The 72,089-nt window shown below is 43.4% G+C and overlaps 1 long non-coding RNA gene across 3 annotated transcripts; it reads left to right on the top strand.

Annotated features, from left to right (window-relative positions):
- Window positions 1–35,572: 35,572 nt before the first annotated feature.
- LOC144825236 (uncharacterized) lies at window positions 35,573–70,145 on the top strand. Of its 3 annotated transcripts, XR_013609342.1 has the most exons (8): window positions 35,573–35,600; window positions 35,733–35,834; window positions 35,925–35,970; window positions 36,073–36,139; window positions 45,766–45,880; window positions 68,810–68,871; window positions 68,981–69,063; window positions 69,220–70,145. It is a non-coding gene; the product is annotated as an uncharacterized LOC144825236 (long non-coding RNA). The 3 variants fall into 3 exon arrangements; XR_013609344.1 differs by lacking the exon at window positions 68,981–69,063; XR_013609343.1 differs by lacking the exons at window positions 35,925–35,970; window positions 36,073–36,139 and having other exon boundaries at window positions 35,588–35,600.
- Window positions 70,146–72,089: the final 1,944 nt, after the last annotated feature.

Raw genomic sequence — 72,089 nt, 5'->3', positions numbered from 1 at the left:
AGCGCTTGGCCACCGGAAGCCAATGGAGACTTTTCATCAGAGGGCTGACATGATGGTGTCTGGGTTGACAAAAGATTAGCCTAGCCGCTTGGGTTTGTGCCAGCTGCAAGTGATGAAGTTGATATACAGGGATGCCAACATAAATTGAGTTGGCATAATTAATTCGGGGGATTACCAAGGCTAAGGTGACTAGAGTCAAGGTTTCAGTGGTCAAGAATCTACTGATCTTACGGATTCTACGTAGATGGAAAAAACAAGTAGAGACCACTGAGCCGATCTTGGCTTTCATGGACAGATTGTTACTAATTATAACCCCTAAGCTCTTTACAGAGCCTGCTGGGCGTGGAGGACTGCCCAGCAGCGGAGGCCAGAAATTAGAGTTCCACTGGTTGCCAGTTCCTCATGTGAGAAACAATTCAGTTTTATTGGGGTTTAATTTCAATTGATTGGCGTACATCCTTTTGCTAATAAAGCTAATACTAGATTGAAAATTGGATACTGAAGAGGTGGAAGAGTCAGTGTCAAACATCAGCTGAAGGTCTTCAGAGTAGTTAAAGGTTTCAACCCTTCTTTTACGCAGAGACCAAATCAATGGTAGCAAATACAAATTGAAAAGAAGGGGTCAGAGGGAGGAGCCCTGGGGGACCCCACAAGTCAATTTAATTTTCTTGGAAAAAAAATTGGCAAGGAGGACTGCTTGAAATCTGTTACAGAGGAAGGAAGAGATCCACTTCAATGCCAGACCCTGGATTCCGGCATTGCTGACACGGTCGATCAGGAGACCATGATCGACCGTGTCAAAAGCAGCTGACAAGTCCAGTAGTACCAGGGCCTGGATGAGGCCTTTGTCAGCCCCTCTCCTAAGCTCGTCCATGACTGCTAGAATAACTGGCTACGTAGAGTGAGCTGGTCTGAATCCTGCCTGGTGGGGGTCAATGAAGTGGGAGTGTTTAATAAATGAGCTAAGACGGTTAGCTACATGGGCCTCTAAAATTTTGCCTAAATTGGGAAGTAAGGAAATGGGGCGAAATTTAATAAGGACCAGAGGGTCAGAGTTGGGCTTCTTCAGGATCGGGACAATTTCTGCGCTTTTGAAAATGTCAGGGACACTGCCCTGTTTCAAGGAGTTTTTCAAAAAAGAGAGGGGTGGGTCTGGACAGGTGAGGAAAGCCTCCTGTAAAATATGAGGCAGACAGCAGTCAGTGGGGGAGCCAGACCCAACTTTTTTGAGTAAGACAAGGAATTCTTCCCTTGAGATTAGGGGAATTTGATCAAGTAGGAGTGAGTTTTTACATGTTATAGGAGCCGTTGAAGAAGGGATGGGGTAGGGATACTAGCTTTAATGGTGGCGATTTTCTCAATAAAGTAGGAATTGAGAGAATCACAAAGGGATTGCGAGGGGGCAGATTTCCCCATCACTCTATCCGGTTGTGCGAGCTCAACGACTATAGAAAATTTTTCCTTGGACTTATTAGCTGAATTCATAATCTTTAAGGAGAAATAAGCTGGCTTGGTCTGGAGGCTAGAGTTTTTATATTCTTTTAGCTGGGTTACAAAGGTGCCCTTTTTTCCTAAGGAATAGTCCCATCTCCAGCTATGTTCAGCTTGCCTTAAGGCAAGTTTCTTTAGTTTCAGGTCATTGGAGAGCCAGCGTTGTGCATCATGGGGGCGCTTAAGCTTAATTTCCTTAACGGGGTGGTGCTGTCGCTGGCAGATTCAAGCCACTGTTTGACACTTATTGCCTGATTACAGTGTGACTTCTATTTGGTAGACATTGTGGCCTTTAATAATGTCCAGAAATCGCCAATGTTGGCCCGATTCCAGTTTCTAGTCATGTGCGCCCAACCAAACATAATTGGGTGTATATGTGTGTGTCTATTTGGCGATGTTAAGTAGGGAGGTCTGCGCTCAGTGCAGTTATATATAGTTCCGCCTGCACTGAAACTAGATTCTCAAGTATGGCCAGTAGACATACATATTATGTAGAACATACTCATGGTGTGTCGCTGTGGAGGCATATTATAGTGGTGTGTCTTATGATGGGTTTGGGATTGTGGTGTTTAACTTTGATTCCTTGGTAGTTAAATACTCATGCTATTGCATGGGATTAGCCGATGGGGGTAATCGCGTGGCATTAGTCAATTGGGTATTGTGTTCTGCCACTAGTGCCCTGCGGAAGTCTAAAAGCCATGCCTGTGTGCTAAGGCCCGCAGAAGAATTCCAGGTCATGGCTAGTATGCGTTTAGCCAAACCCAGTGCCAGATCTAGACATTTGTTTAGGTTCTTGTGTCATGCATAGTTTTTTTCAATTTTTTTTGTCCTCATTTGTACATTCAATAGGCTAAAAGGAAGAGAACCAAGGGGATGCCATTCCTTCCTCCAGCCCGTGAAAATGGTCAGGTAGTAAAATCCCATTCTTCCTATACCCTCAGGGCCAACGCGGAGAAAAGGTCTAGAAAAAACAGTTCTCAACCCGGTAGCCCTGGAGTTTTTGCCAGATTGCTTAATCATCGGACTTCTGAACCAGTTTTAACAAAATTAACACCAGTGTAAAAATACCAAAACAAAAAATTCTGATCCCAGATGTCCCAGAAGTCCAGTTTCTTAATCCCCACCCTACTTCCATCCAACTTTCGGGCCCTTCGTATTGAGTTCAACCACTCCCTCCTTAGGGGAGGGTGTTGCGATATCCACTCTATACAAATTTCACGCCCTGCTAACAATATCAGCACAAACAGTAGATTCCTCTGTTTGCTGCCCAGATTTACTCTTGTCTCATACTCTAACGCAACCTCAAACATAATTAAACTTATGCTTACCTCCAGGCTCATGCCCAAAGCTGTTAAAAGGACTTCACTAACATTGTGCCAATACACCTGGAAGCTCGGCAATGACAGAACGTATGGAGGTCGTCTCATTTGCTACACTCTCAAAATTCACCCATGCAGTGTCTTCCAAGCTCTTTGTCACGTAATACCCAAAAACCTGATTCCTTTACCAGGGGATTTTTACTCTGCAAGTTCCACTCCATCACATCAGTTTTTTGTCAGTTTATCTGGTACTTGGAAACCTCCCCGAATTGGTCTAAAAGATCTGAAATTTCTTGGAGTGAAAATGACAAATCCCTTGTAAATATCATCAGATCATCTGCGTACAAGCTACCCACTTCTCCCAGCCCCTAAACTCAAATGGCAAAATTTGTTGACTGGCCCTGATTTTGATGGCCGTAGGTTCAATATAAAGATTGAAAAGAGGGGAGACAGGGCAGCCCTGCCTTGTACCTCTTGAGATGGATATTTTTTGTGTGAGGTTCCCGTTTACTAGTATCCTAGCAGATGGGCTTCTATAGATCATCTTCAAAGCCCTACCCAAAGCCTCTCCCAACCAGTTTGACTCTGCGACTCTATGCAGGAAGGGCCAGCTCACCCTATCGAAAGCCTTCGCTGTGTCGAACATCATTATTGACAGAGGGAGCCCTCTTTGAGTTGCTATGTCTATTGCCCATAATAACTCTTGTGTCAGCTCGTGAATCTTCCTCCCTTTAATAAACCCTTTCTGGTCTTGATGTGTCAGATTGCCCTCTACCCCTCCCAGTCAGAATCTGCGTAAATATCTTATAGTCGTTATTCAGCAATGAGATTGGTCTGTAAGATTCACAACACTTAGGGACCTCCCCTGCTTTTAACAAGAGGCAGATAGTAGCCTCCTTCCAAGACTACAGGATAGCAGACCCTCCGAGAAAAACAAGTTAAATAGCTTTGTTAGACAAGGGGCAATCTCATCTTTAAGGGACAGATAAATCTAATTTGGGAGGGCATCCGGACCTGCCGCCTTCCCCCTCTTCAGTCTCGCTATTGCCCCTACTACCTCTTCAATCGTTATTTCAGCGTTCAACAACCCCCTTTGCTCATCTGAGAAGAAATGAGTCCAAAAGGTTAATACAAACTTGGGAGGGCTTCCACTCTCTTTTTTGGGAAGATCGAATATCTTGAAGGTGGCGATACTACCAAAATACACTTTTCTGTTTGCCTCAATCCCCTTGGAGTTTAAGAAAGTTTGGTTTGACAAACTGCAGGGTACACTGTCTAGTTTTATTTGGGCTCCTAAAGCAACCAGAATTGTGTGGGTGAAACTCCGTAGGAGGAAACAACAGGGAGGAATCGCTAGCCCAGATGTGTCCCAATATTGTAGAGCATTTCAGTTTAAAGCATTTAGAATTCTACTTCAAGAATATCCAACGTATCCACCGTATTTACAGGCGATGACTCAGTTAGAAGGAGACCACTTGTTATATAAATTCGGCCATCTGAAGTTTTTCAAAAAAGTAAAACTGAAGATACTTCTAGCAGCATGTAAACTTTGGTATAAAATCACTAGTGTCATAGGAATTCCTTATTACAGTAATTGTGCCCCAATATGGGCATCTCCAGGGACTACTGAGTGTTTGAAGGACAGCCTTTCAGGCATATTAGTAGTTTCTGGTTCAGCAATCAGAAAGTTTGTAGATAGAATAGTTCATTTCTGCCCTACCAAAATGGCCCCTAAAGCTACTGTAGAGAAGTGGAGTCCTTTGTCTCTGTTCATGTACCCGATTCCTAAAAGAACTAGTCCTCTTTCAATTCCCACTCATTCTTCTTTAGATAAGATCTCCGTATCCTCCTGTTCCCCCACACACTTGAGGCAGTTCACTAGTTGCCCTAGTCCCATCTCAGTTTTAGTCTAGCTCCATTTTGAATTTTAGGCAGCCTCCCCTGTAAAAAATGGCAGCATCACTTCCAGTGCCCAAATGGTACATAAATAGGGCGATCCTGTATGCAATTTGCTCTGTGTTGTGGGGGAGCGCAGCGAAAAATAGTCCTCCTATTCACCATTTCCCAGAGGCAGACCAATTCCCCCTCATCCAGTAGTTAAAGCCAAAGCAAAAACAAGCAAAAATAAGAGCGCCTCACCGTCGATTTTTTGATGTTGTGCGTCTATCCCTAAGACCTTTTGCTCTGCGCTGTGATCAGTTGTAGCAGCCTGCTCCCAGCATGATTCTGTGCCTCTTCTGCGTTGAAATAGATGAGGGGCGAGCCACACAACGAGCTTGTTCTTTCGCGCTGTTTCCAGCAGAGCCCACCTCCACCTGGTCCAGGGCTGAGCGCTGCCACTACTGGTGCCCCTCGGTGCAGGAGATGCTCTCTGTCCGTCCCTGCCTCCCCGACCTACACCACTCCCTGTTGCCGAGACCCAGGCGCCGCTCAATCTCCCTGCTGCGGAAGCCGCCGCTGTTCCGTCCCAGGATAGGCTCCACTACCTGAGCCCTCCTGTGTAGAGACCTTGCTCCGCTTTGCCCTTCGTCAGCGCCAGTGCTCAGGTCGACGCCGGGAGGGATCAGCTTGCATGGAGGCAGACCCCTTCGGGTTCCGCTCAAGGCCCAGTGCTCCGCTCCGTGGGGGCTGACGATTCTCTCTCGTGTTCCGGTCAGACTCCAGTGGTCACACCAGAGGCAGCCGATCTTCTCTCATGTTCCGCCCAGACTTCAGTGTTCTGCTCCTCACCCACATCGACGACTTCCAGCGTGGCATGCAGGGAGGCAGAAACGTGAGTAATTCAAACCAGTTTCTTTTCTTGATTTTTCATTTTCCAGTTTCTTCTTACTTCTTTCCAGTTTCTTCTTACTTCTTCTCTCGTACTGAAGCTTTACCGGGATAAATTTACAAGAAAGGATCCCAAGCCTGTGGAGCTCACATCCCGAGCTCCTCTTCAGTCTGAGAGCAGAATGCCACTGAGTCCAGGAACTTCTGTATCCCCTCCGGGCAGGTAGTTTGTTTAGCTGTGTATAAATTTGTATAGAACGATGAAAACTCATTTAGGATGGGTGAAGAGCCCCTAACAGTGTCAACCCTGGGATTACTAATTTCGGGGACAAAGGCTGTGGAGCGCGGGGCCCGAAGCATACCAGCCAGTGTCCTCCCTGGTCTGTCTCCCTCTCCATATCTCTGGGCTTCCGCGTATTTCCCAAGGAATTTTACCTCCCTTTACGCCTCCTCTTCGTATTCTAGCAGCTTAACCTTTAGCTCAGCTAAGAGGACGGACTCCCCACCAGCATGTATACGCATCTCCAAATCCTTAATTTGTGTCTCAATACTACACAGGGTGGTTCTTATGGCCTTAAGGACACCCGCCTGTCTAGAGATACATTGACCCCTAATCACCAGCTTGAACGCTTCCCACAGTGAGGCCTCAGTGTCAACGGTCCCTGTGTTAAGTGTGAAGTAATCAGTTATGTCAGCTGTATTTCTTCCTTAAATCCCATCCTTCAATTGTATACATCAACAAACAAACCCAAAACAAACCCTTCCCTGACCCCTCACCCACATCAACCCCCCAATCAGATTGAGGCAAACCCCCCCCAAAAAAGACTCGAAACTGAATATTTCAGGGAAATTTCTCATGGGGACGTATGAGTGCCGGCACACTTCCCTACGGTAGCAGGGTGTCCAAGATACTGCAAGAGACTAATCCTGCAAAGCAGCTAACTAAACATAACATGCGGTCGTAAGGCAACACTAACTGACACCATCTCTCATTTTGTGGTAACAAGCACATATCCCTTCCTAACCGCCTCATCAAACTAACGTAAGCAAGTGTAAAGGGTGTTGGTATATGTGAGACCCAGCATATATACTGCTGTGAACTGTGACAAATTATTTTAACAATAAGAAAGTCTATTGCAGTCGTGTGTTGCATAGAAAATCGACAGGCTGTCTCCTGAGCCTAAATACAAAGAATAACATTCTCCAGGTTTACGAGCAATGATGTAGGAAATAGATATAAAGAAAACAATAACACACTATTTAGTCATTGTCACTTAGCTGGCGATCTGATGCTTCTACTGAGCCCGGACCATTCTTGTTCTGCTTACCACCCAAGTGTTTGGCAACTTTCAAGGTAGATTTGGCGTCCGTGAAAAAATGAGAGGAGCCATCATAGGAAACCTCGAGTTTGGCAGGGTAGAGCAAAGAATACGGTATCAGCGCCTGCAGCAGGATTTGATTTCCCTGATGTGTTATTGTTCCCAGCGTGCGAGCCTGACGCAGCACCACATCTCAGTCCTGATAATTCAAAATTATCGTCAATATGGGCCGTGGAGGGGCCCCAACCGGTGGTCGTGCTCCCAAAGTACGGTGGGACCTCTCCACCGCAAAAACCGGTGATAGATGCGTGGCAAACAGGTCCCTAAGCAGATCCGCTACATAGACTTCCATCTTTGTGATCGCCATCGTCTCCGGCACTCCCGTGATGTGTAGGTTGTTTCGACGCAATCTGGCCTCCAAATCCTCATTCTTAGCTCAGATCACATGTGTCAGTCTATCCATCTGAGACATTTGGTCCTTGGTTTCCACCTGAAACGCATGTAGATCAGTATGTTTATTTTCTAAGACATCCAGACAGTGTTCGTGCACTCTGACCTGTGTTTTCACTGATTCCATCTGCGTTGTTAAGGTATCTAATTTGGCGTTGATGGTGCGCAGGCTAGAGCACATCTCCAACATTAGTGCATGCAGGTCTTCGCCCTCGTCTTCACATTGCCCATGAGCGGGCCCCCCAGTGACTGTCTCCATGTCCGACTCCTGTTGTCTAGTGAAATGATGCTGCTCAAAACTAAGTTTGGGCTGTTTGGCATCTTGTTTGCCCATGGTAAAGGAGTGTGACCAGCCCATTCACTGTACTGTAGGTGCCCAGCACACAGTCCTCAATTGCAGGCGCCGCGGTCGAACCACACAAAACGCGACTCTCCAGTGTCTAAAGGTGGCCAGTACAGAGTGTGACTGTCCAATTGGCGCTTCTATTGCTGTCACCGTTTCTTATAGCAGGGCACCCCTGGGGTCCCACCGCCAAGCACAATCAACAACAGATATCACGCCAAGGCACAGACCTTGCGCCACTGTAGCGAGACTCACCACGCCCTTTCCACGAACATCCATGCTGCAAAGTCTGCAGCCATTGCTGAAATTTCTCTCACCAGCCCGCACAATGCCTTGAAGGTTCAGATAATGGCGGGGGCCAATGCACTGATGACAACGTAGAGCAATATCACCAAATTCTACAGGGCGACCTTCTATTTCAGTGTCGGGCTGTACAACAGCGCATAGTGACTTCCCCAAAGGCTCAGTTCGATCACACTGTGCTGTATTGCATGCAGTATTGCTTCTATGATGCGGGCGATAGTATCGTTCCCCCCTTAAGATGGCGCCTGTGGTTTTATGCCGCCGTCCCGGTATGCCAGGTCCCCACAGTCAGTCACCAGGCCGTCGCTACGATCGCTGGCCTCCACGCAGCTTCTCTCCTACCCGCACCTCAGCCCAGTCGGCAGTCTCTTCTGTTGAGGCCTGAGCCAAGTCGACGTCCCTCGGTGAAGTGGGCGGCCGCAGCCCAGCTCCGCGCAAATCTCGCCTCACCTTGCTTCCTTGTTCTCGGCTCCCGGAGGTCACCTCTGATCAGTCACCCCTTTTGGAATAGACGTTCCCTGTGTGTCGGCGTTGGTGCTGGGCCTTAGCACGCCTTCTCTCAGGTTACGACCGCAGCAGCGCCGGCTGAATCCGTCAGGCCTGCCTAGGCCCGCAATGAGTCCTCGTCTTAAAGTAGTCAGGGCGGCCGGGTCACGGCTCCAGTGGCAATCGCCTGCAATACCCTCACCATACTTCGATGTTCATATCTCTGCGAGCTGGCATCGGATAGGGTCTAAACTTTCTCCACTTGTTGCCATAGGTAGTACGCCTGCAGATATGTCGAGAAAACAGGAGCTTGTCTCTGCAAAATGAGCGAAATTATGAAGGATAGGGTCTCGGCCGGCGGAGCTCGCTCACAAAGCAGCCACTCTGCAGCTCGGCAAGCCACGTCCCCTGTTGGCGCAGGAAACTTAGATGTATGAGGCTTGCTGTGCACAGGGTCTGTTCCGGTCTTCTGCTTATGGCGCAGACTGTCCCGAGTGAGGCTCACAGACTCCCAATTAGTTTCACTTTTCCCGAGAATTCCTTTACAGGACTTGGCGGTGGCAGGTGTGCATCTGAACGAGGGGGTCGGTGCTGCTTCCCAGTTCATCCGTGGTGTTTTTACTGCCAGTGGCGGCTGGTGACATTTGAAAGTGGTAGGGCAGAAACTCATATTCGTACTGCACCGTAGCGAGCGAGCGTAGCGAGCGAGCCCGAACACCCTAAGGAGGGTTCGGGGTAATTTCCCCCCGAGAAAATTTTGAAAAAATAGTGGAAAAATGGTGCATTTTCAAGCAAATTTGAGGAAGCAAGAAGGTTAATAAAGCAATTGTGAAAGTGCAGGTATTTCATTATTAAAGAGCTGTCATATAACATAGGTAGCTGCTTATTCAGTATAACCACAGAGCTTTATAACAGACTTCAAGATACAATGCTGAGAACCTCATACCAGGAGTAATTGAATCAACACAATAAATGGAGGGCAGCCACTGGTAACAGCTAGAGATCTGATATTGGTGGGTTGGTTGTATATGGCATGGCACTCCACTCACGACTCACCTACTAATAGAGCATAAAATAATTGTTACATAAGTTAGGATGGCCTTTTTTTGCCGTTTTACACAGAGCGAACTGGATCAGCAGGTATCAGACTCAGAGAACTTTACATGAGCACCAGTTGTATTACAGACGGACAGGTTCATATTTTTTTGTTAGGTAGGGGGGGAGATTAAGTGATTTGCCCAGAATCACAGAAATTGTTTCAGCCAGTTGACAGACTCGAAGATAGTTCGCCAGCTGCCAAGTCGGCCGCTCTAGCCCTTAAACCACATGATCGCAAGTTGATGCAACTAATGTTGTAACCTGGTAGGACGGTCAAGTAGAGCTGTGAGCCTGTGAGCCTGTGAGCCTAGCTCTCTGGAACACTCGTTGAATGTGGAAATGAAATTGGAAGCAACCCAGGAGAAGCAGTTGGAGCTTTTCACGGGCAAGGCCAGGGCAGATATTATGCATGTATTGGTCCACTTTCTCCCAGAGGGTGTGCACTGTGTTTTGTTTTAAAACAAGATTAAAATACATACTTTAAACGTAATCACCTCGATGGTCATTTTCTTATGAGAAATCCACCCAGAGCAACTGACTCAGTGTGAGTTTGCTTCCTAATGAAGATTCTCTCGACTGGTGGAAGTGCTTTTTTGTCTTCCACTGCGATGTTTTGACATATTTTTAAAGTATGCACTCAAAATACTGCAAACGTAGGTGCAACATTAATTTGATTGAATCCCCCACTAAAATCGCTCGCTGAGCACACTTCTGTTGCTGTGAAATGGTGCCACCTAAAAAGATAAGCTGCTCTGACAACAGAATAAACCACTAACAGCAGCTTGCAAATGGAGTAACACAGGGGTGGCTGGTGACATTTGAAAGTGGTGGGGCGCAAAGTGATTTGCATACTGCACCGTAGCGAGCGAGCGCAGCGAGCGTGCCCGAACCCCATGCGGGAGGTTTAGGGGGATTACCCCCCCAAGAAAAGTTTGAAAAAAAAGAAGAAAAATCGGGCATTTTCAAGCAAATTTGAGAAAGCAGGAAGGTTAATAAAGCAATTGTGAAAGTGCAGTTATTACATTAATAGATGGCATAACATAGGTAGCTGCTTATTCAGTATAACCACAGAGCTTCATACATTCCGTCCTATTACGCTCAGGTGCTGAATTCAGACTATAAGACTTTCATGAAAATCTCAGCTCTAAGAGTAGAAGAAGTTGCACAGCAGTTGGGAAACAGCCTTCACAAAGCATTGGGAACCACGCCTTACCTTTACCATTAGAACGCATGTGACTATCACGCATGTCTTTCCACACAGATGATAGTGTTAAGGTGAAACAAAATGTACTTAATATGCCATTTGATCAGTAAAATCTGTGTAGTCTCCAAATAGAACAAACACTACAAAACTTTTAAAAACAGAGATAACAATGCATTTCTGAGTACCTCAATCAGTATTTTTTTTATTCAACAAACAAGTAGCAGCATTCTGTTTTTGTAAATTAAATCAGCACGTCTCTGCGGTTTGCAAAAGTAGAATGTTCCGGCAGTTTGCTCTCTAAATCGTCAACCCCATCTCTCACTTTCCTTATCTTTTGTACAAATGTAGTGGTAACGTCTTTCACAGAGACAGTATCTATGTCTTTTCGTTGTAACTGATCGTATAACACATCAACATCACGCATTATTTCATGAAATAAAAACAGTAAGAACTGAAACTCTTTTTTCTTGTAGTGTTCTAATAAAGCGATGGGCTTCATTCTGACTTGTGTGATCAAAGTCTTCACTGGCTTCTATGGCGACAAAACATTTCTCAAGGTCCTCCCTATTTTCAAAGATTAAGTTGACTGTACGAATGTGAAAGTTCCAACGAGTTGAGGATCCCCTTGGTATGCTTTTGTCCACAATCCCATGAAGGGCTTCTGTTCTTTTGGGGGAACGTGTGAAGAATGCTGCTATGCCTCCGATATCCTGAAAGAAAACTCGTGTCTCTCTGATCTTCGATACTGCCTGTTGCATAATAAGATTGAGTTGGTGGGCATAACAGTGCACAAAATGAGCATTAGGGTACACATCTCGAATTCGTTTCTGAACTCCACCAAGGCTTCCACTCATTACGGATGCACCATCATAGCTTTGTGCGATAAGTTTTTGTTTTTGAGGCAGGTCCGGGAAAATTAAGTTCAGTTGACACAGTATAGCTTGAGTAATGGTTGCTGCACTAGAGTCTCTTAAATGTGTGTAACCATAGAACCTCTCCACAACGTTTCTGTCACTGTCAAGGTACCGAAACACTAACACGGACTGTGTTTTAGTGGCCACATCAGTGGTGTCATCAGCCTGAATAGCCACAAAGTCTGTGTTTCGCAACTCTTGCACAATATGGCTTCTTATGATTTCATAATTCACACAAAAAGTATCCAGGAGTCAAAAACACACTCTAATCACAGACAACCGTTGGCATGACAAAAAAGGGATTGTGAACCAAATGTAGTTAGATTAAACTGAGACAACATGTGATACCATATAAACAAATGCACGTGCAACATATATGCAAGGTGAAAATTTGGCCATCAGTTGTCGATCTGTTCCACCACATTTACATCATTTGGGTTCTCCTTACCCAGGAGTTGGTGCACACGCAGTCACACAAGTTGAAAAATAGGACTGTGAGAGTAAGAAGACTCTACGCTTTATCTAATGAGTGGTGTCAGTGTGATGTTACAACTGAAAAGCAGTGCAAGTGAAATAATTAGTGAAGTGAGTAAAATTAGGTGAGACTGAATACAAGTAGAAGCTTTAATGTTTTCTTTCAGCTCCCTAAACATAAAAACGATAGTGAGATAGCAGATTTGACAAAATATCCGCTCAGCGAGTGGTCAACATGTTTCTGCATACGAGTAAAAGTGCCTCCGCATTCATCAGGACCTAGGTTTTGCTACTGCTGTTGAAAATAGTGAAAGAATAATGATAAAAAGGAATCATATCACCTGCCCGTCAGGTACAGATCCTCCGCCACAATCTAAAAATAGTCATGTCAACGAGAAAAGAAAGTGAGAAAAACAAACATATTTTGAAAAATACACTTAAAAGTAGTGTTATTTCTGTGATCAGTTTAATCTAACTACATTTAGTTCACAATCCCTTTTTTGTCATGCCAACGGTTGTCTGTGATAGAGTGTGTTTTTGACTCCTGGATACTTTTTGTGTGAATTAGGTTATTGTAGGGGTATGTATCCAGTGTGGAGTCGTTAAACTAGCCCTTGGACCCTCTTCTAAGTAGTGTGTGTCATAGTGCTGAGTGTAGCCGCGGCTGCGGGTCCTGATACAACTGGTAACAAATGAACTTGTCTTGGTTTCCCCTCTGTTTGCATTTATTTCATTTTTGTTCTAGCGTTCCACTCCCAATGAGCCCTGTAGGGATATAATCATCTCTCATTTGATTTCTTAACTAGTGACTTTCTAATCAGGTAAATTTGTTGTTTTATTACTAAAATGGCCACTGTGGTTTAGGTTTTGAAGACGCTGAAATACAGAATATTCTTGAAGAAAACCCTAGCTTATTGGACTGTATCCCCATTGCAGTAAGCAATGACGAAGATGGGTGGAACAAGATCTTGTTGTTAAAAAAATCACATTCTAGAACCATAGTCCACGGTATTACTATGGCAGAGTACTTACGCGGTAACTGTGCACCGTCAGGACTAATTGTGACCAATGCACCAAGACTTTTCTTGGATGATAAGGAGTTCCTCAAAGATTGGTCAATGATTGCCTGGCGGTGCACAAGGGACTGGCTAGTCCTTATTATAAAAACCGCTAAACGTGTTGCTGATACAATACTGGTGGAAATACAGTTACTCGAAGGAAAAATAAAAGCCACCATGAAATCGACACTTTTCAAAACTGGACAAGACGAAAACAACAAAAAGAACAATGAATTCAAGGAATCGATTCTTTTCTCTAAGTTAGAGAAATTTAAAAAAGATTTAGCTAAATTCTCTACTGAAAGGGTCTACCCTTACACTAGTGATTCTTATGTGGCTCCATCATTTAATCATAACAGACGCCGAGGAGGCTCCACCTATGCCACCTCGAGCTCCGATGATAACTCAAGTGACTCTGATACGTCACAACACGGCAATGGTACCAACTTGTTTAGGGGACGTGGTAGCAGAAGAGGACGAAGGGGAAATTCCTACAACTTCAGTCAAAATCGATTTCAACCGTTCTAGCAACCAGGCCCATGGATGTATGGCCCTAATTTCCCTCCTCAAATGGGTCCCCCCTGTTTTCCTCACCAAATGCAATAAGCACAGGGAGTTCAGCCTTTTTTAGGGTTTGGCCTCAGGACAAACAGAGGCAGGAGAAGACAAGGGCAGGGACCTCAGGTCCGCTGGACAACACCAATACAGCAACCTACAATGGACCTGAGGAATGGCAAAAAGATACCGCAGGACAATGCGGGAACGAGCAGCGGAACCAACCAACCAGCCTCGTGATCAATCTAAGTTCCTACTCCTTATCGGAAGATGAAGAGAGCCTTCTGAACCGAGGACTAGGCTTTGTAGCCACAAACAATGGTGACCATTTCACAACACAAGTTGAACTAGCTAAGTTCTTCAGGAAGATCAGGCTACATTATTTTTTCGCTAAACAGAATTCTACTGAGACTGCACAACCAGATATTAACACTGGTTTAAAAAAAACATCGACTACCATTGGACTACATGCACGAGTCCAGACTTTTGAAGAGGCAGTTGAGAATGACATCACCACACTCTTCAAGACCAAGTCATCCAGTCCCTATGTGAATCTACCTAACAGAGAGAAATTAGCTTTATATTCTTTGACATCTAATGAAGCAATCACAATAAAGCCCACAGACAAAGGCGGTGCGATTGTCATTCTTGACACAGAGACTTACAGAACAGAATGGCTAAGGCAACTCCAGGATCGAAAATCATATCTTCCATTAAAAGAAGACCCTACAGAGAAATTGAATATCAGGATCTGTCAACTGGTAGAAGAGGCCACATCGGAAGGGTGGATCACTCCACAGGAAGGCCAATATTTGTGCACTTCACATCCATCTACCCCTTACTTCTACTGCCTCCCGAAGGTCCATAAACAACAGAGACCACCTCCTGGGAGACCCATAATTTCTGGAATTGGGTCAGTTTTAGAGCCTTTATCCACATTTGTGGATCATTTCCTGAACCCAATAGTAAAAGAAATGCCCACGTATCTGAAGGATATTAAGGACATGCTACGGCTCCTTCCGGACATTGACTTTAACATCGCAACTGATCTACTCGTCTCATTCGATGTAGAATCCCTTTATACATCAATTCCCCAGACAGAGACTTTGGAGGTGATCGGCACCATATTACAAGAGAGGGACCTTCAATCTATAACACCAGTCCCTTTCATCATGAACTTAGCTGAACTAGCAATGAAAGAGAATTATTTCAAATTCGAAGACACTACCTACCTCCAAACATCTGGTACGAGCATGGGTAGTGTCTTCGCTCCTAGTTTAGCTAATCTTTATGTTCATGTATTTGAACAGACCAAGGTGCTCAACCACGATAACCCCCACTATGTATCGCTTCGAGTCTGGAAGCGATACATAGATGACATTTTTGTGGTCTGGAGAGGCTCGGAGACGGACCTTATGGATTTTCATAAATGGTTGAATTCATGTAGCATCTATTTAAAATTTACGGTTGAATATAGTAAGACCCAGTTACCATTCTTAGTCCTGATGATAACAGCCACAACAGAAGGCCTTACCACAGAACTGTATAAAAAGCCCATGGCAAGGAATGCGCTCCTCAATTATGAGAGCTGTCACCCAAGAGCGCTCAGAAACAACTTACCCTTTGGCCAGTTCCTTAGGCTTAAAAGGAATTGTTCTACCAAAGAGGCGTTTGAGACCCACTCGGTGAAACTGTCGGAACAACTGGGGGAGAAAAACTACCCGAAAAAAATCATACGCCAATCAAAGAAAAGGGCGTCCAATAATAACCGGGACGCCTTGTTAGACATAACTGTCCCCAAAGAAAAATCATACAGGATGACTTTTGTGAATACTTTCCACACAAAATCTAACCAAGTCCAAAAGATCATAAAAAAACATTGGGGACACTTTACCCTTACCTCTCTTTGCCTTTAAGAGGGGACAAAATATAAAAGATCAGCTGGTACATACCAGACCTAGAAACAGACTGACAAGACAGGTTGGGACCTTATGGGATCTCCCACCTGTACAAGGACACCATCCCTGTGGAAACTGTTCTGTGTGTCCACAAACAACCAAGTCTACTGTAGTTGATATAGGGACAGCCCGTCCATGGCAACAGCGAAAATTCACAAATTTCAACAGTGAGAATACAATCTATCTCATTACTTGTCCATGTCCAAAGAGATATGTGGGCATGACGACAAGGAAAACAAGAACTCGCATATGTGAATATAAAAGCACAGTCCGATGTCGCAAACAGGCGATGCGTCTAACAGCCCACTTCTTAGAAGTAGGACACGGTCCGAATGATTTTACATGGACTGTGTTAGAACAGCCAACCATCCCAGACCATTGCCCGGATGTAAGCAAATTTTTGTTTAAAATAGAACAAAAATGGGTCTATAAGCTTAACAGCGACAATGAGGGCCTAAATGAGCCGATACCCTGGATGTCGCTATAATGGAATTCTGTTATTACTGAAGTAAAACCTTTCAACTATTAACATCTGGCTAGGAGAGTTTAAATCATCATTTATCATTCAAACTATAATGGCGATTAAATTAAACACTCTAGCACTGGATTGACACTGTTGTAATATTAACAAAAGTCGAAAGACAGTGGCTCTCGGTCTCTAGCACTAATGTATGCACTAGCCATGATTGCACAAAAATACTAGAAATGGCTCCAATTTGTGGTATTTCAGCTTATCCGCAGTACAAATGCGCGACATACAATGCAAAGATGAGCTGCAAAGGGTTGGGTTCACTGTAATTTGTTACTAGTAATTTGTAATTTGTTACTAGCAGAGGGCTTTTCAACTTGGGGAATCCTCTAGTAATTGGCCTTATGGAGATGTAGCTACAGTTCAAAAATGTCGATACATTTGCACCATAAGACCAAGTATCTTGTTTCTTTTTATATTTTTGTTTACATCGAACAGGAATATATCTATACTTTGCAGTGCTTTTCATTCGCATTACAAAACTTACAATATTTCACAACACTCTCGGTGCAATTTACATCTTGCACACACTAACATTATTGACACATGGCAATTTATTTATGTTTTCTCATTTTTCTCATTTTTCGAACATTCACACTACAAAACCCAGAATTCCGTGTGTGATTACGCACACGCAAAGAGGAGATGACTGTTCAAATGGACCGCGCCCTATCCGTTCGGTGCCTCCCCAGTCTAGCGCAGAGGAACACCTGGAGACACCGACGGATAGGTGAGTACGGTAGCAGTCTGTTCCATCGCGTGTGTTTGTTTGTTAGATACACGATACGTACACAGTCAGAGAGTGCTCCTTCCCAGCGGGAAGTTGCAGTGTATTGTTCGCGGCAGCAGCATGGCGGGTCCGTTAATGGTTCCGTTCTCTTAAAACTAACGTTGCCCTTTCATATGCTTTTTTTGCTTGATTTCTTAGGAGTCATTAATTGCCGTAAAGCAGCATGTCTGTGTGTATGCATGCGACCGACGCCGATATAGATTTTCAGATGCTGTTTGTCTAATATCGAAGGAGTCACAAATTGCCGATAAGCAAGTTAATATCTGTTTAAGTGCGTGCTACTGATGCGGCCCCTACTCGCTATTGGAATAACTTAGGATTTAGTCGATTTGGGGCACAGGCAGTGTAACATCATTTTGTGATTACCAGAGTATTTTCCCAATGACGGAGTATATGCATGTGTTTAGACCGAATACAACAACTGTCATGGGTAAAAACACAGTGAATTTAGGAACACTGAGGCAAAACAGGCGTGTATATTCGCCATTATATACCATTCGCGGTTTCTAGCTATCAATGTGGATTGTGTTTCCCTATGGGAGAAATGGTGGAATGCTTTTACAATTGTGTGTCCTTTCATAACAGAGCGGTGCTCCTCAAGTACCTGAGCTGCAGCCAGGTGAGGTGAGGCGCTATCCCCACAGAAATTGGGTGAGTGATATCATGCCAACTAAATGCAATGACATGATCACAGAAATAACACTACTGTTGAGTGTATTTTTCAAAATATGTTTGTTTTTCTCACTTTCTTTTCTCATTGACATGACTATTTTTAGATTGTGGTGGAGGATCTATACCTGACGGGCAGGTGATATGATTCCTTTTTATCATTATTCTTTCACTATTTTCAACAGCAGTAGCAAAACCTAGGTCCTGATGAATGTGGAGGCACTTTTCCTCGTATGCAGAAACATGTTGACCACTCGCTGAGCGGATATTTTGTCAAATCTGCTATCTCACTATTGTTTTTATGTTTAGGGAGCTGAAAGAAAACATTAAAGCTTCTACTTCTATTCAGTCTCACCTAATTTTACTCACTTCACTCATTATTTCACTTGCACTGCTTTTCAGTTGTAACATCACACTGACACCACTCATTAGATAAAGTGTAGAGTCTTCTTACTCTCACAGGCCTCTTTTTCAACTTGTGTGACTGCGTGTGCACCAACTCCTGGGTAAGGAGAACCCAAATGATGTAAATGTGGTGGAACAGATCGACAACTGATGGGAAAATTTTCACCTTGGATATATGTTGCACATGCATTTGTTTATATGGTATCACGTGTTGTCTCAGTTTAATCTAACTACATTTAGTTCACAATCCCTTTTTTGTCATGCCAACGGTTGTCTGTGATTAGAGTGTGTTTTTGACTCCTGGATACTTTTTGTGTGAATTAGGTTATTGTGAGGGGTATGTATCCAGTGTGGAGTCGTTAAACTAGCCCTTGGACCCTCTTCTAAGTAGTGTGTGTCATAGTTCTTATAATTTCAAGCATACACTCGAGGAGTTCATTTTGTATTGTTTTAGAGGTGCCCTTAAAGACTGTAGCACGTGCTAAATGTGTTTCCAAATCCTTGTCTATGGTTGACATTAAATCCACTAGGCCTCGGAAGATCCCAGGTTTTGAGGAAGTTTCTGATTCGTCATGGCCTCGCAATGCCAGTTCGAAAGCACCACAGAAACTAATGCAATCAATGATCTTGGATAAAATTTGTCTGTTCTTATCAACGGCTTCATTGTGTTTTTGAATGGTTTTGCGATATGCATCATTTATCTGCTGCTCAATTGGTACGTCTTCCCCCAACATTCCAAGTCTCGTCAGGTTTTCCATATGATTTCTTGTGAATGCATGCTTCTTTATTTTTTCCGATAAATGTTTTAAATCCGTTATTCCTTGACGTGTCCAAGAAAAGTCACCACCAAACAGCAAGCAGGGGAAGCAGAACAGAGAATTTCTGATAGGGCACCCTGTAAGGCAATCAGCTTTTGTGTACCAGGCATTTGAGAATGTACGTTTTGATATTTTTCCTCTGTCTTGGGAAGTTTTCTGTAGTTTTATGTCAGGCTGATGAGGTCCTAACTGCTTTAAAAGTAGTTTCTCTTCAAGTGGCCGTGCCTGGAATGACCTTGCAATCAGCTCTTGTACTGTATTCATGATGGTGTTGCTGGCCTTACCAATATATATATTAAAGAAACCTGTCAATAATCAAATTACAACGTATAAGGTGCAGTGCAATAATATCAAATTTCAGTATAAATACATATATCTTGTGCAGTATCGTAATACATCTCCAACAGCTCCCCTTTCCACAAATTACTGCAAAAAATACAGCCTTACTGCCTCCTGCGCCATAGTGGTTGCTGGAGGCACTGAAACAGACACTGCTTGAGTGCCTTGTGAGTGACCACATACATAGCCCTAACTCCCATGTAAAAAAATATAGCATCATTTTCCTTACCTTTAACACTGGTGTTTGCTGGGTCTTAGCCGGGGTGAAAGAGCAGCAAAGGAGGTTGGGGTCCTCTTGTTGTTTGCTGAAAAATTGCCCCAAAATGTGGTAATGTTTCAGGTTGCCAGGCTTTACCAGGTGCTGAAAATGAAAAGATAACAATTTATTTTTGAAACACTAGGGTAATCAAACAAAGACTGTGGGGAAAAAAACGTAACACTCCAATTAATAAATTCCATGATTCAGAGTTCGTCGCTTTTACCAGTTAATTGTAGATTGCCACATTTACCACATAATTCACCACCTGCTGAATAATTTGCAGGTTAATGGAAAGAAATGTTTCTAACTGAAAGGAATCAGACCCTATTAAGCACTGAATTCCGACTGAAATGCAGTTCACAACAGGGCCAGGCTGCCAAAGATTAATGGACGTTTTTCGCCCACTGATCGCTGATTTCAAGCATTATGAGGAGAAAAGACTGCAGAAATTATGTTAATGTAATGGACAGGCCAAGTGTCTTTACTTAGCTACAGTGTCAAAAGGAAAAAAATAAACATTTAAATATATTTTAATCAAGGTTCAAATAATGATCCATTCTTTGTCATCATAAAACATTTCACTATGCATGCAACGCTATGTTTATTTCGCCATGTTCTCAAAGGAGCAGTTGTTTACAGTGTAATGAAAGTTTAGCAGATTTCCAAATATTTTCCAACTGTTTTTTAAAGTCTATGATCTTGAATTTTAAGTGCCTTCTAATGAAGCACACAGAAGATAAATGTGCCAGAGAAGCAGCCTCACTTATATTCAGGTGTGGCTCACTAGTGTGAACTAATCTGTGCACAGAGTGCAGGCAACATTTGCATTTATTTTTCTCAGTGAAGTCAAGAAAACCTGCCTCTTTTGGAGTAGAACCCCCTCCTTCTTTTCATAAAACTTAATTCACTGAAGCAGTATTTAGCAGAAAGGCACAATTCACAAATGTGGGCTACTTTTTTTACGTGCCCGGGACCATTTTTGATCCCAATCGAACCCTGACCCTGCTGCCTTTCTTCTGGAGAAGTGAGTCCTGCTGCTACTGGCCCTGCCTGTCCCAAATTACCCTCTTCTCCTCACTGGCTTTACATGGCCCTGGTCGTGCGGCTGTGATTTTTGAGCATAGTATGGGGCATTTATACAATTCCTAATCCTACAGCTGTGCTTGCTATTCCCTTACATTGGCATAACATATCTCAGTGGGTTACTGTTCCTGCCACAGATCAGCAAAACCAACTAGGCTTTTATCCTTGAATAAAAACAACCCCAACTAATGTAAAGCCCTAAGAAAAATGTCTTATTCAAAACAGTGCTAAACAGATAGAATGGCATCAGGCACTATATTAAATCATAATTATTAATGCATATACATATTTTTACATGTATAATCATGAAGCATTATACTAAGAAGCCTCTGTGGTGTTAGAGATTGCACTCTTGCTTGGATGTGTTAATCTTAAACGCCTGCATGCTGATATAAGATAGAATTAAAATGGTGCGCCTGTTCGTGGAAGCTCCTACCAATTAATACCAATTAACAGAGTTCAAACCATTATTAGAAAAACAGAACTGTAAGACTGTAAGTCTCAGGGAGGGAGAGGCTGGGGCTGTAGAGAGATGACCAGGGAGGGAGAGGCAATTTTATATAGCGCAGACTTTACCCAAAGGTGTCAAAGCGCTTCACAATAGAAACAGTAATGTATGTATGTATGTATGTATGTATGTATACTTGTAAAGCGCACTGTTACCCCAGCTCGGACCGTCCTGGCGCTGTATACCGCTGGGGAACCCATCCTGGCTTTCAATGTGAGATGGTCCCTCCTGGGCACCCCCAAGGTGAAGCCAGGCCTCCCCGGCGCTGATAGGGCCGTTGTGGAAATTAAGCAAGCTATTGCCCAGAGTTGCAGAGTGGGACCCATGGTTAGCGTAGGCACCGAGGCGAGAATTATCGAGTCCGCGGACATTGACCCAAGACCCTAGACCCTGCCGCGTCGGGAATTGAACCCTGGTCCCGGGCCGACCTCTGCCTCAGGGTCTGCCACTTCTAACCAGTGAGCCACACTTCTCCACGATGATACATGAGGAGAAAATTACAAGTGAACAAATTACAAAAGCAAACGTTAAGTTACATGAATCAAAAGTGACAATAGTGAGCAACCAAAATACATGAGGTAGCAGTCGGTACATTACAGGAGGAAAAAGTGATATGTGTGCAGGTTACAAAAGCGTACAAAGTACAAGTAGAGGTATAATACTGCAATAAATGGCAGACACTCCAGCACAAGAACAAACGTTACGTAGGCAATTCTTTGCAGAGTTTTATATAGCGCGAACTAGACCCGAACCGAATCAGGTATCAGAGCGCTTTACATAGCACCAGTTACGTTACATGAGGACGGACACACATTCATTTTAGGCACGGGGAGATTAAGTGATTTGCCCAGAATCAAGAGGAGGTTTTTGGCGTCGTTACCGAGACTTGAACCCAGATCCCGAGGTCCGAGGTCGAGCGCCCTAGCCGTTAGGCCAACTCCTCTCCCCCAATGGTGGCACTTGTGCAAGTATGGCGTGTTAGATACTTCAAGTATCTAACACGCCGCCTGAACAGACCCACGCTGCACAGGGTGCCCAGAGCCCTCTTATATATGATAATTCTCTGGAGAGCACGGCTGAAAGGATGTGATATTTGGTTGGGCGTAAACTATCGAGCTATTTCTATTCATATTACCTTACTTTTTGGTCAACTGTAAATGTTCTACAGCCGACTTCTACAAGGCTTATAAGGATCTGCTGGTTCCCCATTTGGTGGAAATGTATGCCGAAGCACTTGTAAATTGTTGTCTGCCCCCCGCCTTACGGGAGGCGGGCATCGTGCTGTTACCTAAGCCAGGCAAAGACACTACGCTCTGTGAGTCTTACCGCCCACTGTCCCTACTAAATCTTGATTACAAGATCTTAGCGAAAGTTCTCGCCATTCGCCTCTTGCTCCTGATGGAATCCATAGTTTCTCCTGCCCAATCAGGCTTTATCCCACACCGCTCCACATCCCTCAACCTCCGCACCCTATTCTCTGTCCTGCACCGGGTAGACCCAGATACACCGGCGGCGGTGTTTCTCTTGGATGCCGAAAAGGCGTTTGACTTCTTAGAGTGGCCTTTTCTAATGTCTGTAATGCGCCGCATGGGAATCCCAGAATGCTTGGTCAACACAGTTGAATTATTATATACTCTTCCCGTCGCTCGACTGCGCTTAAATGGTACACTCACTGCCCAGTTCCGACTGGCGCGCGGTACGAGGCAGGGTTGCCCCCTGTCCCCACTGCTATATATTCTGGCAATGGACCCATTGGTCCGTCATTTCCAGGAAAGGCATTTACACCGCAGCCTCCAATTTCGCACCGGCCCACTGCCGATCTCGCTATATGCGGATGATACCATCCTCTATGTCAGACAACCCCAAACCAACCTGGAGCCATTACTCTTGGAAATCACCCGATTTGGCAAATACTCTGGCCTTCGTATTAACTGGCACAAGTCGGTCATATTCCCGCTTACGCCCAGTACTGTCGAATGGCCCAATTCTTTCCCTCTTGCGTGGTGCCGGGAGTCCGTGAGATACTTAGGCATCCATATACACTTGGAGACAGAATCCATTGTCAGGCTAAATTACGGTATTGCGCTGACAGCCCTAGAGGGCAGGTTGAAAGATGGAATAGACTCCCATTGTCCATGGCCGGTCGCGTTGGTATCATTAAAATGATAGTACTGCCAAGGTTTCTATACCTGTTCAATAATATACCTATTCCCCTCACCAAAGTTTTCTTCACGCAGCTCCGCTCTTCACTCCTGAAACTGGTATGGGGCAACAAGACCCCGCGTGTGACTTGGCGCGTGTTAACGCTCCCATATGAACAGGGGGGGTTGGGCGTCCCTGACTTTTATCTCTATTTTCTGGTGGCGCAGTGCTCATACGCATACCTGTGGTTTCACCCTGACGCCAGAATCCCATACCTGAAACCAGAGGCCGATTTGGTACTGCTGGGTTCACTATCTACCACACTCCCGTCGGGCTTCCCAAGAGATCCGAAAGATATCCAAACGGTCTCGGCGACATGCTGGGCATGGGGGAGACTGGGACGCCTGGTAGGCCTTCCACAGCTGTATTCCCAGGCCCTCCCATTGCCTAACGCCTCTTGGCTCCCGATAACTGGAGAGACTGTGGTGCGACAAACATTGACCAAGTTCCATATAACATCTATCGGGGATTTATTCCCGGAAGGTCATGCCTTCAAACTGACGGAGGATCACCGTTTTGCGGAGAGGACGTTCATGGACTCTTTTGTACTTGCCAGACTGCGCTCCTTGCTGCGTGCTTCATTCGCCTCGTTCCCCCTACCCCCCGAGGAGATGACACCCCTCACTTTTATCATACAACACCCGTCGGGCACTCACTTGGTCTCTAAGTTGTATCGCATGTGCTGCGACCTCCTCCCCTCTCGAGATCAGGTGGTCCGTGCTGCTTGGGAGGCAGACTTGAGGTACGCCATCTCGGATGATCAATGGCAGTGGTGCTGTAGAGCGACAAAAAATGTTTCTATCAATGCCAAACACAAACTTTTACATTTTAAGTTTCTGCGTAGGCTGTATTTCACACCAGCGCGGCTCCACAGGATAGACCCATCAAGACCTCACACCTGTCCCAAATGCGGCGGCCCATTCGCAGATTTCGCTCACCTTGCATGGACCTGCCCTAGGTTGAATGACTATTGGTCCCGAGTACACAGCACACTTAGTTCAATGCTTCACTTAACCCTGGCCCCAATTCCGGAGATCGCTCTCCTGGGTTATGTAGCTGAATTTCCAAAGTCAGTGCGCAGACTGGCGGCACTGGGTTTTCTGTTAGCCAAACGAGAGGTTGCGCTGAGATGGTGCGACCGACGACCCCCACTACACAGCTCCTGGCTCCGGAGCATGGCACACTGCAATCTCAACAGTACCGAATACTCAGACATGGTCCCTGCCGCATCCAGACCGGTCGACATCTGGGGCCCGTACCGCGAATATTTAGCAGGCACCATGGAGAATAGTCAACACGCCCCTGCACCTGCGATGGCCCCGGAGGGTATTGGTTGAGGGCTGTGAGGATACCCAAATGTTGATCATTTGATAAATACACACTTTATGGGATTTCCCCGCCCCCCTTTGGCCTGGCACCTTGCCGAACTGGGGAATTGCGTTTTGTGCATGTGCGTATGGGAACGCTGGGTGGTAATGTTGCCTTAAGTGCTTGAGGTAGATATGTCCCCCCACTGTAGACCTTTATCCCTATCTTGGCCGTGCAATTTGAGTATGTTTGAACGATTGTACAAATAATGATTGTGACTAGAGTGACACCTTATGAGACGTCATTTTATATTGCCTTTGTATACTTCTCTTGATTTTTGTATTTCTTTTGGGAAAAATCTAACTAAATTTCAAGTATGTTTATGCATGAAAATCTTAAAAAAGGTTCTACTTAAATACCATGTCTGATATGTTTTGCACACGGTACATAGTGCGTAACAAATATTAATACCCAACTCCACCGGACCTCCGGGCTGTCGGTAGCGAGGCTGTGTCAATCCGTTAATACCTTCTTATCGCCACAATTGACATGCTGCCGGCCCCAGGGTTGTAGGTGCAAAAGCGGTGTACCGTATGAAAGATGCAATAAACAGTTGAACTATTAAAAAAAAGAAAAAAAATGTAAATGTTCTAGCGCTTGAGAGACGTGGCCCTCCGGTAAATGTTGTGACGCTAGGGAGGCATGGCCCTGGGGTTAAATAATTATTGGTTCAGGATCCTGGCTACCCCCAGTTGACCAACATGTGTGATCTTTGGCAAAGCAACACAACCTGCAGTAACTTTTATCCGTAGTCTTAAATAAATAAATAAGTAGCTTTGACCCATGTTCAGCTACGGTGTACGTAGAGCTATTAAAGAGACGGGAGGTCGCTCTTTAGTGCCATATATTAAACAACCCGTGGACGGACAGTCCCTGCCTGTTTGTCACCTTGAAGTGGGCAGCAGGGCGGTTCCGGGTGTGGGGCATCTGTGTTCCCAGGGCCCTGTGTGAACTTGTACCCCCGGGCGTGTGTATTCCCAGTGGCCCCGGCCTCCTCACACAAAGAAAATATTATTGGAGGGGATGTGTATTGTCTGCGGCCTGCGGGGACCCCCGCCGCCCCCCCAGAGGAAGCCCTGACAATGGCGTCTGGACAGGCCCCCAGTGTCACCCCCTCCCCCGGCCCTCCTCAGCCTGCGCCCTGCCGCGAGCGGTTCACACCTGCGCGCCTGGATCAGCCGGGGGTCTCCCCTGGCCCTCCTCCCGGTATAAGAGGCCTATGTGAGGCAGCCAACCCCAGACCACCACACACCATCCCATGAAGGCGACGCCTGCACACCAGCACCGGAAGAAGGAAGGAAGGCATGAGCAGCATGGCGGGAGACGCGGGGGCAGGCGGTGCGCCCCAGGACTTGGGGAGGTGTACTCGGGCCGCGGCAGCAGCAGCGCTACCGGCGGACTCCACGGGAGCCTCCCGCATGGATTCACTGCAGGTAGGGTCACTCGTCTGCTGGAGGCCCCAACCTCCCGCTCAGGGACTAGGCTATCGATGATGCAGCGGGTACAGTGTGGCACCGGGGCTCAGAGCAGAGAGAAGCTTACTGCATCCCGAGCATTGGTAATTTTACTAAGAAACAAGTTTGTTAGGGTGCCCTCGGGAACACTGCTATGGTGCCTCAGATCAGATTTGTCAGATCAGAGTGGGGCGGCCTTCTCTGAAAATATGCTCTAGCGCCGGGACACTCGCAGGAGCTTTATGAATCTGTCTTCATCACCTATCAGCGTTCTTCAAGTATATTTCGACCCCGCGGTTCCATCTGACTCCTCCACTGTCTGCCCCCATCATCCCCTGGCTTGTTCATCAGCACTCCAGCCCCCCTCACCTCTCTCCCCACCTCCGGTTTCTCCCCTGCTTCTTGGTGTCCCTCTATCCTGAAGGACCCCCCCATGCACCTCGCCCAACATTCCACCCGCTACTCCAGACGCCCTTGGAGGCCCAGTGCCCGAGCCCACTTCATACCCCCACTCCCCCAGTGTCCACGCTTTCCACTCTCCCTCACCCACCCGATATCACTCACCCTTCCCCCATCCCTCGGCCCTGATTCCCCCATCCCTCTATTGCTTCACTTTCTTCAGTATCCTTCCGGTTTCCAGAATTTCTCACCCCCCATTTTCATTCACCCCTCCCATGTCCCTCACTCCTTCCTAACCCTCGCTCTTTTGGTGGCCCGTGGTTCAGTGGGTGGCCTTCGGATGTCCCAATAGGCTTCTGAATTTGCAAGGTGTTCCCTCCATATGCGCACCCACTAGTACCAGACAGTTACTTTGTGCGGGTAGACAAGTGTGTGTGTATGTGTTGTGCAGTATAAAAGACTCGCTCCCCTCTCCCCTTCTTCGACAGATGAGAACTTGAGAAGGCCACAGACAGAATGTTCAAAGAAGGGCCCCTCCGCGCCGCGGCCTCCCCCCATCACTCGGACTCTGCTGTCCGGCCCTCATCCTCATCATGTCATATGCGTATGCCTGCCCCCAAGGCCCAAGCGCGACCTGCACCTACTAGTATTCGATTTTCTTCAATAGTTCTCTCTGTCAGGCTGCTCTCTGTGACTTCTGTCTGTCTGGCTGTATCTCAAGTCAATTGACGATTCTCTAATCTCTCGACTCGAGTCAAGTGAAGTCAAGTGACTGATTAAAGTGAAGTGTCGGACCGTCCGTCGGACGTCTGCTGGTGCTGCCTGCGCGCACGTGGCGATGACTCGAGACCGAGAGAGCCCCCGCCCCCTACACTGAAACTAAAGTACACAGCAAGTTGAAGTTGCAACTAACTGTACACGTCACGGCTCGCACGTCCCCAATGGCCAATCACTGCATGGCTTCACATGCTGAAGTCACAGTGATTGGCCATGATTGATATGCAGTGCCAGTGTGCCATCACCCACGCACGGCATCCAATAATGGATTGCCTGTCCTTCGGCGCGGTGGACCAGCCAATCCTGGTGCTGCATGCAGTGCCAGGATTGGCTAGGGGGGCACACTAGCTACTCGCCCTGGCGCCTTTCAAACCACGGGGCCGGTTTAAGCAGCACCCCCCCGGCCCCTTCGGTCCGTCTGAGCGTCTCTAGGGGAACTTCATGATAACGCGCATGCTCGGGCTAGTTACAGCCCAAAATTCCTCATGCGCAACACTGACAGTACTGCTGCCGCAGACCAGACAGCCAGCCAGCCCCACCCCCTGCGCACTCCTGATTCCATCGGGTGTGTCCCGGAACCCGGATTGAAGCGCTGCGCTTTATTTTATTTGGGACGCACCGCGGCTGTGGGTTGGGTATGTATGGGGGTTTTGGCATGGTGTCTGTGTGTTCGGAGCTGTCCAGGTCAGCCACGCCACTCACACTTTCAGGCTGAAGGGTGCTCTCTACCAGCTCCTCCAGGGGTGTTGGGTCTGATGCTGTCGACGTCCCACCTCCGGTCTTTTTGGCCTCGGCCAATCTTGTAGCCACCCTCTCCTTTGACCTTTGCCGCATGTCGTACCACCTTTTTCTGAATTCTTCGACTGTGCGGTGTCTGACGCCAATTACATTCACTTTTTCCTGGATGTCACTCCATATTTTTAGGTCGAGCCTATCCCATTCCACAGGAATGGATAGGGGAGAATCTTAGGGTTGCATCAGGAAAGCTAAACCAGCCGGCGGATTTCCACAAGTGCATGTGATTGTGAACGCGCATCCGCCTGCTGGTTTAGCTTTCCTGATGCCGCCCCCTGCTGCACACGCTTTCCATTCAGCGCGGCATTACGCCCGCTTATTAAAGCCGGCATTCTTCCCTGCAGCGACCATCTGGCTCGCCTCTCTACTCCTCCCTCCTGGCTCCTGCGCATCTTCATTTATTACCTCTCAGTAAACAAGCTTCAAAGGGGCTGCTAGCATCATTCACACCTCCCGTGCTTAGCAGGCAGAACGGTGCCCATTTGCCTTGCATACCATGCACCTTCTGGTTTTTTTTTTCTGTTTGTATTTCAAAACTAATATATGCGAGAAACTGTGATATTCAACAAAGAAGACGTGTAAAGTTATAGCAGAAATGAAGTCAGTTGTTTTCGCAGTGTCTTTATTTCTTTTACATTTGCTAGATGAAACGGCTCTTCTTTTTCTTGGGCATCACTCAGTGGTAACATCGTGTCTCAGCTCACTTCAGAACCCCAGGAAAGATTTATGTCAGATGGGAGCGAAGTCCCCATGTTGCAGCAGGAGACAGATTGTGTAGAACTTTCCAGTGCTCGCCCATGTTTATCTTATCAGAAAGCAACAGAAAATGTGTGTGTGACTTGCATGTATAAACCCAGGTTAAGCAGCGTTTCCGAATCCTCGAAAGAGCACAAATGAAAGGGGCGGGCGATAGGAGGGTATCTGAAACCTCCAAAGAGGGCGCGCATAGCTCTTTGCATATAGGTAAGGAGTATTGTTTGAATGTAGGAATATAAAAAAAAAATATGTTGAGAGCAAATATGCGGCTACATAAATTTATATTCAAGTTTGTGTGTCTCTAATGTCAGCCATGCATAGTGATCAATTTGCGGCTGTTTACTTCTCACCCTAACATTAATAGTTTTTTTAATCATGAACCTTGTATAAAGAGTTGACCTATGTTCGAATGTGAAGGCAATTTGACAGGGGTTGGGATCGGGCACATGGGGCAGTGGCAACAGGAAACAGAGGAGTGAAAACTTAAGCACTCATGAGGGCAGGGCTGATGTCCAGCCTCGTGAATCTTGTGCTTAACTTCCCTCTCAGTAAACTCGGGGAGTACCTCACTAAGGCTACTCCACAGGGAACCTCAGTCTCCCCGTGTTTGGGGGGGGGAAGTGAGGACATGTAACTTGTTTCCTTCAATGCAAAGGTTTCAGGGCCGACAGATGCCCTTCATATCTCCTCTTTCAAGGATAGTCTGCTCTGTCCTCTTTCAATCCGAGTCTGTCATCACTGACACCATACTTGGATGTTAATCTCTTCAGTTATATCTTTTACTTTCTCTCCCTGCCCCTATCTTTTTCCCTCTCTCTCCTTTACTCTTTTTCATTGTCTTATACAATCATTCTTTTATGACCTAACAAGATGTTCTTTGCCTCTCGCTGTATCTATTATACTCTCTCTTTGCCTTGTGTTTCTCCCATTCTCTAGTATTTTTCTCTTTCTCTCACTCCTCCTCTTTTCCTTCTAAGTCTCTCTCATTCTTTGCCTTTGTCCATCTCTCCCTATCTCCATTCATCCTTTCTTTTTCACTCTCATTTTCTTTGCCCCTCATTCTCTCTCAATCAATCTTACGTGTTCACCCTCTCTGTCCCTCTTCAGCATTCCCTTTCTCTCTCTCTCTCTCTGTTCTCTCTCACTTTCTTCTGTTTCTAACTCATCTTCTGTTTTTCCCACCCTCTTTATTACACCTTTTCTCTTCCTCTGTCCTTCCCAAGCTCTCTGTCACTATATGCACTCTCTCTTACACTGTCCATTCATCCATCCATCATCCATCCATCCAGCCAGCCACGCCACACAATTTCACTCTACTGAATACAACACGCACTCCACACAATACCACTCAGTGCCACATAATTACACGCCACATAATTACACTTCACTCAATACAACATACTCTCCAAATACCACTCAGTACCACATAATTACACTTCACATAATTACACTGCACTCAATGCAACATACACTCCAAATCCCACTCAGTGCCACATAATGACACGCCACATAATCACACAGCACTCAATGCAACATACATTCCAAAAACCACTCAGTGCCACATAATTACACGCCACATAATTACACTGCACTCAATGCCACATACACTCCAAATACCACTCGGTGCCACATAATTACACGCCATATCGTTACACTGCAATCAATGCAACATACATTCCAAATACCACTCAGTGTCACATAAATACACGCCACATAATTACACTGCATTCAATGCAACATACACTACAAATACTACTCAGTGCCACATAATTACATGCCACATAATTTCACTGCACTCAATGCAACCTACACTCCAAATACCACTCAGTGCCACATAATTACATGCCACATAATTACACAGCACGCAATGCAACATACACTCCAAATACCACTCAGTGCCACATAATTACACACCACATAATTACACTGCACTCGATGCAACATACACTCCAAATATCACTCAGTGCCACATAGTTATATGCAACATAATGACACTGCACTCAATGCACCATGCACTCCAAATACCACTCAGTGCCACATAATTACACACCACATAATTACACTCTACTGAATGCAACACACACTCCACACAATACTAGTCAGTGCCTCATAATTATATGCTACATAATTACACTGCACTCAATGCAACATACACTCCGAACAATACCACTCAGTGCCACATAATTACACGCCACACTATTACACTCTACTAAATACAACATACACTCCTCATAATACCAGTCAGTGCCACATAATTACATGCAACATAATTACACTCTACTCAATGCAACATAAATACACTCCATATAATACCACACATTGCCACATAACTATATGCTACATAATTACACTGCACTCAATGCAACATACACTCCAAATACCACTCAGTGCCACATAATTACACTGCACAAAATTACACTCTACTGAATACAACATACACTCCCCAGATTACCACTCAGTGCCACATAATTACACGCAACATAATTACACTCTTCTCAATGCAACGTAAATACACTCCACATAATACCACTCAGTGCCCTATAATTACACACCTCATACTTACACTCTACTCAATGCAACATAAATAAACTTTATCTGTCTATCTATCGCCATCACTCCCTCTATCTGTCTATCTATCTATTGCCCGGACTCCATCTATCGCCCTCCCTCTATCTATCACCCTCCCTCTATCTATCGCATCACCATACCATCACTGAGCACCACCACAGCATCACTCAGGGGCACCACAGCATCACTCGTCGCCACCACAACATCACTCTGCGCCACCACAGCATCAATGTGTGCAACCATTCAACAACAACTAGTTCAAATATGTTCTCTCAATGTTTCAAGCTTTATTACAAATGTCACAAAAAATGTTTAATATTTCACTTCTGTTCTTGGATTTTCGTCACAATAAAATACAATGAACATAATCTTCACAAAAGTTATTTTCAAAAGCTATTGCCATTATAAATTACAATAACTTTTAGTTAAGTATTAATTATTAAAAAAATAAAAGCCATTTTTATTTGTAATATAAATACATCTAAGTCACGTAAATATAACACATATTGCATTACAAATGCTATAGGTGTCACATTTGCGAAAGTTAAAACTATTGGCGTTGTAAATAACAAAGCTATTAATTTCGATATTTTCAAAACCAACACATAAATAAATAATTTGTCATTTACAATACCAATAGCTCAAACTTTCCTAATGCGAGACCTATTGCATTGCAAATGCTTGTTCTTTTTCTTGCCTCTGGCACACGTAGTGATTTTTTTCCAAATAGGAGGTCATTGTTGCTGACTATTTCCTGGGTGAGGACCTCCAGCTCCCTCTCATTGAATTTTTGTTTCCTCTTTCTGGGATTTTCTTCATGCTGCTTCTCAGTCCCCTGAGACTCCATTTCTCCTGCTTTCAGTTGCTGAGCACAAACCTCCAACCCTCCTCACAGGCTCTCACTTTGCTTCTGGCTCTCACTCAGCTGTTGGCAATCAGGTGCAGCATGGGCTGTCACACTTCCTGGTTGTGAAGTCATCATTCTGCACCTGAATTGCTGATTCCCGGAATTGCGATTCCTAAATAGCGATTACGCAATTAAGGAATCGCAATTTGAGTAATCACTATGTGATTCTGCGAATTTTTGGAAATCGCAATTTGTTTGCGATATTTTACCTACATTGGAACTTGCGATTCTGAAAATGCGATTCACGGAAAATCGCAAATTCAGAATCTCTAATTCTTTTTTACCTACATATGGCCCTAATAGAGCTATTGGCTAGCTGAGCTAATTTGTTACCTGCAAACGAACCGTGACCACTGCGCTCTGGAGTCAACCGCTCTGGCTCCTGCGCCAGACCCCTATTCCACAGCATTCTACTATGGGGCACTGGAGGATGAGGAATTGCAAGGAGGCAATTTCTCATCCCGTATTATGTCCTTTTTAAACTGATAAAGCTGAAAATCCTTCATAGAATTCACCAACATCCACAAGTGGAATATCCTACTATTGGTTTGATCGGCGAAATGAATGTATGATTTTTTCTTTGTACTTGTTGACTTACGCCCTAAAGCCTTAGCTCCTAATGCTATTTCATTCACCTTGCATGACCACATGGCTCGTGCTGTTTTGGAATAAAATCCTAGGATATCCTTTCTTGTTCCTGGAAGACAAAAATAAAAAAGTTACAGGGGATTGATTACACGTGCCCTTTGGCAGCCTAAAGAGAAAATCAGTGCAATTTTAAAGGATTTCTACTTGGTTCGTGGATCAAAACACCAGGTCCAATACTGTGAAGAGATTCAAAGTTTATGTAAATCTGTACAGTTTAATGTTTTTATGTATTATTTGCAAAGCTATGAGATACATTCCAACACCGTTCAACAATCGTTAAATACTCCTCATTGACGGCATAAACTGCTCATTGACGGCATAAACTGCAAATACATGAATAAAAACACAATTTCACTTCACAGCATTTTACTTGAAACAACAAAGGGCCTGAAAATTAAAACCTCTCAGCCACTGAGGCCACCTCTGACAAAAGTGTACATTTACAGGATGAGGACATCTCACAAGTATGTATTACTCATGCATTTGGTATAATAGCCAAACGCGCCAAACGCGCATTAAAATGAACAAAGAAGAACATGTAAAAACACTGCAGCCATCAAGTGGCTGCAAATGAAAATTAGGCGCTCGTTAAGAATAGAATTTGGAAAACAAATGTAAAATGCCAGGATTTGTAAGCGCACTGCTACCTCCAACGGAGATGTACCGGCACTGGGGGCCGTTGGGAAGATTAAGCAAGCTATTGCCCAGAATCACATGGTGCTGGGAGCCGGGGATCCCTGTAGTCCAGAGTCGGCCAACCTGGCCGCTGCACCACACCTCTTCCACTTCCACTTCCACTTCCAACAACAATACAACATTTTGAAGTTCACAGGTGCGAAAAGGCAACACCAGCAATGCCAGATCTGATAAATGCTTCTGTTCAGGGTAAGATCTTATTCATGCTCAAGTTATTTGAGGTATTTACAGCACGCATTTGGTAAAATAATGGGGCGTGTTAAGATTATGAAGTGCAACTCTAGCTAGCGAAATCTCCCAGAAAAAGAAGGACTGGCTAGAGACGGCCTTAGTTGTGTTACCAGAGCTCATGTCATCCAGAGAAAAACAAGCACTGGAAATGCAGTGCGTCTCGCATTTGTTTGAGTTAGAGCTATTGGCACTGTAAAGTGCAATGCCTTTTACTTGCGTGTTATGGAGTGTATGTATGTGGTGCGTAGTGGAGCTATGTGAGTTTGGATTGGATTAGTTGTGGAATTGTGTGGAGTGGATTTGTGTAGTGAAATGATGTGTCATGGTGTGCTGGGGAATTATGTCGATAGTAAATAAGTGGTAATGAGTGTACTGGAATTATGTGGAGGGGCATTGTGTGCTATGGTGTTTAACAATGTGGACCATATATTCCACCAAGAGTAACGCAATTAAAAAAGTGGTCAATAAGCACTGGGACATGATTTCTGAGGATTTAGACAGTAACACCTTACCTTTGCATTCCTTCAAAAAGGCTAAAAACATCCGTGACTTTGTGGTGTGTTCTTTCCTGGATACCCCAACTGAACCAACTCTTACCTCACTATGGAATCTGCCACCTATTGTGGGACATTACAGATGTGGCAATTGTAAAGCCTGCCCATCCACTATTCAGACGAAGGAATTTAGGTTCAAACATCACTGCATCAGTTTGAAATCACACACTAATTGTAACACCATGGGTGTGATTTATTGTATAGTGTGCCCTTGCGATCTAATATACGTTGGCCAAACTCAACAGCGCGTCAAAGTGCGTTTCTTGCAACACTGTAGCCGCATTAGGTGCAAGGTAGCTGGTGCTCCATTGGTTGATCATTGTACCAAAGAACAACACCTACCTGATAATCTCAAGTGGGTTGTACTAGAACACGTCAAATTGGGCCCCAGGGGAGGCAAAATAGTACCTATCCTTAATACCAGAGAACTCAAATGGATCGATCACTTTGATTCTGTGCAGAATGGTCTTAACGAGTTTGAAAACAGCTTTGCATAACTTGCCAATCTGTAATACTTATGACTGTGTCGATGACTTTCTATTACCACCAGCCATAACGTGTGTCTTCACCGCCATGTATGGTAGGTGTACACACTGATTCCCTATGATTTGCACTGGCTTATTAATATTAACTAACATGTGTTGTTCCATTTGTTATAACATGTGGTTTGCCGCCATGTATGGTAGGTACGTGCATAATTTTTCGGGGATTTGTTCCGGCTGATTCACAAGAAGTAACATGTGTTATACCACCGTGTGGGTAGGTACACACACTCTACTTCCGTTACCACGCTGTAATATATAATACATAAAATGTTATCTTACTGTGGGTCATCATTGGCAATGTGATATTCCCCCTCCCCTACACCTTTGAAATATTCAGTTTCTGACCTCACATGAAGGTTTATGGTGATCTTTTTCGAGCATAGGCAGCACTAAAATCACACAGGTGCTCGGTGAACCCACATTGTTATTTGGTTACCCGGCAACTGAACTCTAAGACGGCGGTAAAGTCTTTTTTCAATGTTTATACGAGGCATCTAGTGCTCGACCACGCCCCCTCTCAATTCCTGGTTACGGCGGCAGAGCAGTGCTTGCCTTCAAGGTTAGCGGCGTGATTTTTTCCGTCCTGCGATACCCATTTAATTGGCGAGTCTATAACTGGCATTCTTTAACGCTCTTGGACCTATCGGGATTAATGACGAGTGGCTAATTTGTGTTTAACTTTACCCCCCAGGTATTTGTTTTAATGACAAGCCTGGAACGATGTCTTTTCGCCCATGGTAGATTGAGGCTTTTCTGCAATCCACGCTACAACTCTGTTTAGCAAATGGGATAGGTGAGTCGCTAGTCTTTGCCTCCTCTACTCCCTGTGAATGTGCTGACCACTATGGCTTGGGTAATAACTCTAGCCCTGCTCCTCTTTCAGATCATGATCTTCTCTACTGAAATAAAAGCGATGTACGATCGATGAGGTAATTACTCACACAGCCAAGTGCTGGTGCGAGATGCTCCCCCTTTCCTAACCACTTAATTGTTAATCTCAGTGTCGTTTGTTGTTTTTTTGGGACCCCCAGATTAACACGTGGTCCGACGATTTGGAGCGCGCAGTTCACAACGCGCCCGACATTCTAGCTCCTCAAGGTAATTGTGACAGCCTAGAATTGTTTACTCAGGTGATTTACCCCGGACTTGGGTCTAGTACTTCCTAGCCCCCTATTGGTGTGATGTAATGCTATGGTCCTAATATCCTCTGTGTGTGTAGTTTTTACTGACCTGTCCGAGCATGTTCTGCTGCTACGGACTACCATGGATCTTTCATAGAGCCTAAATCCTGACTCTGTTCTCCCATTTCCTTTAACCCTAGGAGGTCCACCCACTGCCCCCCATTGTCCTGAAGAAGACCCGCGCTGTAAGGGCAAACATCCCTACATATAACTGGGTCGCACCACATTTGCATCCACCTGTACAGCACAAAGAACGCAAACTATTCTTAACGCTTGAAGTCTCTCTCTAATTTGTCACTTACCTTCTTACTGCAGCATACATCACCATGATATTCTTAACGCTTACAGACTCTCTCTAATTTGTCACTTACCTTCAAACTGCAGCATACCTCACCATGATATTCATAACGCTTACAGTCTCTCTCTAATTTGTCACTTTACTCCTTATTGCAGTATACCTCACCATGATATTCTTATCGCTTACAGTCTCTCTCTAATTTGTCACTCACTTCTTACTGCAGCATACCTCACCATGATATTCATAACGCTTACAGTCTCTCTCTAATTTCTCACTTTACTCCTTATTGCAGCATACCTCACCATGATATTCTTAACGCTTACAGTCTCTCTCTAATTTCTCACTTTACTCCTTATTGCAGCATACCTCACCATGATATTCTTAACACTTACAGTCTCTCTCTAATTTTTCACTCACTTCTTACTGCAGCATACGTCACCATGATATTCTTAACGCTTACAGTCTCTCTCTAATTTGTCACTCACTTCTTACTGCAGCATACCTCACCATGATATTCTTAATGCTTACAGTCTCTCTCTAATTTCTCACTTTACTCCTTATTGCAGCATACCTCACCATGATATTCTTAACGCTTACAGTCTCTCTCTAATTTGTTACTCACTTCTTACTGCAGCATACCTCACCATGATATTCTTAACGCTTACAGTCTCTCTCTAATTTATCACTTTACTCCTTATTGCAGCATACCTCACCATGATATTCTTAACGCTTACAGTCTCTCTCTAATTTGTCACTCATTTCTTACTGCAGCATACCTCACCATGATATTCTTAACGCTTACAGTCTCTCTCTAATTTGTCACTCACTTCTTACTGCAGCATACCTCACCATGATATTCCTAACGCTTACAGTCTCTCTCTAATTTGTCACTCACTTCTTACTGCAGCATACCTCACCATGATATTCATAACGCTTACAGTTTCTCTCTAATTTCTCACTTTACTCCTTATTGCAGCATACCTCACCATGATATTCTTATCGCTTACAGTCTCTCTCTAATTTGTCACTCACTTATTACTGCAGCATACGTCACCATGATATTCTCAACGCTTACAGTCTCTCTCTAATTTCTCACTTTACTCCTTATTGCAGCATACCTCACCATGATATTCTTAACGCTTACAGTCTCTCTCTAATTTGTCACTCACTTCTTACTGCAGCATACCTCACCATGATATTCTTAACGCTTACAGTCTCGCTCTAATTTCTCACTTTACTCCTTATTGCAGCATACCTCACCATGATATTCTTAACGCTTACAGTCTCTCTCTAATTTGTCACTCACTTCTTACTGCAGCATACCTCACCATGATATTCTTAACGCTTACAGTCTCTCTCTAATTTGTCACTCACTTCTTACTGCAGCATACCTCACCATGATATTCTTAACGCTTACAGTCTAGTCTCTCTCTAATTTGTCACTCACTTCTTACTGCAGCATACCTCACCATGATATTCATAACGCTTACAGTCTCTCTCTAATTTCTCACTTTACTCCTTATTGCAGCATACCTCACCATGATATTCTTATCGCTTACAGTCTCTCTCTAATTTGTCACTCACTTATTACTGCAGCATACGTCACCATGATATTCTCAACGCTTACAGTCTCTCTCTAATTTGTCACTCACATCTTACTGCAGCATACCTCACCATGATATTTTTGATGCTTACAGTCTCCCTCTAATTTCTCACTTTACTCCTTATTGCAGCATACCTCACCATGATATTCTTATCGCTTACAGTCTTTCTCTAATTTCTCACTTTACTCCTTATTGCAGCATACCTCACCATGATATTCTTAACGCTTACAGTCTCTCTCTAATTTGTCACTCACTTCTTCCTGCAGCATACCTCACCATGATATTCTTGACGCTTACAGTCTCTCTCTAACTTCTCACTTTACTCCTTATTGCAGTATACCTCACCATGATATTCTTATCGCTTACAGTCTCTCTCTAATTTGTCACTCACTTCTTACTGCAGCATACCTCACCATGATATTCATGATGCTTACAGTCTCTCTCTAATTTGTCACTCACTTCTTACTGCAGCATACCTCACCATGATATTCTTGACGCTTACAGTCTCTCTCTAATTTCTCACTTTACTCCTTATTGCAGCATACCTCACCATGATATTCTTAACGCTTACAGTCTCTCTCTAATTTGTCACTCACTTCGTACTGCAGCATACTTCACCATGATATTCTTATCGCTTACAGTCTCTCTCTAATTTGTCACTCAGTTCTTACTGCAGCATACCTCACCATGATATTCTTAAAGCTTAAAGTCTCTCTCTAATTTGTCACTTTACTCCTTATTGCAGCATACCTCACCATGATATTCGTAACGCTTACTGTCTCCCTCTAATTTGTCACTTTACTTCTTACTGCAGCACACCTCACCATGGCTCATCATACACAGCATTGCAAACAGCATCGCACATAAACGCCATGTATTCGAGCCTTATTTTTATGAAGCAGCCAGTTCCCAAAGTCAACTTCCAGTAGCACTGAGTCTGCTTTCTAGAATATATAGGACTGGAATAGCCAGACAGGAGTAGGGGTAGTAAGGAATTGTCTCCTGGGAAGGTGATTTGAAACAACAGGGTGGGACCGGTTTCTTTAGTGGTGAGTTTAAAACTAATTTAAAAAGCTGTATTGTTATATGTTATTACTTCTGTGTATGATAGCCTGTATCTGATGTACGAATAGGCAACAGCCCTTTGGGTAGTGAACTCTGCAATGTAAATCTTCAATGTGAACACACAAATATGATATAAGTACAATTTCATGATCAGATACCGTGTTCACAGCTCGTTCAGCAGAAATAGCAAAAGCCACAGAACACTGAGGGACAGATTTATCAAACTTTAATGCAACACAACGTGGCAAGACATTTTGCTGCGCTGCGTGAAAGGGAGAGGGCAGAAATGCATCCTATTTAACATTATATGGTACGTTCCTGTCCTTCCCTTGTGATGGCACACAATGTGCTGCCTTGTGACTGCATTGCAGGCAGCATTGGTTTAGTGCAGGAAGGGCCACCTTCCTGCAAAAAAACAATCTTGCGAGGTTTTTCCTCTTTCTATACGTGCTGCAGAATGCAGCACATGTAAAAATAGAAAAAAACGAGGAGAAATAAAGATATTTCTCCTTGTAACGCCTCCCCTGGGAAGGCGTCACATTGTCAATCATTCCCATGCCTACCACTAATTCTATTTGTTGCGGAAGAACATTTAAAAGTATAGCGGAGGAGGTGCTTTTTAGGTCTCGCTGAGTCATTGTGTTAGCAATGCTTGTGAGATATAAAGTAAGGGCTTTGAAAAGTGCTCCTAAAATGCGCATTGGGTACAGTGCATGTGAGCACAACCACGCACATTGTGCACAACTTCCATTCGGCACCAGACTCTTCATGCGCGCGCCTTGCGCTCCGCCTCTGCTGCCACACGCATTCAGCTCACCAGGCTGCACACCCCCTCACCTCCCATATGCTCGCTCGCCAATGTCCCTCCCACCCTTCCTTTGATCTCTGCTTTTCTTTGAACTTTCAGCGCGAGTTCTCACAGGCTCCTCTCCGCCCCCTTCCTTTAATGGCCCTCCCCCTCCTCCAGCACAGAGCGCGCATCGCTTGTTTATTATTATTTTTTTTTATACCCAACCCTGCTGCATACTATAGCTCAAGCCATCGTTGCTGCTTATTTATCTTATGCAACTAACAACCATTGACAAAGCCAATAGACCCGACTTATTGTCATTCTGCTGCTACTCGTTGTATCATATATCTGGATGCAATGATAGAAACAGCCAAAATACAAGTGGGGCAGCACACTAAGCTAAGCACGATTTTTTTTTTGCACGTTATTTAAGCCACTCCCTTTATTACATTACCCACGCTACTGGCGTTACCCTTTCAATCCACTTTTTGCTGCTGTACTGTCCCTCACATTTTAGCAAATTAAGGCGTTATGTGGGGCTGTTAGGGCAGGACAATGGTAGGTGGTATTGCAAGTTATTTCACCCTTCACCCCCTCTCAACCTATTTTAAACTCCTTCAGCGCTGTGCACCCCTTCACACACACCCACATAGCTGACCATCGCTACGTGCTCTCTTCAGAGAGGCCAGGTATTGGATGGGTGTACATCAGCCGTGTGATGTGACTACAGGCCAGGTAATGTCCCCCAAGTGACTTGTGTTCTCACTATCTTTCCGCAGCTTGCGCCTGTTTAGTCCCCCATGCACCCAAATGTGCTGCATTATACCTCATAATTTGGCCTCTTTTTAAAAAAAAATGTTTTTATACCCAACCCTGCCGCATACTATAGCCCAAGCCATCGTTGCTGCTTATTTATCTTATGCAACTAACAACCATTGACAAAGCCAATAGACCCGACTTATTGTCAGTATGCTGCTACTCGTTATATCATATATCTGGATGCAATGACAGAAACAGCCAAAATACAAGTGGGACAGAACACTAAGCTGAGCACAAATGTATTTGTTTGCATGTTATTTAAGCCACTCCCTTTATTACATTACCCACGCTGCTGGCGTTATCCTTTCAATCCACTTTTTCCTGCTGTACTGTCCCTCACATTTTAGCAAATTAAGGCGTTATGTGGGGCTGTTAAGGCAGGATGATGGAAGGTGGTATTGCAAGTTATTTCACCCTTCACCCCCTCTCAACTCATTGTAACCTCCTTCAGTGCTGTGCACCCCTTCACACACTTACACATAGCTGATCATCGCTGCGTGCTCTCTTCAGAGAGGCCAGGTATTGGATGGGCTTGTCTCCCGTTAAGGGGCGTCATTCATTCCAGTTACCTTACACAAGGTCACATTCATTTTATTGTCCCGGGAATATTAGCTTATTCATACAGAACTATAGGATGTCGAGCGACTACGTGACTCAAACCCAATTCCCAGTTCTAAAGTCATCAGGTCTGGCCATTACACCGCATCCTGGGGTAAGGGGAGAGGTGCAGGCAATGCCACATGGAGGCTCAGCTCGTCATGGGCTCGAGGTGCCAACAGGACCTCGGGCTGAGCCAGAGCCAGGCATCTCTCACCCCCTCCAGTATTCAGGGAGCAGAGCCGAGCCTGCCAGGACCTCTCTATAGGCCTCTGCTCTGCTGATGTGGATGGCATTAAACGAAGAGTGTACTGTAAGGTGATGCCACGAGTCTCGCTTCCTTCCTCATGTCTCTGCGCACAAGGCATCTCTTCTCCTTCTCTGTACATCTATCTCCCACAGCCCCTCGCTCTGCACACAGCTGCTTTCTCCTAGTGCTGCATGCTTCTAGCTCACTAAAGCCTCAATAAAGCTTGACGATGAGTTCAAGCGCAGTGGAAGACCTTTTACAATAGTTGACTAGTTATCTTTCAATTGTTTATTGGTGCATTTGGATGTTAAACAGGTACTACTAATAAGGTAAAATCTTTGCCCAGATGGTGTTACCGTAAGTAAAAAAGACAGAATAGTTAAGTAATATAACAAAATGTGTTGCATTATGCCGCATAATTTGCCTTTTCTTGCCATATAATTTAGCGGCATATTTTGGTCCATCACTGCCACATAATCCCAGTGGTCCTAGATATAATATTCTAGTTAGACCACTATTTCTATGTCAGGAGAGTTTAAAAGCTCAGAAATTGACTTGTGCATACTTTTGTAATCGTCTAGCGTAGGGGCGGCATGTCGGGGTTTTGCACATGACCTATTTTGCATCTATTTTCTCACATTTCGGTAGTTTTTGTAAATATAGTTGGGTAATTTAGGTGGCTCCTGGACATGTCACAGCAGTTTCTTTTGGCGTCTCAGGTATAATCACCCCTGGATCTCAAGAGGCTAACTCTCGGGTCTCACCGGAGGGTCACTTTATTATCTCACGTAAAGGTCATTTGAGGATATAATGTGAGGGTCACTTTAAGAGCTAACATGAGGGTTATTTTATTAAATGATTTAGATTTCACAGGAGGGTCTCCATCAGCCGGCCAATTAATCAATGTACTGGTACACTGCTTTTTCCCAGTGGCGATAGATGCATAGCGGAAGTGTGCCTAGGATTTATTGAGGATTAACAGCAGACGGACCATCAAGGGGGAGCAGGAAGTCTGGAAGCACATGCTTCATAATATGAGCATAAACTGTGTGCTCCTCAGAGCTGACAACATTACGCTTATCTGCCCCCTTACCCGCCCCACACACACACAGCCACACACACACAACCACACATACACACAAGCAAACACACACGTTCAACCACACACACATAGCCAGACACACACAACCACATACACACACACAACCACACACACACACACACACACACAACCACAGGCACACACACAACCACACACATAACCACAAACACAACACACACAACCACAAACACAACACACACAACCACACACACAAACACAACACACACAACAACACACACACAACCACACACACAACTACACACATAACCACACATACAACCACACATACAACCACACATACAACCACACATACAACCACACACACACAACCACACACAGAACCAACTGTCAGTGCACACTTTCACCAAGCACAGACACCATCAGTCATCAGTTTACGCATTCACCGGGCACAAACACCACCAGCCGTCAGTGCACGCTTTCACCGGACACAAACACCACCAGCCGTTAGTGCACGCTTTCACTAGGCACACACACCATCAGCCATCAGTGCACGCTTCCACCAAGCACACACACCACCAGCCGGCAGTGCACACTTCCACCAGACACACACACTACCAGCCATCAGTGCACAATTTCTACAGACAAACACACCACCAGCCATCAGTGCACACATCAATTGTTAACGCATCCACAATTAACTATTGTAACAATAGCAGTATGGCGCACTTTACTTTTAAACATATTCATTTAAAGCGCAGCATGCCACCATTGCTACAAAAATAAATAAAAAAAATTTTGGCCTACAATTTATAGGCTTTTGTTGCAATTGGTGTTGCAATATTTAGCAATGCCGATAACTCAAACATAATTAATGCGAGACCTATTGCATTGTAAATCATGTAACTGTTATATAGAAAGCACAGTTTTACTCATTGTGATGCAGATGCAATATAGACAACCATTAAATAAAGAGAATAAATAACCACCACATAACACATTACAGCAACCTACACCACATCCCATAATCAACAGAGCAAACCTACAACACCTCCGCACCCCAAACTTCTCTGTACCTCATGAGAAAAGGACATAGATAAAAGACAGGCTTAGGATGGTAGTTGGCAATCTGTAGTCAAAACATTTTCTCATAGTATAATTTTGGGTGCCAGATTATTTTTGGAATACTAATGATTTTTATGATGAATATAGTTTAAACCTATGAATTATTAATATTGCACTTGAAACAATTTTATTTAGACGTTTGGAAGTGTGTTTATTAATGTAGTATAGTTATGCCACATTTTTACAGAGACATCATTTTATTGATTTGGATGCTGTTTTGGTGTTCTGTTCCTCTTTCTCCTGCCCATCACCCCTCCTACTCAATGTCTCTCTTTGTGTCTTCTCTCCCCAAAGTCTTTGTAGATCACAGGACACTGACGTAATTGGATATTTTTCTTAGAGAGCATATATTGTGAATGAAACTTTCTTTGTGTATTGAAAGTAACATCTTTACAAGGTCCTTCTGCTGGAAGTTTTGATGTAGGCCCACTAGCATATCCTAGTGTATGAATCTTTGCTTACAAATGTTTCATATTATGTTGGACATCTCCAGATTGCGCTGTTGCTGAGGAAGCTGGTCGATTTTTCTTTTCCTTAGAAATTGGTTACTGTTATATGACAGTTATTATTCTGATTTGCTCAATACATGTTATCACTAGTCACATGCTATCCTGAATTTGCCATTTTTGTTGTTGTTGCTCATGACTTATTTATAAAATGTGTATAACAAAACCCTGGTTTTGGGGGTGAGCCAGAGACTTCCGTTTTCCTCCTAGGACACTGTCCATTTATAGAGAGATTTTCCCTTTTTCTACTAGGGATACTATTGGTTTCCTTTGTGATTCTGACAGCTATACTGAGATGACTTTGCTATACCTCCTGAGACTCCTTCCATTCCATTTATGATTTTGTTGCTTATTGGCACCTCAGATAATTCTGACTTTTGACTACGTATTCTATACCTGAGCCTTTATGGCATATATATTTTACATTTCTTTGTATTGCTTATTTTGAGATTTTGTAATACAGCCCCTTTAACGTTTACTGATCTAGAACTCAGCTATTGAATGGTCCCTGTCCTTATTTTTATTACTCTGCTAATTTTGTAAAGGAGGATATTGAGAAGGGCAGTGACTCCTAAAGCAAGAATAAGGGTGCATGAGTCGATCTGTCAGAGATACATTTTGGAGTGATCAAAATATTGGGGTGCAGTAAAATATTGGCTTTCAGCTCCTGCAAAAATAATAGATGTGTATGTCTGTGTAATAGCACTCCCTCTTAATTAGGGTACATAGAAAAGTGCTGGAAAATCCCAGTGATTTCCTAGTCTTAAATGTCCAGTTTTGAGGGAGAACGTTTATGGAACTGCCAAAAGTCTGGTATTGGAGACTACCAAGAACTGACTTGCTTTGCATTCCTGAACGATTTGGAGTGTAAGTATGAATAGGCTGAGTTGATTTGCATATAGTGTATGTATTTATGATGTATGTTAGAGTATTAGAGAAATGGGTTTCTGTTTCTGTTGTGAGTTGTTTGGCAATGTGATGAAGTTTATGGGTTTATTGATGGATGAATTTCTGTTGTACTTATGTATTATTCATAAATGTAAATGCATTTGAGGTTCTAACGGTTTGGTTTGGTTTGGTTATCAAATTTGTTGAAATCCAAGATCTTGTGATATCTTGGTTTTACCTGTCTGTGTTTGTGGTCTGTAGAGTGGGGGCTGCGTACACATCCATAGGGATTCTTAACGAATGAGCTTTCCTTTTCTAGGTTGCGTGCTTAATTTGGGTTGGTGATTTTTGCTCATGAGTGCATGGGAGCAAGCCCATTGACTAAGGTGGATTACCACTGGACAGGAATTTGCCTAGTGTGAATTGTACTGCTTTGTAAATTGTTTCTGTCCTTGATTTTGGATTTCATTCTCGTTTTTGAAATTGTATGGTTTTGAATACATTGCCTCACTTGATTTACTGATGTTCCCTTCCTTTCTAGGGTAACCAGTCAAGGGTTGAACTAGTTTATTGATTTGAAAGAGGTTTTGAAATGGTTTCCTGTGGTACCAAGGGAGAATCAGATGTCACTGGCAGAGGGAATGCCAACATACGAGGTAATGAAAGAGATTGGGTACTATACATGTGCCTGGATTTGAGACTGGAAAAAGTACACTGCACATGATGAAGTTTTACAATTGCCATTAGAGGGTACCTCACAAAGCTATATTTTTGATGCAACCATTTGTGATATGAAGCCAATGCCTAGACATACACAACTTTTTAATGAACTTATGAATTCTAGACCTCCTCCATACACAGTAAGATCAGCAGCAACAAGTGGGGCTGACCTGATACAGGTGCTGGGGGAGATGGTGGTATAATTGCACAGACATCGACAACTACTATAGGGGTACCAAGTACACCAATAGAGATAGCAATGGCTGCTGTGCCTAGTACAAGTGGAGATACGCAATGAAGAGTACAGATTCAAGCTGTCACACCAGAACAAAACTGGTAGTTGAGGAAGGGAGTAAACAAATTAATAGTAGCATTTTAACATTTTATTTTGGTAATATGCTATCAGGAAACATTGAGGTAAATAGACTGTTAATCTACAGTGTTGATGAAATGAAATATTTGATTAAAGAAGCGACCAGATGTGCAAATGAGGTGCATGATAAATTAGAATGCTTAGCGGATTAATTAGAGGTTGACATTAGCAAGATGAAACATGTGAAATATGATGACATTTCAAGAGATGAGTTTAATCACATTGAGAGCTGATCTTATAGATTTAAGTGAGAAAACAAGGTATTGAAGTGATTTAAAGAAATATCGAAGAAGATGGGAGATAGGGACTGCAAGTCAAAGGAGAATGAAAGGGATTGAGGGTAGTGCGAGAGATATCACAATTGATTCAGAAGTTGTGACAGGAGTAGTTTTAGAGTTTCTCTCGAGAAATTCATGAAGGCCACTTTGTTTATGTGCCCTGGACTCAAGCTGACTGGTGTGCATAATGCATATACTAATCATTGTCCAAAATTTAGAGAGGACGCACAAAAATGTTATGAAGAGTTGCATAAATTGACACATACTTTCCAGATGGTGTGGGCTGATCTGAATGTGGTGTTTGAGATTGTGATTACTAGTGATTCGTGGGATGAGTGTAAGGTTGTTGTTGGATCGCCTACACAAGCACCAACAACGATTACACCTAGTGGTGCGCCATCCAAAGAGGTGGCTACCAAATACAAGAATTTGATTGAATATTTGAAAAAACAAGTTCCTGAGAAAGATATCAATTTGAATAAAATTTGGGGAATTTCACAAGAGGTGAAAGAGTCAGTGCATGCTTTTTATGAGAGGCTTATGCACATTTTCAGGAGATATAATGGAGCTGAAGACCCCAAAAGAGATCGGGCTAGTGAGTTTATGCCTTCTTTTGTGAATGATTGAGGCCAGATGTTAGTAATCACATTCAACAGAATGAGATGTGTTGGCAGACAAGGAGCATAGATGAAATTGGTGAAATATCATAGTGAATATCTTGAAACAGAAAAAAGATCAAGGAGAAGTTAATGATTGCCCAAACAAAGCAGTTGGAGAAGGAGTCTCAGGATCAAATGGATTCATATATGAATTTTGTTCAGTCTGGTATGATAGGAGTGATTCAAATTAATATGCAATATGGTGGTAGAGGTGATGGTATCAATATGAATGTTGAAATGATGAAAAAGATTGCAATGTCACGTCTATGGGAAGATCAAGACACTGGAAGGGGGAATGTTGTCAGAAATCTAACAGGATTCACGACAATGTGGAACAACTGCCACAAATATAGAGAAATAATGTGATGGTCCTGATTAGGCACAATTCAGAACAGAATATACAGAATCAGAAATCATTTTGAATGCCAATGCCTTCAGTGATGCAACAAAACATGAGGAAGAAGATGCCGTGTAGAACAGGGTACCAGCAGAATTGATTCTGAAAGATGAGTTGGCAGGGAGTAGTTCACAATGATGGTGCTTGCGGAGGAGAAGGAATACATGCTTTGAGCAGTCCCAAAGGTAGACTAAAATGGTGCATACATTGATGGAGAAGTCAATGAACATCCAGTTTAATTTCTGATCAATACGGGGCTACCTATTTCAAAGTTCATTCTGTTGAAGTCCCCAATCTAATCCTCTTGGGAAGAGAAGTCCAAGTTGTAGGGATCAGCAATAAACAAATTATTAATCAGGTTACAGCAAATGATCCATTAAAATTGCCCAGATGGAGAATAACCACCAGATTATTTTGTGTGATTCAAGTACTAGGGATTTATTGGGAAGGGACTTGCTCCGTAAAATAAATAGTGCGAATTAGTGCACGTCGGATGGTGTTACGCTCAAAACACAAGATGAGGATTCTGTGTTCAAGATAAATTCATCCGATTCGTGAGTTGAATTAGTCTCAGTTTTTACTAAAGAAGATCTGCCCCGGACAGAGAGTCAAAGATGAGGTATGAGATTTTCCTGGAAAATTGATTGCATTGATTAAAAGAGCAAAGCCAGTTAAAATAAAAGTCAAACCAGATACATTATTTTCCAGAACTAGATAATACAGGCTTAGAAAGTAGCAGAAGTGGGAATGAAACAAGTGATTGAACAGATGATTAACAAGGGAATCCTCTGAGAGGATCTTGGTGGCCCTTGTAACTCTCCTGTGATGGGAATTAAAAAGCTGAATTGTAAGTGAAGAATCATACAGGATCTCCAAAAATGATTGTTGTTCCATGTCCAGTGCTACCGAATCCAACAGTGAATTTGTTTCAGATTTTAGAGAGGCAGAAGGTATACAGTTGTCAAGTTATGGCAAGCATTCTTCTCAGTTCCTTTGCATGAGGAATCACAATTTCTTTTTGTGTTTCAGTTTTTGAGTGGTGTTGAATACCACAAGGAATTCCCTTCAATTTTTAGTCAAATTTTGGGGAAAGATCTAAAAAATTTGAAGTTGCCATATAATTTAGTCTTAGCTAAAATATATAGATGACCTACTAGTCGCATCTAAGACAAAAGAGGACTGTGAACTTGGTATGATTACCTTGTTAAATCATCTAACAGAAAATGGGCAGAAGGATTCCACGGCTAAAATGCAGTATTGTAAGAAGGAAGTCATCTATCTTGGATACCATATTGAAAAGTCTCAAAAGAACATTCTGAAATTGAGTCAGCCGACCACCAATAGTGAGACTTGGATGTTTCTTGGAATTGTTGGGTACTGTCATCAGTGGATTACAAACCTTTCATTGATTACAAAGCCTTTAGTTGACATGTAGTGATGCTCATATTTTGCTATCATTTGATGATGAATACATTGATGCATTCAAGAAACTGATCAGTGTTTGTGTAATTCGCCTGCACCCCGGATGCCTGATTACAATTTGATATTTTTTCTGCTCGGATATGAGAAAAATGGTTGTGCACTTTCAATTCTTCCACAGAAACAAAGAGGTTTAATGCACCCAGCAGCCTATTTTTCTGCTGTGTTGAATCTGGTAGCTGTAAGTCTTCGATTTTGTTTGAAATCGGTTGCAGCTGTTTGCATTGTTATTGAGCAAAGTGAAGGGATTGTTATGGGCCATACTTTAATTGTATATGTCCCACATTCAGTTCAAATTATTTTGACAGAATGAAAACACAACATACAACCAACAGCACACTGACTCACTATGAGCAGTTCATACTTGAAGCAGAAAACATCTCCATTTGGAGATGCAATATTTTGAGCCCAGCAACACTGCTTCCCAATTTAAGTAGAATCTGTGCAGACAAAGAAAATAAGACTGATGACAAACCAAATAACAACTGTATAGAAGTGACTGAGGGGCATATGTATCAAATACTCTATTTGCGAGTCTCAAATAGCGATTTTTTGAGAATCGCTATTTGAGAATCACAAACGAGATGCATTTAAAAAATCGCAAATAGTTAGTGATTTCTTGGCATTCTTTAATTGCAATTAGCAAATTGCGAATCGCAATTAAGGAATTTCTTCCCATTCATTCCTATGGGCCCGGAGACCAATAGGAATGAATGGGAAGACATTCTTAACTTGCGATTCGCAATTTGGGAATTGCAAATTAAGAATGCAATTTGCACCCCTGAAATTAGCATTTGTGCACAGGTGACACACATACATGCCCTAAGGGCACTTTGAAAAATGACAAAAAGTAAATTTTTCAAAGAAATCGCAAATTACCCCCAACTTCAAGTTGGTGGTAATTTGCAATTTCTTAAAGAGAAATCACACAACTTAGGTCCTTCCTACATTTCTTTTAAAGAATTGCAATTTGCGATTCCTTAAATGTAATCGCAAAATTGAGAATTGCAAATTTTGTGATTCTCTAATTTGCGATACACTTTTGGGATGTTACATCCCAAAAGGCCTTTTCCCGTTGGCAAACGGCCGATTCTGAGAATCGGCCCGTTTGCAAACGGGAAAAGGGCTTGATACATATGCCCCTTAGTCATGTACAAAACCAAGACTGGACATTAATGAGACACTTTTGGAAATGGATGCTCTGACATTGTTTGTCGATGGTTCTTATTTGAGAGTCCAATAAAGAGCTGCCTATGCAGTATGTTCCATTTCTGAAACTTCAGAAGCATCTTCTTCGCCAACGTCACTTCATCATATGGGGCAGAATTGGTTGCATTTAACTGGAGCTTGCTGCTTATCAGAGAATTTGGATGTGACGATTTATACAGACATACAGTATGGTTTGGAGTTGTCCAAGACTATTGTCAATGGTGGTCACAAGGGGGTTTTATGACATCTTAAGCAGCCCCTATAAAAAAATTGTGTTTACATACTGGATTTGTTGAAAGCCATACAAAAGCTAAAAGAAATTGCTTGGAAACAAGTATGCAGACCAAGTGGCAAAATATTGTACATCACAAGATGAGACAGTTCTACAAGAGAGTGTTGAGAACAAAGTCAGAACAAAATGCAGAGGATGTGAATTATTTCTTTACAGATTAAATGCAGACTCTTTGAGCAAACTGAGAGATCTAATGCCCCAGAAAATGAGAAAAGAAAATGGAAGAAATTAGGCTGCAAGGAATATTAGCAGGTTTTGTATGTGACTGCTGAGCCCAAGTATGTCTTACCTGGCTCAACGCTATATCCTATGTACAAGTATTTGCACAACAGGTCACATGCAGGAAGAGATAGTCTAGTGAAGATATTCAAAAAGTACTGGTACAATACAGGATTTCACAATGTTGGTGCAGATGTTTGCAGACAGTTTTTGATATGTCATTTAAATGATCAAGAACAGTTACTGTTATGAATTATATTGGAAAATTGGAAGGGACATTTGCAGGACACCAAGCTGATTTTATTTAGATCCCAAATTGTAATGGCTGGAAGGATGTCTTAGGGCCTTATTGTGAGTTTGACAGTCCAGGAGGGGAACCGCCTCGCTCCAGCACTGCCAAACCCATGCACAAAGCTCCTGCCAGTTTAGGAGTTTTCTCCTGTCTGGTGGGTGATTCTTTGGCATTCCCAGGGCGGTGCCTAAGAAATAGGTACCGCAATGGGAATTTCAAAGCAGGTCTTGCACAGCATGGACTGCTGTAGTCCATGCAGTGCAGGTACTGGTGTGCATGCACACAGGAGGGCACATGTCGTTTCCCCTGTGTGCATCCACATGGCATGAGGCACCAGGGGACCCTATAGAACCCCCTTTGTTTCCTCACTGCCACACATTTCATGACTGTCACACAGCCGTGAAAAATGTGGTGGTGAGGAAACGCATTATATGCTTGGCATGGCAGCAGCCGCCCCACAAAGCATATTGCAGCCTCGATACTGCTGAGCCACTGCCAGAGATCTCTGATTCCTGGGGGTTGTGGTGGTCCCAGGGCGGCCCAATAGCCCTGGTTGTGATGAGGCAGTCAGAAGACTGCCACCACCCTGCCCCGCGAGTCTGGCAGACCACCAGACTCGTATTAAAGCCCTTAGCAATTATCGTCTTATTTTCTAAATGGGTGGGAGCATTTCCCACCAAGAGAGCAAATAACTTTGCAGTGGCCAGATTGCTGTTCAGGGAGTTGATACCCAGATTTTGCCTTCTGACTTCTATTGAGACTGACCATGGAACTTATTTCAGAAATGAGGTTTTGCATATAATCTGCACTGCGTTTAAAAAGAACCTGGGTTGTCATTCTAGTTATTGACCACAATCTTCAAGAATTGTGAAGATAACCAAAGGCACTCTTAAAACCAAACTGGTAAAGGTCTGTGCTTCACCAGGTCTAAATTGGCTTAATGCCCTTCTTCTTCTTTTGATGAGCATGAGAACTACTCCTAACAAAATGACTGATTTACCTCCCCATGTGATTATCATGGGAAGAACAATGAGGCTTGCCTATGATTCTTCAGCTACACTAGATTCAATAACTGGTGCTAGATTATTCGAGGGATCTGGCTGATATAGTGAAATCTGTTCTCATTAGGTAAATATGACAACAGAAGAATCCAAGGATATTGCATGCCATAGCCTTAATTGTGGTGACTGGATCGTAAACTGAAAACACGTTAGGAAGGGATGTTTGGAGGAGTGTTGGAAGAGAACATATCAGAGTGCCTTGACGGAGAGCACATCTGTGAAATGTGCTGGTGTACCACAGTGGATCGACACTGCTCACACAAAGAGAGAATCAGCTGGTCCAGGGTCAAGCACACAGAGTCCCGTGCAAAATAAAGTTTTAAGCCAAGCTCAAATTTGCAGTGGGAATCCAGTGGAGGTTGAAAAATGTGAACAATCGAAAACTGGTGAAGATAATGAGCAAAAGCAAACTGAAGGAATGAAGTTTCAAATTGGTGAACGCTCTGAAGAAGAACCTGAAAATTCTGAAATCTAGTTTCAAGACAGAGATCAGGGTGAAGAGTTGTTAGAGTGCAAAAGACAAAGGCATGAATGGCAGCAAGACTTATTCTCTGATCCAAGCATTGAGAAGTTGCAACTGAAGTTCAAGGTTACAAAGACCCCAAGGAAAGATGTTTACAGTGAATAGAGCAGACAAAGACAAAGCTAATCAGAGTTTACATTCAATTTAGAGTTTGGGATCAAGCCAGAGTTCCTTGAAGAGTAAAGAACCTCAGACAAAGACTGTGGTTTAGGATAAAAAGGTTTAGACGGTTTCCAAGGAAGAGAACTTGCACAAAAAAAACGTTGTAAACCAGAAAAGAAGCCTGAGAGAACAATAGATTCTGAAACTGCTTTTGCTCATTGTCTTCACCTGTTTCAAAATGTTCAAATTTTTCACCAGCAATTCAGGAAGGACATCAAGAGCGAGATGTTCAACCAATGGGAGAACAGGCAGCAGGATCCAACAGCGACTTGAGACCCTCACGGGTGAACCAGTCACGCTTTACAAATCCTGATTGATTGATTGATATTGCAATTCCCTCCCTTACTGTTTCAACCCCCAATACTACTTCTACTGCATCAGGTAAATGGAGCTCTCCAATAAAATGAGCACTCTTAAACTAAAGCTAGAGAGCACTTCAGCAGAAAATTATTAGCCATCATAAAAAAGAAAACAATTCCTCTACGAAATTGAGTCCATGTGGCACTTTGGTATCAAGTCTAAGAATATACAAACTTTCCAGTTGCCTAAACTTTCATTCTCGATTACCTCTCCGGGATGCCTGGGGATGGCATTGATCACAAAGTATGCTGTTTATGTGGACATCATTAATATGTCTTGCTACAAGGTAGGAATATTCACTACTTCTGACATCTCACAGATGCTGAAGGAGGTGTTTGTGTTTGCAGGATTGTGTTTCCCACGTACTATATTATAAGCCACATTTAAATGTGAGTACATATATGGTGAATTCAGTTTTGCGATTGAAGAAAGTCTCTATTTTGGTGTGTTCTTCATCAAATGGTGTTATGTATTCTTTTGTTTTCACTCAATTTTCACTCACCTTAAATGTATGGCAGTTCTAAAAGTCACTCGCTTGCTGAAGCCAATTACCCTGTTGTGTCATCGCTGGGCTGTTTCTCACTAAAGCATCTGTCATAGAAAAAGATCTTCTGCATGTGATGTTAGGTGATTTTGGTACTGCTTGCCCTATAACTGGATCTTCTCTTACTAGGTGCCAATGTTTCTTGAGAATCTTTCTCCAATGGTTATGTTGCCTACTGTATGTCATAATCAAGCAAATGACAGGTTCTTCCTTTGTTTCCAATACACTAGGGAAAAGCAGTGATTCTCTATCTTTAAGTCCTACTTTCTCTACGGTTTTGGCCAACAAATCTTCTGGGTAACCTCTCTGCAAAAATCTCAAAATCATTTCTTGTTTCCTATCCTCTTAGTCCTTGCTACAACTGCAATTTCCCCTAAGGCATAGAAATTCCCTGTAGGGGTTGCTAGATTTTAGATGCTGAGGGTGAAATCTATGTGCGTGAAGCATTGAGTTCCCTGCAGTCTTCTTTCTAAACAGCCTGGTTTGCAGCTTATCATTCTCCAAATACACTTGAACATTCATAAATTCAATCTTAGTCTGACTGATATGGGCTGTGAACGGTAAATTCAATGTATTCACATTGATTGCTTCAATAAATGTTGTAGCAGTTATTTGTGACCCCTTCCACACCACAAAAATATAATATATGTAACGGAGCTAATACACAATATTTGCCTCCCAAAACTGACTGTGTTCATTGATAAGCACCTGCTCCTCCCACCAGCCCATATGCAAACAAGCTTAGCTAGGGGCTAAGCAGGTGCCCATCACCGTTCTGTTTGAATACCTGGTTGTGGAACATGAAATAGTTGTTATTAAGACACCATTTGATCATAGATGGAAACATCATTGTATGCTTATACAATTTTCGAGGTCTGGATTTCAGGAAATGTTCCACCGTCTGAATCCCATCTTGATGGTTAAAACTTGAATATAGCAGAGTGATAAACAGCTATACCTCCTGCCACGCGACATCATACACTCTCTGCAAGAAATCGCCAGTGTCTTTCACATAAGAAGGCAGATTGCATACATATGCCTGTAAAAATAGTGAATCTACAGTAAGGTATTTTCAAAAAGACTGGCAATGGATGAAATGATGGGCCTCCCAGGTCGTTATAGGGGATCTTTATGCACCTTGGGTATGAGATACATGATTGGTGTCTGTGGAAAGTAACTTCTAAAGAATAAGTACTCATCCTGGTTCAAAAGGCCTGAATTTCTCCATTCAAGAAGCTCTCGATAAGACGATGTTGACATTACGCAAGCATTCAAAACTGGTTTTTATATAGCAGTGCTGTTCGTATAGCTGCTTGTATGCTTAATCCATATACATTTCAAGGGGTCATAAGACTGTGTTTTCACCCTTGTCTGATTTCTGGACTGTCACTTTTTTCTCTGCTTGCAGTATTTGCACTAAATTCTGATATGCACTTTTGCAGTGAGTCCTTTGTTTCCATCTTTTGCTCAAACCTTTATTCAGTGACTTGTTCTGGTCTAGCACACAATCGATGAGGATATCAATACTGTCTTTAGGCATGGTAAGCATAAAGGTAGAGGCTGGTTTAAAGAGAGTATCCCCGTCCTCATACACATCCAGTTGCGTGCATCTATGATACCCTGTTCACTGACTAGGTCTTTTAATTCCACATTTTCTTTCTCCAATTCATGGAGTTCTTGCATAAGCCTGAGGTAAGAGACCTGTAGATTTTGCTGATCAACACTGTTTCTTCTTTTTCTATTTGTTTGCCACTTCACTTTCTGCAAATGATACACTGCAAGTTTTAACTTCCTGACATATTTGTAGAAGTCCACCCTTGTTTTTGCATAATTAAAGGTATATCTTGGGCAGAAAGAAAGTCCCAAATAAAGAATACGTAATTCTGATTCACTGAGTTTTATGGGGACAGATTATTCACAGTTTGTGTTACACCACTATTTATTTGCGTCTCCATTTTGGTTGTTTTATTTTCGTGTTTGCTGCATTTCCTTTGCTCCCTCCCTTGCTTATTTTGCCTTTGCCAAGCTTCGGTTGCTGCCCCCTTGGCCTGGGAGTCTGACGCCTGTTCAATCTTAGAAAATACAGCTCATCTGTGAGAGAGGTCTTGACTGCTTCCCTGTCCTGTTCGCTGACACCCTTCCATCTTCTGAGTCTGTTTCCACTTCCGGACTAAGTTCAGTGCTGCTTTCACAAATGTTATTCTCTTGCAGCACCATGTTGGCCTCTGCGATCTTTTGCGTTTGGCAAATGTAATCACCTGCCCCTGCTCATAGTCTACTTTGTCTCTGTGGAATTTATGTGCTTTCCTTGCTTTAAAAATATCTTCTTGTGTTTTTTTAATATAGTTGTCATCTCCTCGTGCAGTTTACGCAATGCTTCATCTTGTGTGCATTCATTCATTTCCTGATTTAGTTGATCAATGTGTATTTGTAGATTATTGCAATCAATTTCTGCGTACGTGACCATAGTTCTCAGGATTCGCATGGAGGCCTCAATGTTACTTACTTTCTGCCCATTCCTTCATCACATCTGTATTACGGTATTCATAACTGGGTGCTATAAGAATTCGCAGGCCACGTAGTATCCGAACCACCTTCAAAGATTTTACTAATCCACTCTCCATCAGCCATTACGCATGCACATTTTTAGGTCTCGCCTGTCGATGCGCATGCGCATCGAGCAAGCGAGAGTATTGGGACTTATCCACTCTTTATCCACACTGCAAGGAATCGTGGCGATTCCTTGCAGTGCCCGTGACTTTTAAGCTCAATGCGCATGCGCATTGAGCTTAAAAGCGCGTGCACGTCCGTCTTTGTTTACCCGCTCCGCCCCCTCCCCTTCCCGCCGTCTCGCATTTCCCCTGCCGCATCAAAGGCTTTCACGGCCGGCCGGCCATGCTTTCAGTTTCACGACCGGCCGGCCGTGTCAATTACATTCCAAAGCCCGCTCTCCCTGCTCCGCCCCCTGCTCCGGCCGAGACGCATTTCTCCTCCCCCCTCCCCTCTCTTCCCTCCGTCTTGTTTCCTTTAGCTGCCCTGGATGATCTATTCTTACTCAAACTTGCACCGCTTTTACTAAATCTTACCCTTTTAACCTTCGCGATGTTTCCCCCTTTTTACCTCCAGTGCTTGATATATCGTTCTCCCCTTTTTAACTCGGTTTTGCGAGGTCTCCGTTTATTTATCCTCTTGCTGGCTCCCCTTTTCTTTACCCCGCCCGGTCCGGAGGATCTCCTCTGCCATAGCCCGGTGCTGGATCTGTCCTCGTTAGCCCGGTGCTGTAATTGCCACGCTCCCCCTTAGCCCGGTGCTGGATCGCCCTTCTCTTATCCCACATATGAGTTGCCCGACCGTGCTAATCCTGACTGCATGAATAAAATCCAGCACAGGCAAACGCACCCGTTCTCCTACTGTAACTTCAATATACTCGCAGGCTCGCCACCTCACCCAAACGTGCTCCCCCAAACAACGCGGCCTGCCACGCAAGGACATCAAACCTGGTTGCTGGTGGTCCCTACAGCTGCTTGAACCAGGTCCCGAGCTACAAAGAAACTCCAGCATTCAGCACCTCCTCGCCTCACCGCCTCGGTCTGCCTCTCACCTTCGTCGGCATCAGGCCTCCGCCCGCATCCCATAACTGCCATCTTGGGAGCGTAGTGCACCACAGGAAGGTTAAGGCGATCTCGCCCTCCAGACTTCTCCCCCAGGACTGCCGCCTCCGCAGTTTTCCGCTGTGAGTCTGCACGCCGAATCGCCTCCCAGCCGCTCACAAACAGAGTGCACATCTCCCGTTGCCGCAGCCGGTGGAAGTCTCCCCCTCAGTGCGCTGCCGTCATTTTAGATGCGCAGCGCCCAGCGCTCAATCGGGTGATTTTGCTGCACTTACACCCTTGTAACAGCACCAATGCGCCCCAGCAGCAGTCCAGCTCATGCACCAGGATTTCCGCAACCAGTTTTGCAGTAAGGGGCCACCTTAGAATCGCCAACCCCTCACCCTCAACACCTCACCCTCACTCACTCACCCTCAACCCCTCACCCTCAAACCCTCACCCACCCTCAACCCCTCACCCTCACTCACTCACCCTCAACCCCTCACTCTCACTCACTCACCCTCAACCCCTCCCCCTCAACCCCTCACCCTCACCCTCACTCACCCTCACTCACCCTCAACCCCTCACTCACCCTCAACCCCTCACCCTCAACCCCTCACTCACCCTCACTCTCACTCATCCTCACTCACCCTCAACCCCTCACCCTCACTCACCCTCACTCACCCTCAACCCCTCACCCTCACTCACTCACCCTCAACCCCTCACCCTCAACCCCTCACTCACCCTCACTCTCACTCAGCCTCAACTACTCCCCCTCACCCTCACTCACCCAAAACCCCTCACTCACCCTCACCCTCACTCACCCTCAACACCTCACTCACCCTCACTCACCCTCACTCACCCTCACTCACCCTCACTCACCCTCACTCACCCTCACTCACCCTCACTCACCCACACTCACCCTCACCCTCACTCACCCTCACTCACACTCACCCTCACCCTCACTCACCCTCACTCACACTCACCCTCACCCTCACACAGTGCAATAGTTCTCAGACCATTTCAGTTAGAGCTTTTAGAAATGTTTATGGCTTTTTTTATTTGTAATACTTTAGCATTGGCTACAGGAAACAAAAATGCTAAACATTTACAAAAAAAACCCATAAACAATTCTAAAAGCACTAACTCTAATGGTGCGAGACCTATTGCATTTCCAATGCTTGTTGCTTTCTGTATTGCCTGTACCACTACTAGCTGCACTGGGCAGATTGCTGCTGCCAAAGTCCTACACATTTTCAAATAAATTCTCAGCTCCCGCTTCTCTGTCTTGCAGCGTGTCGGCTGACATCTCTGCACTTTAAAAAAGCAGTCTGATTTGATAATAGCTGCTTCCAGAGTAAGTTAATACACACATAACAACAGACAGCTTGCACGGATCGGGAACTCTGACTCACTCACATGCTTGCAGCACTTTTGCATTGTGCTTTCCAAAGCGGGTGTTATGCGGCTGGAGCAGCCCATGCAAGTAAGAGCGGTGAGGCCAGGTGGGGGGGGACTCGACAGACGATGACCAGGGAAAATATTTCATTTTCCCTCCTCGTTGTCTGTCGAGTTCCCCCACCTCGCCCCACTGCTCTTACCTGCACGGGCAGCTCCTGCACATCTGCAATGGACCAGGCGCAGACACCAGTTTTCTCCTCAAATGTAGTTTATTTAGAACAGGTAAGATTTAAGTGGGGGTGTAGAGCTGATGGGGTTTGCGTGCAAACAGTCAGGACCCTAAGACTAATGCAGATGCAGGTAATCTGTCCAGTGGTCACACCCCAAAGTCCACCGAAATTAGGAAACAATTGTCAACATGGAGACAGATCCTGCCTTTTATGTCTAGGTTCTTAGAATAAAGCTCTCTTACCTCGGTCTTGTCTCGGAAGTCCTTGTCTGCGGCCGTCTCTCCAGTTAAGTACTACTTTACCCAAAAACCGCCATAGTACAATAAGGGTCAACATGTGACCTGATGACGAAGAGATCTGGTCCAATATGTTAACTGCGGCTAAAAGTAGGGACCATAAGCTGTTTTGGAACATAGTTGCGAAGGGAAATACAAAAGAAAAAGGATCTAGGGAAGTCTTTCTTGACAAGACTACCTGGATCGATCATTTCAGCAAATTATATGAAGCACCGGAGGAGGATCTAGCTTTATCGGAGGTGGATTTACGGTTGACTTTGAGTAGGGATGAACTAGTTTCCCACCTACAGGAAACTGAATTAGCCATTAATCTGTTAAAAAATGGGAAGGCTCCCGGATTAGACAAAATTCCGGATGACCTTTATAAGCACGATATTAGTGTTTGGGCTCCATACATAAACTGTCTATGCAATGCTCTAGCTCCTGGTGGAGACATGGAGGGGGGCGGAAATAGTGAACATTTTTAAAAAGGGCGATAGAAATGATCCTGCCAACTATTAGCCTATTAGACATTTAACAGAAGATTTATGCATGGCACATCTTAATTAGAATAAACATTTGGATGCAGGAAAAAGAGATCCTCACAAAATTTCAAGCAGGGTTTAAAGCCAAAATTAGTACTATCGACCAAGTCCTACGGTTTTGCTGCTTACGCTGGAAGTATGTCGCACTACGCAAAGGCCATTTATATGTAGCTTTTGTTGATCTGCGAGCTGCTTTCGACCTAATTTCCCGGAAAATCTTGTGGGAGATACTTCAGCACCAAGGGCTCCCAGTTAACTTACTAATGCATTTAATAAGGCTACACGAAAACAACTATGCCAAAGTAAGGTGGGGACCTGGGGGGGAGTTAACTGACCCAATACCAATAAGGAGAGGGGTCCGACAAGGATGTGTGTTGGCCCCCACATTGTTTTCTTTGTTCGTCAACGATATGCCAACCTACTTGGAGGATTGCATTAACGATTCACCAAAACTGGGGGGCGAAAGGGCCCCAGCCCTCCTCTTCGCTGACGATACAATACTTGTCTCCCAAACCCCAAGGGGCTTACAAAAATTACTAGACCAATTCCAGTCATATTGCAGCAAAAGGGGCCTTGAAATCAATACTAAGAAAACAAAATACATGACGATTAACCCTCATAAAATTTTTAAGGAAGCAATGTTTTTGAATGGCCATAAATTTGAACATGTTATTTTAGCTATCTGGGGGTGGCCTTCGTTTCTAATTTGTCGTGGAAAACCCAGACAGAAAGAAGCAAAACAATTCTTACTCAAAATACGTTGCCTATCCTGAAAAGGCATGGTAAAAGTCTTTGTAAAGCCATTTCGCCAGCATTAGAAGTTTTTAAATTTAAAGCGCAATCTGCTGCTCTGTATGGGGCAGAACTGTGGGGACCTGTGTGCGACAAAGTATTCGCAATTGGCGAAAATAAGTTCTATATAGCACTCTTAAAACTACCTGTCAGTACACCTCTAATACCACTTGGATTAGATTTAAACCTAAAACGTACTGACCACCATGCAATTTTGAGACCCTTGATGCTATGGGTAAGATTGTGGTCAACTCCAGAACTTTCCATTTATAAAAATAGTCTCATGGAAGTACTGGAATTGGATAGTTGCAACAATATTTTATGGTTCAGACATGTTAGATCCTGGTTTACCAGGATTGGCTTAACGCATTTTTGGGATGTACTGCATAGTTTATCCCAAGTTTCAAGGAAAATACTGAAAGTATCATTTTGGGCCTATCAAGACTGGAATGTGCTGAACGGAAAAACGTATGGATCTATAACGACTAATTTCCTCTCATTTAAAGATACTGCACAATACGAATCTTTCCTTGATGAGGTCCGTCCGCCACTTGCTAAGACACTTTACAAGAAATACAGTTATGGCATCTTAAGGATACATGCAAGTGTAGCAAAGTGGTCTGTTAACAGTGACGATATATGCAGTTTATGTTCGAGCAGAGTGAGAGAAGATGATTATCATGTCCTGTTTTTCTGTCCGGCCTATGTGGTACCTAGAAGGAAATGGATTAGACCCCTCTGTCTAAACATAGGCGTAAGATCGTACAAAGAGGCAGGAAGGATCTTTAAAAATGATACCAGTCAGATATTTGCCTTTGGAATCAGTAGATTTCTGTTAGCTACAAACCATATAAGAGCTAAATTTGGACTGAAATTTTGATAGGATCGTTCTTGGATTTGAAACTCATGATTTATCTCATCCAGAATTATATATATATATATATATATTTAAAATATTAATATTTTAAATTTCATATGCCTCATAATCTCTTTTTAATTATTTATTAAGGTTTTTAATGTAACGACAAACGTAAGTGTCTTCGCCTCTTTACCAGAATTGCACCTTATTGGATTTGACATGCTTTTTTTTATTCTTTCTTTTTTATCTTGTTGTTGTTCATGTATCAGTATACATGTATGTGGTTGTTTATGTGTCTTTTATGGTACTACGTACCGAAATAAAGAATATATGATACTACTTTACCCAAAAAGCACATTAGTACAATAAGGGTCAACATGTGACCTGATGACCACATGGGAGCGTGACACGGCTTAATGTGTACAGGGTTTGGTAACGGATTAACCTTCTTGGAAGGTGGTTAAGGCCGAAGTAAGCGAGCTTAAGATAAGCAGCTCGTCACCTGCATATTTCCAGTTATTATCTCCACTAGCGACCTTACAAGCCTAATATTATTTAGCAGTTTCTGATTTGCAGTCCGCAGCCCAATAATCAGCAAATTGGTATCTGCCCACAACTTTCCTAACCAACAGTTTTAGCAATCCGTTAACCAGCATATCGGTCACTGACTTGCAGTGCCCTTGATTTAGCGAACATTCCAATATCAAAAGGCATATTATCCTTTTCGGTTTCTGAACCGAAGTGTCCCTGATTTCACGATGGACATGCCCTTAGAGTAGAGAATGCTTGCTGCTTAAAAATACCACTCTCTCCTTGTTACTTACTGTCGGGCAACATACCTCATTCTCATTGTTCTATTTTTCTCTTATTCTTTCCTCTGCTACTCTATACAGACAAAATAAAACTTACAATATAATGGAAGTGACCTTAATTATTTGTCTCACTCACTTTTAGGCCCTTGGTCACATACCAGTCAGTACTATATACACGTGTTGTCTTTTGGCATACAACTCTTTAAGTTTTGGATTTACTTGTTATCTCGCGCCTGAAGAATCTGAATACATTTCACTTCTCAGTGTCTCTTGCTGTCAGCTTGTCCTTCTCTGGTGAAGACCCTCTTCTCTGCTTGCAGCTGTGAGGTTGACCTTCCAGCTGGAGGCCCTTATCTGTGCCTACTGCTGCCAACTTTTAATTCCATCTGTAGTCTCCTCATCCCTTTTTGCTGCTGGCCTCTTATTCAGAAATGTTCCTGTCTGCTGAGGAAGTTATTAAACACTGTCCATGATATGTCCGATTATTTTCTGGATTGATACCCTCTTTTTTGTCAGTGAACCTTTCTTCTCGGACTGGTTTCACTTTCCTCTTGTTTCTCTGGCCTACCTATCTCCAAAGAGGAGGTCAGCCTAACTGAAGGAATCGGCCACTGTTATCTTTGAAGAAAGGTAAGAAAGACACCACCCAGCTTTGGCTTTAAAGTGTTACTCTTATGTTGACTCAAGTTACAGAAGCAACACCACTTGCCATCTCCTAGTAATATCCTTGTGCTATATATTTGAACCTGATACGGTTGTTCCCTTAAACTGTTTGTATGATGTACCTTTAACTTAGTAAGTATTAAGAAAAATGTAATTTACAACTTCCTTTGGTTACTGTGAACATGGGATTATGCCCACAGGGTGTTCTGCACCCTAGCTTCTTTACAGGGTTTTTTTTTGTTGTAATTTCTCTGACATCTTTAAGAAGTATATTATGATATATCTGGATGGAATTTATATTCTGTGCATCACTTTGGACATGTTTGAGAAGTCATTTGAAAATTGTTGGTGAATACTTTGACAATTAAGCTTGAAAATGTGAATTTGATAAGTCGAGGGATGAGTGCCTCTATTTATTTACTTTCATCCTCTTCCACAGAGTGTAAGATACTGCCAACCAAGCCCAGGGTTGTCAGATGGTTCACAAACAGTTTTTTTTAATGTATATTGTATAGTTAAGGCAGGGAGTAAGGAGGCATCGCAACAAACACCTTACTGGAGCAGAAATAAGCATCATAATAGTAAAAGCCACCATAGTCATCACGCAAACTAAAAATGTCATGGAGATGGGAGTTGTGGTTAAGGTGAAGAAAGATTTGTTTTTCTATACGAAAGCTTATAACAGATAAGTGACAATTGTTTCATGGAATGTTGTGGTCTAAGTTCAAAAACTGTTCATCAAAGCTGCAGACCTCAAAATGGCAGTTCAGGCATTAGTAATCTCGACGATCGAATACGAATGCACAAAACTTTCTGGACTTTCCAAAATTGCAACAGCACCTCTAAAAGCATACCTCAACACAGTAAAAAGGCTTATAACAGGTTCAAAAAAATTCGACCATATATCTCCTCACTTAAAAGCGCTAAATTGGCTACCTTATGAAGCTTGAATTCAGCTTAAACTGGTGTGTATAACACACAAAGCTCTACACTTCCAGTCACCAAGATATCTAGCTCAAAAAACTGGATATTTTGGGGGGAAGCAGACAATCCAGGAGCGCCAAAGACCTAGTGCTGAGGCCACCGGTTTTCCGCAAAAAAATAAAGAAATTATGACAGAGCGCTCCCGGGTGCTGCACCGAGAATATGGAATTTGCTGCCTCCAGACATCCGAAGGTTACCAAACCACGCAAGATTCAAGAAAGAAACCTAGATCTTTGTAATGAGCAAATACCTACCATAACCACGACCACGTAAGATTTGCCCAAATCCGCTAGCTTAAAGCCACTACCGCTTTTTGCGCAGAACTAATTTCATTTGCTCATAACAGGCTCTTGTTTCCACTGATGCTATGATAGGGTTCCTCTAGTCTCACACTCTGTAAATATGCTAATAATATTTATCAAGAAAAGGGTCTGTGACAACTTTGAATTGTACCGTAATATGTCAATCACTATTCAGAATATTGTTTCCCCGTACAACATGGTTCCTATAGTCTTACTTACTGTGAATATGTTATAGTATTTAGCATGAGAAGCGGATATGACAGTTTTGAATTGTACTTTAATACGCCATTTGCTATACAGAATATTGGTCTGAAAATGTTATCATGTCATGTACTGTGAAGTGCTCTGATACCCTACGGGGTCTAGTTTGCGCTATACAAAACAACGAATAAATAAATAAATATATATATATATATATATATATGTATATATATATATATATATATAAATCAAAAAAATATCCTTTCAGGCATAGAGTGACAAATAAATTGTGCAAAAAAGAAGCAGAGAACTCTGGGTAGTTCTCAAGTTTCGGTGGAAAGCAGCTCCTGTATAGATCACTCTCAACTACATCGACACTCTAAATCTGCTCACCTTAAATGTCTGCTTTTCTATCAAAATCTTTAAGCATAGGATTAGCACAGTGCTATCCATGCCGAGATAGAAAAGGACAAAGGGGCATATTACCAAGCAATAGCGATAATTAGGTTAGAGACAAAATTTTACCGCTGAGCTGCGGCGATTTTTACCGCAGATAAACCTTGGTATTACCAAGGTTTATCGCAAATGCGATAAAAAACGGCCGCAATGCATAAATATCGCTGAAAAGTCAGCGATATTCATGCATTACCGAGCTAATGCTCTTAGCCATGTTATCCACCTCCCATTGGATAACATGGCTAAGAACTGCTCAGGGCAGGTGTTAGCTTTTGGAGATAATCGCGCTTAGCGCGAATATCTCCAAAAGTTGGTAATAGGAGATAGCGCTGTTAGCGACTGTTTCCAGTCCCTAACATCTTGGCACGACCACTTTGCATGTCATTAGTGATAAATATCACTGACATGCAAAGTGGGGCCCAAGATGGTCGCTATCTCCTACTAGCTGTTGCTAACTGGTGTTAGCGACAGCTAGGTAATAGGGAGATAATTTTATCTCCGCTTTCTTGGCTTTTAAAGATAAACCCCCTTGTTAATATGCCCCAAAGTCTTTTGCCATTTCTACAGCAACGTTTTTAAGCATAGGACTAGCACAGTGCTGTCCTTGCCGAGCTGTAAAATGACAAAAGCCATTTATCACTCCAGCCACAATATTACAGCTTTGAATTGGTAAAATACCAACCAAATAAAAGCAACCCTTGACACAGTGTTTCGCTCTAATTAGAGCTCTTCAGAGAGGTATAGCTTTGTCCAGACACAAGAGAGCACCCAGTATAAGTAAAAAAAATACCCTTTCAGGCATAGAGTGACAAATAAATAATGCAAAATAGAAACAGAGAACTCTGGGTAGTTCTCAAGTTTAGGTGGAAAGCAGCTCCTGTATAGAGCACTCTCAAAACCAATGACACTCTAGATCTGCTCACCTCAAATGTCTGCTTTTCTATCAAAGTCAATAACTAATAACTGTAGTTATGTACAACTATATTATTGAAAATGATATCAACAACAATGATATTCTTAACATCAATATTACTTACCTGAAAACAAACAATATTCTTGACAATTATATTTCTGCATCACGATATTTCTGTCTCCTGAAATTTACAACACAATATTTTGTTCAAATAACCATTAAACACTCCTTTAGGATCCCTTATGTGTAGAGACTCCCATCCAACGCACACAGAATGCCAGTGGGAGGACGCGGATGTAACTATTTAGTGGAACTTTACAGAGCAAGGCCAGTTGGCTACTCACGACAAGGACTCAGGACATGGAAAAATACAATTGCCTGGCACTAATGATGAAAAACTCTACTCTGCCATAACCATTAAGCCTAAAAAAAACAGTACACAGACATTAGTAACATGTAGTATGGAGGGCATGTCTGGTGTGTGCATCCAGACCATAGAACCCCACCCTTGATCTCAATGCCTTTACTCATGCCAGGCGTCAGTGAGCTTGCGGATTTCTGTGAGCCATTATGACCAGCGCCCCAGTATTTTGCAGAGAAGCTCATCATTTCTGGTGGTTCTCAGCACATCTGCAACCAGAACACCATTACACTGTAGACTAAGAAGTGTAAAAAATAAAAAACAAAACAGCAAACTTTTTCCATCTATGCACCAAACATCCCTGTATCCATCATAATCACCCAAGCACTGCTCCAATTTAGGAAAGGTTTGAAGAAGCTCCTCTTAAAAGAACACTATATCACAGCATTTACCATCCACAAACCAGCTACATCTCTTATCACTCATTGACTGGTTGTGTTTTACCCAATACAGTGCTCCACTGCCTTTGCACCATCTATACAGCCCATCAAGCATATGGCATGACATAGCAGATGGCCTATATAGTTCCCCCAGAGTGACAAGTGATTAACCACTAAGTATGCTCTGGATCCAGGCATCCATAGCCAATGTTTCCACAACCAGGGAAGTATAGAAGGAATATACAATGGGCACCATCGACTCATCAAATTTCAATCCAAAAACAAGCCCCATTGATGAGCACACCTGTCAATAAGTTAAGGCTATTTATTAGCCCTGTCTGCAGCTGAAGTGCAGTGTGCCAAACTCAACGGATAAGTGTGGTGCTTCCAGCCAAAACACAGGTATAGAGTTACCAAAAAAATCAGGAGAGGCATCACAGAAGCAACCAAGGGTACATTGATCAAACATTTACAATGTCCTTGGCTTATCAAAATCGGCATGCTCATATGACTACACGAAGCGAGAATAAGTTGCCTATATGCGGTGCCATCAGCAAGGAAGCAATTATGTGGTAAGTGTCTGAAATGGAAACCTGATGAGGTTAGTTTGAGAAGTTTTATTCTTAAGTACAGAGCCACAGGATGGAGCTGCCAGCCATCTCCATCACAGTCCTTCCAACGGCTTTCCCTCAGCATTCCACATTCTATAGAATGCCCAGCACCACAACACAACCACAGATTTAACTGTGTCCTATAATATAACATAACTAATGTCCATGTGATTTGCTTCTCTTCATTCAACAAGGACCACTACTGATACACAGCCACCACTGTGCGAAATTCATAAACATTTTTTCTGGGTCAATCCACCATCATTATTGTAAATGATTGACTCACACGTGGTTAGGATACGTCATCTTTACGACCTGTGTGAATAACTTGGCAACATATTTCACTGTTGTGTTATATGGTACCTTCTTCAGGGGCAGAAGACCAGATGAAACTGTATATACTTCCCCTTGATCTAATTGGCAAATTGAGAAGCTACAAACGAGCAACCCACAGGAGTGCACTGCTGGCTACAGGTAGTCTGGTTAAGTGATCGGCGAGATGTAGAAATTGTTGAAACCATCTTTATTAGTTGATACCAAATGCCTACGTTTTCAGGCACTCATAAAGTTGACATAAAATCATCACACAAATGCTTTAGTTTTCCATGGCTCAGAAGGAGAAACATCTTTACACCCCATGCAACACAATGCATGCTATTACAACAACGCGTTGTAACAACACATGCTATTACAACGCAAGTCAGAACAAAGACTTGTTCTACGGGTCAGAAGGTGTTGGATTTAAAATCCAACACCTTCCCTTACTGTAACTTCAAAATCATTGGAAACCCCATGCTGGTGTTCCAAAGTAATGAATCTTGATTATATGACAACGCTTTGAAATGTTGTATACACCTATTCGTGTTAAGGAACAATAAAGTTTTGCTTTGCGAAGAATGGCAGTTTCATACGTTACGGCTTGGTTTGAAGTCTGTGGCGGTCATCTTGAGTATGGTTAACTACATGTATTATAAACAATCTAAAGTGAGTTTAATCTAATAACTTTAATTTAAGGGAGATGTATGTTTCTATTTCGTCGACTTTTCAAATGGGCTTAAATAGGGCGCAGAATTATGTTTCAGTGCATGTAGATGGAGGTTCCTAGGTTGTTGATTGGGACAATATAAAAGGGAGATCCAAGATGGCGCTAGACCACAACACTGCTAGAATCGGGTGGGGAGCACTCTCTTTGGCTCGGGTGAGTTGATCCTATTTAATTGATGAAGTTATATACTCTGAAGTCTGAAGATTTGGCGTGATATACAGGGGATTTCTGTTCTTTTTAAACATATACTATGGATAGGTGTAATAGGTATGTGACTCGGAAATTTATATAACTAAAGTCAATAGAACATCTAATGTGGGGTTTTAGATACTTGGTATCTTAAATAGCTGCATGTCGATTATGTAACGTGCATCGAAAGGAGGGCTCATATTTTATTGCCTTCTCGATTTGGAAGGCAGGAAGTAATAATGAGTAGTACACACGATCTATGATGACTATTTTTACGGTGTTATAGTGGTAGTTTTTAGACCACAGTATGAGAATTATTTTGTCTCTCTCTATGTGTATTACCTACAGGTAACAGAATATTTACTTCGGTCATTTCTCTTGTCCTGGATGGGGACTTCAAGGAATTGACGGTAAGAATGTAAGGAAACTTTTACTCTTTAGACAGGGTGTACCTTGTTTTAGCGTTTATGGAACACTATGGTGAGATGTAATTCCCCCCCCCCCTATTTTTTGCTCTAGTGGAATACTTTTGTCGAATTGCGAACTTTGACTTTGAACTACGGTGGCTTTTATGACTATAACGTGGATGGATATACTATTAGGTGAGCTCATCTGTTTTGGAACACCAGCATGGGGTTTCCAATGGTTTTGAGGTTTAGACTCCACGCATTTTAAATTAGAAGTGTGGTGTATACACAATGTTTAATAATTTTTGATATGGTGATTATGATCATGTATGTGATTTTACCTGTGTTTAGGATTGCTCTTCTTTAACAAGGCTAACTTGCGGAGGCATAAGAACTGACGAAACACGTGTTGGCTATTTGTGATCTGGAGAAGGCTATCTGTGAATTAGAGAAGATTTTATCGAACATCAAGAATAAAATCATCGTGGATAAAGAAAATTGATTGGACTTCTTCGTGATACATATGGTGTTGTGCTCAGGACAGTTTTCAGTTTATTTCTACTGGACTGGGTTACTGGTCCATTTCTGGGGATATGAGTGGCTGTCCCCATCCTTGGAGCACACTGTATAAGTAAATTGCATCTAATATAGGGGAATACTACTTTTTACGCATGAAAAGCCTTGCCACTGACCATTCGTTTTCCCTTCCCTTACTGTTGCAGACTGGAGTTGGAATAGTAAATTATACTATTCCAACATCCAGCGCCCCCCTTAGAGCAAGTCGTTGGTCCGACTTGCATTGTAGTGGAATGTGTTGTTACAACACGGTCATTGTAATGACTGCGTTGTAATGGCATGCCTTAAAAAAAGCATGTGATGTAACATGGCCTATTCTTCAGAAGTACAGCAGCTCTCGTAATGCAAGGCTTGCCAAAGAAGTACATAAGAACAGCACAGGATGATAGCTTAGTCGCAAGTATTTCAGCACATCATATTTAGAAATAGCCAAGCTACGTGCTATGATATTGCAATTATTTGTATGGATAATAATATTAGAGTGGAAAGTTCCAGATTGGCCACGTACTCAGGACACATGGTCAGCAACAGTATATCTCAGACCATAAATGGTACAATGGCCTTCCCTTATTGGACAACTATTCAATGCTTAATTAGTGTCACATATATTGTGACGCTCTTTCCTTTTGTGGTTTGTACTAATACAAGCTGTCAGAAATGTCCCCTCTTCGAGCACTCAGCGGCTATGCTGACTGTCTCCGTGCTGCACGTATTTGCATTATCTTGCTGATCTATAATAAAACCTATTCATGTTATGTGCTGACAGAGAGTTGGTATTATTTGTTTATTCTTTATTTAAGACTTCTACAACATGAGTGACAGGAGAATGACTTAGGACATGCGCTGGATAGTGACGAGGAATAACCCACAGGCAGGCATGCATGAAAGGGAGTGTTGGCATAATAAAATCTCTTAAAGGTTGCCAAAATCATTTACTTAAGGGACTACCCCACAGTGACGGAGGAGTTACCAACAGGGATGCACTTGTTACAAGCAGTCATGATAATGATAATATAGGGTCCAGGCAGGGGCAAAAGTAGAGTGACAAACGATAATGCACTGGGTACATACATGATCTCATGAGTCCTTCCTAAGGCGATTAGCAGCGGTGCACAAACAATGAGGAGCAGCCACAGGCATGCATGGTTGCAATAGCCAGGGCAGTGGCAGCCGTTGCAAATAAAAAGTGGTAAGTGGGTGTAGGGGCACAGGGAGAGCGCAGGAGGGGAGCGCACGGGGGTTAAAAATAAATAAAAGACTTTCCTGATGCTGGCGACCGCCTTGTGCCTAGTGTTCCTCTGCTCTCAAGCTCCCAGCACATCACAGAATCCCTATCCAATCCAGACACTGCTCTCATGCTATATGTAGCATAAAAACAGAGTGGGGATTGGCCTGAGCGGGCACGTATGACGCTCGCTCAGGCACAGCGAGTCTGTGCTGTTTCTCCACCTGGCTGTGGAATACAGATGGATTACAGAAACTTGAGTGTGCATGTCTGTTTGGCCGGCCTACGACTGCCAGTTAAACTGACATGTGCATTTGCAGCAGTGTGTACCACTCCTCCTCCCAGCCTCCCGGTGTCTATCAGGATGGCTTGGCCCTGCCCCACCCTTGAATGATAATATAATTTTATTTTTCCTTCATTCACTGCTCAGAAAGCGGCGGGGTGGCACTTCTACGCCTTAACAGGGGAGCCCCCGCTGCAGCCAGGATAATATATTCTATATTTCACCTACGCGGGCTCCAGAGTAATAACATTGGTAGTAATCTAGTGCTGTGGAAAGAATATGATTAGCACATTAAAGGACGTGCAGGAGAGCGGTATTAGATGTTGGAGGAAGGTGAAAGAGCAGGGGGTTTGGACCTAGACTCAGAAAGATACAGGAAGACGTCCTTAGCTTCTCTGCATTGTAATGGAGCATCTGAGCTGAACACCCTAGAAGAAAATATTAATAAGGGAAGGGAGGGGAAATGTGGAGAAGGGCCACAGACCCCCAGATGATGTACTAAGAGAGCCCATAAAGGAATAATATTATGCTCTTTCTACTAAACTATGCGAGCAGGACCTGGCCACCTCTGAGGAGGTGTCATTGGAACTGAATGGGTAGGAGAGACTAAGTCACAACTCTCTTCTTTTGTCGGGGAAATGCCACTAGGAGGCGAGGTTGGGCTAAAACCACCTCAGAGCTCTGGCCTCCGAAAATTAACTAAAAACCTCTATGCTCACCTGTTGCAACAACAGCAGTAATAGCACACAATAGGAATACAGCGCACACACAAGCCTATATACAATATTATAGTGCTCAGTCTGCTTAATTAGTCGGGCAGATCCTGGCCACCTGAGGGGTGTGAGTCCGGAAAACCCGGGGCACAGCAAGTCACATATCTCACCTTGAGTCCAGTTTATAACTCAGGGTGGAAGAAGAATAAAATACCACTTATGTTACATGAGGGTGAAACTCTCTCCAAATGTCACGTTACCTTAAAAAGTACGGGAGTATGCAAATTCTTTTGGTGTTACCCAAACCCCTTCGCCTGCCACATTTACATCTCCAAATCTCATCGTTTTAGGATTTATCATGCAGATTTTGTGCCAAGTTGCCAACTACTTGGTTAGTGTCTTTATTCGAGGTGGCAACGTGTGC

Source organism: Lissotriton helveticus, chromosome 3_1 (assembly GCF_964261635.1).
Source record: "Lissotriton helveticus chromosome 3_1, aLisHel1.1, whole genome shotgun sequence".
In the NCBI taxonomy this organism is placed as follows: Eukaryota; Metazoa; Chordata; class Amphibia; order Caudata; family Salamandridae; genus Lissotriton; species Lissotriton helveticus.
Note: the sequence above shows the minus strand (reverse complement) of the source record. Positions and strands in the feature narration are given on the sequence as shown.